At 42.6% G+C, this 72,089-nt stretch overlaps 1 long non-coding RNA gene across 2 annotated transcripts; it reads right to left on the bottom strand.

Annotated features, from left to right (window-relative positions):
- Positions 1-40,820: 40,820 nt before the first annotated feature.
- On the bottom strand, positions 40,821-49,291 carry LOC125429780. Of its 2 annotated transcripts, none has more exons than XR_007244047.1 (3): positions 49,124-49,291; positions 42,037-42,267; positions 40,821-40,966 (listed from the first exon to the last, which is right to left on the bottom strand). It is a non-coding gene; the product is annotated as an uncharacterized LOC125429780 (long non-coding RNA). The 2 variants fall into 2 exon arrangements; XR_007244048.1 differs by having other exon boundaries at positions 42,037-42,153.
- Between the last annotated feature and the right edge of the window lie 22,798 nt (positions 49,292-72,089).

Genomic DNA, 72,089 nt, shown 5'->3' with positions numbered 1-72,089 from the left:
AGGTAAAAGTAGGGATTTGAATCCATGTTTTCCAGGATCCTACTCCAACACTCTATCTATTGCAGTATACTGGAAATAGCAGGGTAAGAACGTTGATTGTAAGACAGACGTGAACACTGTGACTCCTTCCTTTCTGAGTATAGCATTGCTGAAGCTTTGCTCTGGCACAATGTCATTGTTCCATAACATCACAGAGTGTATGAATTGTGGGGATATTCTCATAGTGTCATGAATGCTTTATCATTAGTTAGCAGCCTGTAGTTTGTGCTGGGGGGAAGGGGATCTTAAGCAAATGCTGACTGAGGAAAAAACTGCAGCTGCAGCACAGGCTGTGGCTGACACCAGCAAACAACCTCAGCATCCTACATGAAAGGCAGAAAGCATACTGTTAGACCACGTATGGGAAAATGGGACTTGCAAGTCTTTGCTTCTTCCTCCTCTTCCAGTAGCCCATTCTCTGTCTGGGTAACGTTTGCTACTACCAGCTAGTTGGTTATTATAACACTTTCCTCCAGAGTTAGTGCAGTGTAGCACTTAAGCAGACTCTAATCTGGAGAAGGAGGTGTGATTCCTCACTCATCCAAATGAGCAGCAGACTAATCTGGTGAACCAGTTTTTTTTTGCCCACTCCTACTCATGAAGCCTGCTGGGTGACCTTGGGTTAGTCACAGTTCGCTTCAGACTTTCTCAGCCCCACCTATCTCACAAGGTGTCTGTAGTGGGGAGAGGAAGGGAAGAAATGTAGAAGCTGCCTTGAGATTGCTTATAGTTGAGAAAAGCAGTGTATAAATCCAAACTGTTCTTCTGAGGACGAGCACGCAGGAACCCTCTGCTGCACTGCTGATGAAAGGCTGCACTCCACCATTGAATCTCCCTGCTTCTTTCTCTCATTACCAGGAGACCAACATACCCTAAATGATAATTTTTTTTTGAATAGGCTAATGATTTTTGGTGTGGCAAGTACCGTATATACTCGCATATAAGTCGAATTTTTCAGCACATTTTTTGTGCTGAAAAAGCCCCCTTTGACTTATATGCAAGTGAAGTGTATTGTAAAAATATTTTAGAGTTTTTACTTTGTCGGCCACCAGGGGGCGCAGTTTTTAGGCTAGCGGCACCAAAATTTCAGGGTACTATTTTATTGGTATCTATTTTTATTTTTGAAATTTTTGAAATTTACCAGTGGCTGCTGCATTTCCCACCCTCAACTTATACACGAGTCAATAAGTTTTCCCAGTTTTTTGTGGTAAAATTAGGTGCCTCGACTTATATGCGGGTCGACTTATGCATGAGTATATACGGTATTTAGAAATTGTCCATCATCTTGTTCCAATGTTTGGGGCTCACTTTGTAATGTCTCAGACACTAGTGCTTGAGATGGAGTCCAGTTATAGAAAGGAGGATAGTTTAAGCCCTCATGGCAAATGACTACGTAAGAGTTAAGAGAGTTTCTTCCTCATGTCCTTGGGTTTTATAACATCTTCCTCAGACCCTTCCTTTGTAGACCCTCTTTCTTTTCCTGTCTTCCCCACCCCCAAAGGTTCATTCTTTTCTTTGGGCTTCCCAAACTCTGTAGCTTTACGAATCACTATGATGAGGAATGCCATTTCCTATTGTCTTTTCCCTGGCAAAAGCCATTTTCATTTCTGTGGCACCAGAAAGCTTAATGCTTGGGAAGTGAGTCATACCCATCCCTCTTTCTGCTTCCTGTCTGCTAACCAACAAAAGATGGTTTATGAATTTTAAGCCAGTACAGAGGACAGACTCAGTTACTGATCTTGGTAGATACAATTCCAGACTATGGAAGGACAACATTTAATTTCCCATTTTACTTTGGTAGTTGAGATTTGTATTACATGAAAGGCCATTAGATGAAAAGTTGTAATTATTTCTCTTCTAAAGACTCTTGCTGCACTGTATTTAGTACACTTCTTATTGACACTGCTATTGCTTTCTTTTCATTTGCATTTTGATCAGATAGTGTTGAGTGGGGCCCTTGGAGTTACATATTTGAAATGTTCTGAACAAAAAGAAAGCACAAATTAGAAGCAGGACTGTAACAATGCCTTCCTTTCATAAGAAAGCTGTGCATTTCAGCCCCCCCCCCCCCCCCGCTTTCTTGATGAAAGCAGCCTGGATTGCATATAATATTTGTTACATAGAAAGTGATATGATACAACAAAGATTGTTGTTCAGAAAGTAAAAAAAAAACCTGTGTTTTTCTCTTAAACTACCCCATCAGTTAAATATTGTGTAGAAAAACCTCGGATTCTCTTTTTCTCCTTTAAATGCCTATTCCTTGGCAAACATTCTATAAGCCATGTTGAAGGTCAGGATGATCCAATAATTTGTAAGAAGGCAAGAAGCCTAACTGGCTTGAATCCAATTAAACTGGCTCATTTCCTACCATGTCATCATAGGATCACACTAATGAGGTGTTCGCAGTTCAAAATTAGTAGCCTTTGGAGTACTTTTGTGTTTTGTGTCCTGAAACTAGCCAGGTAGTCGCCAGTGTTGGATGCTGCCAATTGGTTGCTGTAATAACATGGGCTCCAAAATAATCCTGGTTAGGTAATGGTTAAAGGATGACATGATAGCTATGTTTACATATTTGAAGGAATAACATGTTGAAGATGGAGTAAGCTTGTTTTCTGGTGCTCCAGAGATTAGGACAAGGAGTAATGGATTCAAAGTATAGGAGAAGAGATTTCACCTAAACATTAAGAAGAACTTCCTGATGGTAAGGGCTGTTTGACAGTGGAATGTGCTGCCTTGGAGGATGGCGGAGTCTTCTTCTTTGGAGTTTATTAACCAGGGGCTGGATGGCCATCTGTCAGGAGTGTTTTGATTGTATATTCCTGCATGGTAGGGGGTTGGACTGGATGGTCCTTGTGATCTCTTCCCAAAATAAAAGAGAAGGAAAGAAAATAAGAAAAATGCATCAATTAAAATCAGCCACATTTTGAGTGTGTTTGTGTCTTTGTGCTTGTGCTGGTGATGGTATTCATTTCTCAGTGAAATTGATAAGATTGGTGGATATTCAGAATTTGTGACTAGAATTTCCAGGCAGCAATACGAGAATGCACAGTGTGTTTAGATCCATTTTACAATACTGGATCAATGCACACATGTGTGAAGCTGTAATTTAGAGGAGGAGACAGGCCAAGAAGAGATGGGTTCTTTTTCTTGACTATTTTATAATTGAAAATTGCCACCCTATAGATCTGTAATCAATGTTTTTCCCAGCAGAAAGAGACTTGGGTTTACTGCAGGAAAAAGGCAAAATAATCCTTTCTTCCTAGGTCTATTTTGCCCTTTTAGCTGCAGTTTAAGTTTTAAAAAGAAAAAACAACAAGAATCTACATGTACCATGTAATTCTAACCTCAGTAGAAATAGTTAAGAAGTTTTATAGGTATCACTTCAGACAAGCAATCAACCTCTCTTTCCTATTGTTTTACACTGAGTGTTCTCTGCCTCTGTCATTCTCAAGAGGCCCCAAGTGCCACTCATTTACAGACAGCAGCAATGTGCCTCAGCCTTCTAATATCTAAAGCACTCTCCGGGCTGCTGCAGTGTTAAGGAATAGGGCCCAGGGGGAAGCATTGGACTAGGTCAATATGGCTGTAATCCTAAGGGAACTTCCCTAGCAGCAAGGCCCATGAAGACTTATTTCCAAGTAGTTCTGCTTAGGTTTACTCCCTATCAGTGGTGGGATCCAAACATTTTAATAACAGGTTCCGATGGTGGTGGGATTCAAACAGTGGCGCCACCGCACACACGCACCTCCAGTCCCTATTGGGCAGGGAGGTTGCTTTAGTAACCCCTTCTCGGCACTCAGAAAAAATGAGTAACCACTTATAAGAACATAAGAACAAGCCAGCTGGATAAGACCAGAGTCCATCTAGTCCAGTTCTCTGCTACTCGCAGTGGCCCACCAGGTGCCATTGGGAGTTCACATGCAGGATGTGAAAGCAATGGCCTTCTGTGGCTGTTGCTCCCGAGCACCTGGACTGTTAAGGCATTTGCAATCTCAGATCAAAGAGGATCAAGATTGGTAGCCATAGATTGACTTCTCCTCCATAAATCTGTCCAAGCCCCTTTTAAAGCTAGAGAAGTGGTGAGAACTGGTTGGATCCCACCTCTGCTCCCTATGTAACATATTGATAAATGAAGAAACAGAGTTGGGGTAGCTTTACTACAGAAGCTATGGGCAAAACCAAGCCCACATGTGGTAAAACAACTCCTTGTGTGAGTTTATTACTTTAAGACGACAGCTAGAAACTGGCAGTCATTCAGACTTGGGACGGAAGTATAGCTCAGCAAGGAATGCATATTTGTTGGCTTTCCAAAAAAAAAAAGAGCATTAAGATTATAGTAGAACAAATTTGTATTGGAATTTTTTTTCATGGTGTGGGATGAGAAGGAAGGAAGGAGGGATGCCCATAATGCACAGAGAGCCAGTGTGATATAGCAGTTAGTATGCTAAACAGACATGAAGCTACCTTATGCTAAATTAGACCGTGGGCCTATCAAGGTCAGCAGTTTCTCCAGAGTCCTGGGCAGAGGTATTTCACATCACCTACCGCCCACTTGTTTTGTCTGGAGATGCTAGGAATGGAACCTGAGACCTTATCCATGCAGAGCAGATGTTCGACCACTTTGTTGAAATCCTGGACTACAATCAGGGATGGTTTGGGTTCAGATCCCTGCACACCTGTTACACTCATTAAGAAGAAGAAGAGTTGGATTTATATCCACCATTTTTTTTCCTGTAAGAAGACTCAAAGGGGTTTACAAAAGGGTTCCTTTCCCTTCCCCCCTCACAACAAACACCCTGTGAGGTAGGTGGGGCTGAGAGAGCTCAGAAGAACTGTGACTAGCCCAAGGTCACCCAGCTGGCATGTGTTGGAGTGGACAGGCTAATCTGAATTCCCCAGATAAGCCTCCACAGCTCAGGCAGCAGAGTGGGGAATCAAACCCGGTTCCTCCAGACTAGAGTACACCTGCTCTTAACCACTACGCCACTGCTGCTCCTAAGATGATCACTCTCAGCATGATGATGCAATTGTTGTGAGGACAAAATGAGGAGGCATGTACTGGCCTGAGCTACTTAAAGGGAGGATAAAACATAGTAGATGCTTGAGCAGCCACATGTACAAAGCAAAGCACATGTAAGGGTGAAAGATAATCTTTTCTTGATAATGGTTTGTAGCATAGGTGCAAAATAGGCAGCAGTTGAGTTGAAGAGCACAAGTTGGGATGGGATGGAACAAGCCTAGAACTTTCATTTTCTCAGCTTTTATGTGACAGCTGCTTATGCCTCTGTGAATTTTCACACCGGAGTCTTGAATGCTTTTCTCCCCACTGATGCTTGTGGAAGAGGTGACGGCAGGATGAAATAACCAAAGTTATTATTATAGGCCCTGGCAGAGCGTGACTGTGAGAGAGCAGTGAAAATTCACACTGACATTGGCACTAAAGTTGAGATTATTGAAGGGAATAGGCTGTGCTGTGTACCTGCGAAAAGAAATGTGTTCATTCAAAAGGAATACATTTGGCAGATGACTCTAAGACTTATGACACAAGACATCTTCTACCATCAGCGAGCTTCTGTTGCAAATCTGATGGCGGTTGGTATTCTGGATGATAACTACATCCGAGTCTGATAAAGGAAAATAAGAATTCAGCACAAACTATATCTTTGCTGAAGCGGACTGCAGAAGAGTTTGCCAGCCTGAAGCAACCATGTAGAGTTCAAGCTGTTATCTTCCCCCTGGAGGAAGCTCTACACATGAAATGGACAGAAGAAATTGCTTATTTTGCTTTTGGATTCCTTTAACTACTGATGTATTATCAGGCACAACTGCACATGAATTTAGAAGAGGAGAAGGATAAAATGTGGTTCTGTTAACATATGCAAACTGAAGCAGGGAAGTTATATAGCCTTGATTGGCTGGGGAGGGTGGGCCAGGGCATTCCCGGGGGCAGAGTTGACATCAGTTGACTCCCTGATGGTTGAACAGCACACTGAAACTTGGATGTATGAAACCTTTTTGGTGGCATATGTCTTTAAAGCCCTTTGGGGCTTTCTCGAGCTCCCTGAACTGCCAAAAAGCCCCTTTGGGAGCAGAAGGGTGACGCAGCTGTACCACCGCAGCCAGCCACCTCGCCTTGCAGATGGGGATTTCCATAGTTGTCTTCATGTATGTATATTTTAGGGTGGTTTTACAGCCACATCAAAAGTGTGTGTGTGTTTGGGGGAGGGGAGGGGACTGAAAAGGTTCCTGGAAGTGGTGTGGTGCCACGCTGGCAAATTTGCTCTCCCCATGTCACTTATCCTGGCAGAGGGGGAAGATGCGCTGGCGACCACACATCCTGCAACCCTCCCACCACAAAGACCAGAAGTTCAGACTGCGGTGAGGCTGTGCTGGTGTCCTGCTTAGATTCCAGTGTTGGGGTGGGGTGGGGGGCGGGCAGACCGGGGCATTCCTGGGGGCAGAGATAGCATTAGTTGGTTCCCTTCCAGTGTATAGGACTGATTGTTCCCTCCCAGTGTATAGGACTGATTGTTGGTTCCCTCCCAGTGTATAGGACAGTGTACACATCCTGCATGTGAGCTCCCAAAGGCACCTGGTGGGCCACTGCGAGTAGCAGAATGCTGGACTAGATGGACTCTGGTCTGATCCAGCAGGCTAGTTCTTATGTTCTTATGTTCTTATGATTGCATGGCACACCAGCCATTGGATGTATGCTGCCCCTTTGGCAACATATGTCCTTTAAGTCCTATCGGGCTTTCTGGCAGCAGGGGAGTTTCAGGGTTTTCCTGAACTCCCTGCGCTGCTGGAAAGCCCCTTTGCTAGTGGCGGGGCACCTTGCCTTGTGAATAGGACTGTAAATTGTTTTAATGATACATTTTTGATGGATTTTAATAGTTTTTTAAGATGTGTTTTTATTATATATGTTTTTAACCTATGACCCTGATTAGGCAGAAACGTGGAGCATACATTTTGTAAATAAATCAATAAATAATAATTCTTTAGACTTAATTATTTGGAATATATATATTTTACAGCCTTTGTTTCAACCATGGTAGGTTTTCTTGATGCTCAGTGTGATGGACAGAAGAAGGTTCTGCCCACTGTTGTATTAACCCAATGCTTCTTCCTCTGACTAATCCCTCTAATTACTGCCTCATTTGCATTGTCATTATTCTATGGCTATAATTTCATCAGCTAATTTCCCCCTTTTCAGACATTCCCAAACTTGGCCCATCAACCATTAGATTAATGCCCCAATCATTAGATTAATGCCCCAGATATTAAGGTTGGTGTCCATCTCTTGTCTTTCCCCAGAAAGGCAGGACACCTCTTTGCCTTGAGAGATGAGGCTCTCTTGGCATGGCTTGAGAGCCTGATAACCCCTATAAAATAGGCCCTTGTCCAACATTCAGTGTTCAGTGTGTCTGGACTGCTGGTTTGGCCACATTGTTTTGCTTAGTACTTCTGAGCCTGCCTTGGGGTTCAGTTGCTGCTGTGTGCCATCTTTTTTTTGCCATGCTAACCTTGGAGTCCACTGCAGGTTGCTGGACTCTACTTCATGAACCCAAAGCCACTTCAGGATCTAGTACATATCACCCTTAAGAATTCCCCCAGTTCCTCTGCTATTCCCAACTTATCCCCTCAACACTGCTAATATCCTAGGACTGTGTGGGTGTGTGTTGCTGCTTTGATTATTGTGTGCTTGTGTATCCCCATTATCCCTAAATAAAATTGTCAAACTTTATTATTCGCTCTCCTGTGTAATTTCTTGCAAAAACTGATCTGGGTAAACATAGGCAATTAAGACCTATGGTTGTCTGACCTTGTGCTAAGCCAAGAGTCTGCTCTTGCTAATTCCTCACTCTAAAAGGGAGAGACTCCCATCATTTCAGGCAATAGTTTACCTCAGAAAAATGAAAGAGTGTTTCTTATCCTGCGCATCACTGTGATCTAGATGCCAGTTGCATTTGCAACACTGTTAATCACTGGCCTAATTAGAGGTCCTAACGTACCTCCTCACAGCTCTTCGTGATTCTCCAACATATTTCTGCTTAGACACTGACTAGAACTACCTGAAGGATTTTTTGTTTTTTGTTGCGGGGCTCCAAGGTTACTGTCCAACTTGAACAATAAGCAACAAGTATAGCTTGGACTACCCAAGTGTGTAAAACCTTGATGTACCATGGGAAAGTTCAATTTGATATTATTTGTTGTTATACCAACCATAGCTTAATTTTAAGCTCCCAAACCTAGCTCTGACAAGCCTTATAATACTTCTGAAAAGGGCCCAGGCTTTGGCAAGTCTTTTTGTGAAGATGTTTGATGTTAGGAAAGGAGTGTGTGTGTACTCCTCTGTAGCAGCTTTTTCTCACAGCCATAATATATGACACCAAATGAAACTATCATGGTTGCTTAATACTTCCAATAAGTCAGGTTCAGTCTGCATAAGTATCAAGAAAGTGTCCTATTCCATGCTCTGTCCATGGTACTGATGCTAGGCCTGCAATATGGGATTTTGTCCAATGGTGTTTGCTGGTTGTAGATACCTTAAGTCCTCTCCACTGAATTGAAGCTTAGGATTTTTGTCTCATTTTGACTACAGCTAACCTATCAAAGATTGTGACTCTCCACTCATGGAGCATGGTGTAGTGGTTAAAAGTGTGGTGTAGTGGTTAGGAATGGTGAACTCTAATCTGGAGAACTGGGTTTGATTCCCCATTCCTCTACATGAGCAGCAGACTTTTATCTGGTGGACTGGATTTGTTCCCCCGCTCCACCACATGAAGTCTGCTGGAGCTATTAGGTTAGTCACAGTTCTCTCAGAACTCTTTCAGCCCCACCTACCTCACAAGGTGTTTTTTGCGGGGAGTAGAAGGAAAAGGAGTTTGTAAGTCACCTTGAATCTCCTTGCAAGGCAGAAACTCTTCTGCTTCAGTACACAAATTAACAAATGGGGCATAACTGGTAGGTTTCTTATTAGATTTGAATTTTATATAATCATATACTTTCACTTTGTGCTCCCTGGATCCTGCATTTTCCCCCATCAAACCTCCTGGGCAAACTTTTTACGTAAAATGGTTTTAAAATGTAATTTTATTGAGTATTTTAATTTGTTAGCTGCTTTGGCGACCTTTCTGTGGACAGAATGGCAGTACATTAATTTTCTAAAATAAAGTAAATTGAATGCTGGCTGGGGATCCATTGATCACATCTGAAGGATTATGCTGTAGTCAATGAAAGCTTCTACTGAAACATGCTAGTTTTTAAAGTACTGCAAGATTCTTGTTTAATTTTGCTGCAGCTGAGCAACTGACCAACACAGCTGTCGGGATTTAATATTCCTGTTTCTTTACAAGTGATTTTCGTGGCTTTGCCTCCCTCTAGCACACACCATGTATAACTATTTGGAAGGTGGAGAGGAAATAGCTCTTCTTCCACCTGCTGGGTGTGGTTCACTCCAACACCAGTGCAGTCTATGGTCTAACCCCGCCCCCCAACTCACAATCTGCTCCTACTGGCTGCTGTTGCCATTTCCTCCTCCTCATTGTTGCCCTGGTAACTGCCTGACCATTGCTAGTTTTGCCACATCCCCAAATGCCACCTAAACTGTAGGGATTTTTGTGTGTGATGTTGGCACTTTTACAGTCTTTGCATGTTATTCGAGGGAGGGGGGAGTCTTTATTGACTCAAAATATTTAGATTCCTTGCTTCTTCTGCTCAAGCAGAGACTCAGGGCAGCTTCTTCCATTTGTGAGAATGTTGAGAACCCTGATCCCAGAATTTAGAAGAACTCTAAATAGTGGTTGTGGCTAGTCCTTTCCATGAATTTTGCACTCTGCTTGTAAGTGAACTCTTTGCTATAAGATTTCTGAAGCAACCCTAAACCAGTCTACTCTGAAGAAAGTCCCATGTTATTCACTGAGGATTACTCACAGGAAGGTGTCTTTGGGAATGCTGCCTTTATAATGTAATAAAAAAAGAAGGCCTTGAAATAGCCACCAGGCCTCTATGTTTTGTTTAGAAGAAGCCATAAAATTATCCTAGGCATAGAATAATTTGACATAGTTCCTACATTTTGTTGTTGTTGTTGTTGTTGTTGTTGTTGTTGTAACATACCAATTCCGTAGGTCCAGCAAAGATTCTGCCCCGAGCAGGCATAGGTTTGGTGCTTAGTCAGGGGTGAATCCTCTGCCAGTCTTATAACTGCTGCGTATGGGAAGGGAGGAGCAGCTGGCAAAAACAGCGAGCAGCATTTGGAGGCAGACTTCTGAAAGATTGTTCTTCTAATTGCCACAGCTGAGAGCATGAGAAGAAAGGCAGAGATAGAGGGATGTACTTTTATTTATTTTAAATGGCCCTCTGCTCGCTAGCTGTCAGAATTATTAGTCCTAGTTATTAGTACTACTGTGGGGGAGTTGCGGCTTCTTAAATTTAATTTTTGATGGCCATACAGTTAACATAATTTAATAATCGTAATGCTTGTAAAAGTAATATAATAATCACCATTCTTTCAGAGTGGTTGCTCATTTTTTTAGATTCATGGTTTATAGGCTTCTTAAATTGCCCTGAGAGAAGAAAATAAAATTAAAATGAAACTTAACCTTTAAAAATGTGGCTGGGATCCAGAGAGGTTTGTGTGCAAATACATGGTGTAGTGGTTAAGAGGGTGAATTCTAATCTAGAGAACTGCATATGATTCTCCACTCCTCCACATGAGTGGCAGACTCTAAACTGGACAAGCAGGTTCCATTGTAAGCCGCTTTGAGACTCCTTATGGTTGAGAAATGTGGGGCATCTCTACACATAATTGGCTAAGGGTTTAAATGTCCAACAACAAACCCTTAGCCAATTGGCATGCAGGACGCACAGGGATCAAAGCCCTATGCATCATGCAATTTCACTGGCTATTGCCACCCACAGAGCGGCTGCTGCATGGCCTGACAAAGCCCCCTGTTGCCTCCCAACCACTCAACTCACTCCAGGCCTCAGAGGTCCGGCAAATGCTTCCCCCTTCCCCGCCCCCAAGCAGCACCAGTCCTTCCCATTTCCTCTCCCCCCTGGATTGATGCTGGGCCCACAGAGGGCCCAGTGAGGCCTTCCTCCCTCTTCCAGCCCCGGGATCCATGCCAGGCCAACGGAGGGTCCAGAGAGGCCTTCATGCTTCCCCCTCCCACCCCAACCATTCAAATTCCACCCTCCCCAAGTCTCATCTGTCCACCATCCCCCACCCCAATCCTCAACATCCCACCCTCCCCACACACCAATACTCACCTTGCCACCCTCCCCCACCCCTAACCACCCCTTGGTACCCTCCCTCACCTCTAACTACACCTTGTCCTCCTCCCCATACCCAACCACCCCTTCCACCCTCCCCACCCCTAACCACACCTTGCCACCCTCCCCCAGCCACACCTTCCAACCCTCTGCCCATCTCAAGGCTTACCTTTCAACCCTCCTGTCACCCCAACCCTCACCTTGCCATCCTCCCCCCACTGCAAGCCACTCCTCTTCACCCTTTCCCACCCCCAAGCCACTTACTGAGAACCAGGAAAGGGGCAAGCATTGTGCCCGGATCAGGGGGCAAGGCCTGCTGCCCCTCCAGTAAATCCTGTTGCAGGGGGAGGTACTTCCTTTTCCACCCTTTGCTAGGGTCCATTGCATTTCCCATACGATGGGCTTTGCTGCTAGTAAATCCACAATTCTCTTTTTCTTCTGAGCACGTGCAAAGAAAAAGGATAGATCCATTAGCAGCCCCTCATGACTATGGAATCATCACCCCCAACATCTCTCAGCAGTGGAGTGGGTCTTTAGAGGAGAATGGCAGTAGGGTTGTCAGAAAGTCTGGAGAAAAAAATTACTGTTCTTTTAATAGAGTTTTAATGTTCAGAAAAGGGCAGCCTCAACTTTTCAGGGAATGAAGGTAAATAACATCCCATCAAGCCTCTATTAATAGAACAGTATGTTTTTCCCCCCCAAGGCAATTGGCAACCCTAAATGTCAACTGTCTGGTAGGAATGTGGGGCTATAATGTTGGCTTGTAGCCCAGTGCCAGCCTACATTTCCTTCAGAATGGGCTTTTCTTTCTCTTTGAACCTTGCCTCCTCTCTCTTCATCCCATCAACTAGTCAGGGAAAATTCATTTGTACATAATTCTGTCACAAGCCCTTTGTTAATGTTAATGCCTGTACCTATATTCTCTTGTCAAGATGTGTTGCAGAGTATTAAGAATGTGTGGTCAGGACTCAAAGCCATTTTGGGAGTAGTGGGAAATGGGGGAGATGGCAATTTCCTAAGTACTTTAATTACTAATACAGTACAGTCCAGAGTTACACCTGAGGCTTGATGGGGCTTGATTTTACCTGGACATTATGGCCCCTCAGGTTGTTAGTTCTCTGCACTGAATTTCTTTATTTTTTTCTAGTTAGCAGGGATCCCGTAAATGTGACATATTGAGCAGCTGCATCTACAGAGTTTCCTGTGTAAGCTGCTTGATACACTACAGGTTCATGGGCTTGGTAAATAAGATGCATGGCTGAATTATGAGTTCCAGCTTGTGGTAGCTTTTGCACAGTCAGCAGATAGAACTTCTGGTATTACCTATAAAGGGATGTATTCTGCCAAGGGTCATCAATCACAATTCACCACCTGTTTGCACCTGGTGAAGTTCAGGATGCATTATTTAATGGACCTACAGGTGCATGTGGTGCATATAAAGAAACCCATTGCTATGGATCTGAACAGTTTGCGTGCCTTTCCTACGGTAGTAATTAACACTGAGTAGGTCAGCCATAAACAAAGGAAGGCACCTCACATCTGTAAATGTAAATATGTTTTGTGTATTTAAAGACTGTGAGTGAACAGTGGATGAGACTGGGAGGTAGTGATGGTTGATTGGGAGAGGGGGGAAACAGCAGGAAAGCAGAAACTGCTCTGTTTCTGCACAATTGAAGATGTGCAAACTCTGAACATTTTCCTGTGCTGTCTGGAACTTGTGGGCAGATTGTGAACCAACCCAGTGGGTAATCAACTTTCATAGTGAGAAGTCTGGAGTTATATTTTCTTGAGTACTATGCCTTCTCAGTACTTCAAATCCAATCCTTGATTTTGGGGAGGGTTTGTACAGGACTCCAATGGTTATTCACTGGTGATGAAGGCATTTCACATACACTAAGAGGGACATATTCTTCCCCAAGGAGATGTTGCAGAAAGCTGTCTTACAATTATTCAATAAAAAGCAGATTCCAGTTTGAATGAGAGAGAGAGTACTTGTTTTTCTGCTGGTCCATGGCCCTCATATTCCTGAGGCAAACTGGGGTTATGGAACAGAACTGATGAGACTGAACATGGATCCATAAGGAAATAGCAACTTGCCACCCCAGAGCTCAGGGCAGCTGCCATTTCCTCATGCTCTCTGAGGCAATCCAATGAGACAGTTCTATAGGGAAAAAGACTTGCGTTAAAACTCTCAGTTTAGATCCTTGGCACCTCTAATTAAACTGTATGTGTTGGCCAAATCCTTTGCCAGAGAGCTGTGAAATAGACAATATATTTGTCCTGAGTTTTTTCGTGGTATCCCAAACTGACTTGCAGACAGATGTCACACAGGGAAATTATTATTCTCAAATATGCCAGGGGCGGGCCAAATTCATCTCAGGAGTTCAGCATGGGGATAGGAGGGTATTCATCTTTCTCTCCTGTGCCATTTTCATGAGCCAAAATGGCCACAGGGACTCCCCATTCGCTGTGCTTCAGAACTCTATGTGCCCCAGTTAGTGTACAGTACAAGTCTAAAACCTTGCAAATATTCACAGATATGATGAATGTGAGTCTTGAACATTCACAGTTGCCTACTCAATGCTTTATGTAGCTTCGTATCTTCGGGACCGTATTACCCCATATGTCCCTACTCGGCCTCTGTGCTCAGCAGAGGCCAATTTGCTGGTGGTTCCCGGCCCCTCAATGATACGGCTGGCCTCCACATGGACCAGGGCCTTTATGGCCCTGGCCCCGGCCTGGTGGAACACTCTTCCTCCAGCTGTCCGGGCCCTGCGGGACCTTGGTGAGTTCCGCAGGGCCTGTAAGACTGAGTTGTTCCACCGAGCCTTTGGAGTAACCAGCCATTGAACGGTGCCCCCATCTGTTCTCACATCTGTTCTCACCTCTATTTACATCTTCTATTGAGGGAGCCAGCAGTCTTCCGTTTAGGGAGGGTTTTAAATATGGGTTGTGCTAGGCGCCTTCGTTTTTTATTTTAAATTTGTATTAACCGCTGTTTTTAAAAGGGGGATTTATTAACTTATTTGTGCTGAAATTTAATTGTTTAGTTTTGACTGAGTTTAGTTATACCATGATTTAATTTTGTTGTACACCGCCCAGAGCCCTGCGGGGATTGGGCGGTATATAAAACAAAACAACAAACAAACAAACAAACAAATAAATTCATATTCTAACAAATGTGGCCCTTTAGGTGTTTTCTGAATACTGGAAGCCACATGAATGTTTTCATTACACTGAAGAGTTTTTTGTTGGTTTTCTGCTCAAATGTTTTGTTTATAGTAGTTCTCAAAATATTAGAGATGAATGTTTTCATCACACCATGTGTCTATAAACAGAAAGATATTTCCATATTTCAAACATCTGTTTTGTTATCATATATGAAATTATTTTTCCCTCTTAGAAGGGCATTTTTCAACATTGGTAAAGAATGGGAGAAGAATGTATAGTAGGGCTTTGACTCTTACTTGACAAAATGGGGTCATTTGTATTTTAAGTGGAAGAATGGAAATACAGTATTATAACTCACCGACCACTGATCGTTTCATGTGGAAAACAATCAGAATTATAGCCTATTCCATAGAAATGGCCTGAGGGGACATGTCAAACATTACATTTGTATAAGTTAAATTTACACAAATCACTAGCAGCCAATTTGAACAGCTAAGGACCTATTCTGCATGCTGTTAATGCACTTATTTCTCAGTTGCGTACAGCCCTCATACCTTGCCCCTCCATTTTTATATTGATCTGCAGATGCTGCTATCCTTGCGCACACGTGTGTGGCATGCGAAACACACACTATGCTTTAAGGAAGATTTTAATGTGATTCCATCTATCTTCCATGTGTTATTGTAAAATAAATATCTCTACTTTTTTAATATTTAATTTTCCTTAAACTGGTATTAGGGTTAGTTAAAGGTAAAGTTTCCCCTTCAGTCGTGTTCGACCCTGGGGTGCCACTGCAAGCAGTGATTTCATAGGCAAGCCATTTTTGTGGGGTAGTTTGCCATTGCTTTCCCCGGCTATTCTTTATTCTAGCTGTGTGCTAGGTATGCATTTACCGACCAAGGAATGGATGGATGGCTGAGTTGACCCTGAGCCAGCTGCCAGGATATTTAACCCACAGGGGACTCAAACTCCTGACCATGTGAGTGGCAGTGCAAGCACTTAACCACTATGCCATGCGACTCCTATAGGGTTAGTTAGGCCTCAGTTAAACTGAATGTAGGGAATGAACTAAGGAGTGGTCAAGACACTAGGGAGGGGATTTAAAGAATCCCCAAATGGTAAAAAGGGTGTTAATTCAGTACTGCTATTTACTCATACCTCTGGGAAGTTTTGAGCTGGAAGCAAAATTGCATGGCTATAATACTTCATGTGGATTAATACAGTGGAGCCTTGGTTTTCATTGCCTTCGGTTTTCATCGGTTTCAGTTTTCATCGATTTTTTCAGTGAAAAGTTTGTCTCGGTTTTCATCGATTTGCCTCAGTTTTCATCGATTTGCAGTAAGGTACAGGGGTTTGTGGAAAAAATGGACATGGACAAAGCTGTTGCAGGCCATGTCTGCAACTTGTTTAATGACAATGTCTTGCCCCATTTCAGACAAATCTTAAAGAGGCGTCAGAAACAGACCTCTTTGGACAGCTTTCTGGTGCGACATTGGTCCACTGGCTCTGAAGCTGGTCCTAGTGTTATTGTTTGTTACAGTTTTCAGCATTAAACACTATGTTTATTCACCAAAAATGTGTTTTTGGTATGTTTTTTGGAGCGCCTAGAACGGATTAATTGGATTTACATTGATTCCTATGGAAAAGTTTGCCTCGGGTTTCATCAGTTTTGATTTTCATCGATTCTTTTTGGAGGATTACCAACGAAAACCGAGGTTCCACTGTACCATGACTGTGACAGACTCAGAGGACAGCTTTATATAGTGTACCCATACCAATTTATCTAATTGTCAACACAATCCTATTTGTAGATACTTCAATCCAGAGACTGGGGCCATGGATAGAACACAGAGTTATTGTTCACATGAAGGTTCCTCATACCGAGTCAGACCATTGATCCATTAAGATCAGTACTGTCTATACAGACTGACAGCAGCTCCCCAGGGTCTCAGGCAGAGGTCTTTCCAACACCTACCATCTCCTCCTTTTAGGTGGAGATGCTGGGGATAGAACTTAGGACCTCCTGCAAGCCAAGCAGATGAATTATAGAATCTGCTAATCTGCAAAACAGACCTGTTCCACCAGACATTTGGCCAGCCAGGCTGAAAACAGGCTCCATCACCCGGCTTCCAGTGGGCTCAAGGGGGGGGGGGGGTTATCGCCACCTGTGTACAATTTTTAAAGCCATAAGTGATTTTAAAGTTATACTAATTCTAAAGTTATAAGTAGGTTTTAAATGTTGTCATATTTATTTTATCGTACGTCACCCTGAGCCCTTCGGGGTGACGGCAACGAATAAATCGAATAAATAAATAAATAAATAAATCATAGAATCACACAGTTGGAAGAGACCATAGCCTCTCTCCTGGTATCCTGGATCTTTCTTAAAAACCTGAGAAAATCCCAAGTTTGAAGAAAAATCTGATTTTTTTTTAAAAGCTGGGAGTTAGAACTCTCTAAATGGTAGAAGCAGCACCTGAAGCTTTAAGAAAGTGGCCATAGTTAGGTAACCACAATAGTATTGCCAGTCTTTTAGCATAAGTTTCTATCAGTAAAAGGCAGGGGAAAGGAGTCAGGCTCATTTCTAGGGCTGTTTTGGCCTCTGAGGGAAGGATCATCAGGGTCAGGCCTGGAAGCAACATTGTCCAACTTGCATGACTCATCCAGGCCTGGCTGCTTGCTACTTATTCAACAGCAATAGCCCCACCCCCTACTACTGCAAACATTTTGTCTTACATTGTTGTTAACATTTTGGCTGTTTACTGTTTGGGCCCTTGTTGTAATTCTTGTAGTCATCTGTTTATACTTGTTTAACCTTCAGTCTAACAAATAATTGTTAATATGGCTATTTATCATGGTGTACTGTGTTTCTGGTTTACTACTATTCAACAGCAATCATCCCAGTTGCCTGTGTGGTATAGTGGTTAGCGTTTTAGCTTAGGATCTTGAAGACACAGGTTTGAATCCGCACTTTGCACCAGTCACACACTTGCAGTCTAACTTGCCTCACAGTATTGTCGCGAGAATAAAATGGAGAGGATGATCATCATCATCCATCCATCCATCCATCCATCCATCCATCCATCCATCCATTTATTTATTTATCCATCCATCCATTTATTTATTTATTTATTTATTTATTTATTTATTTATTTATTTATTTATTTATTTATTTATTTATTTGACTTTTACACCGCCCACCACCGGAGGGCTCTGGGCAGCGTACAACATTTCAAGTTGTTTTGGTTCCCTATTGTGGAAATAAGTGGGGTATAACTGGAGTAAACAAATAATAAAAATAACTGAAGATGAGGGTCAGATAAAAGATAGGCTGGTATCTGGAAAAGAGAGAAAGAAACAGGAGAAGGTGAGTGAGGAAAAGGTGATGGGGTGCCTGAAAGGGAAAAAATGTGGGAAGGGATACAGGGAAAAATTAGATGTCCCCCACAAGTCCTTGGCTGCTCTCCATTGTGGCTAGTTCAGCCAGCCCCACTCAGGTTGGCCAGAATTTTCTGGGGGAAAGGCTGTCAAGAGGCGGGAAATAGGGAAAAGCTGAAGATAGGAGCAAATAAAGTAGGTTGGCTGGTGGGTGGGATGAAAGCAGGAAAAGTCAATGGCGGCTTTCAGGAAAAAGAACGTAGAAAACTGGGAGAAGAGAAAATGAGATACCCCCTCAAGTCTTTGTGGATCCTCTGCTTGTCCCATAAATGTTGACTGTAGTGTGATCCTAATATCTGAATAATAACACTTTGCTTTTCACTAACACAGCTGGGTTAATCTTGAAGATGAATTTTCGGGTTGAGAACAGACAGCCTGCTCGAGTTCCAAACAACTTTCTAGTGACTGAAATCCTCACTTGTGTCCCGCACCGCAAAGCCCTCAAAGAATTTCCACATGTGGAGCTTTGGTAGGCTGCTAAATGGAGCACTGCAATAATTTAATTTACACATCGTGAGGAATGTATGTAGCTAGCTTGCTCACTGTAACCTTGGCAGGCTGTAAATCATTTTTAACCGAGAGAAGAATGGGGAGGGAGGGGACTTTTTAGAAGCCCCTGAATTTGTTACAAGTGACTGCTTCATTACTGAAAGGCCTGAGCTAAAAATGTAGTAGGTAGGAGTACAATGAAAGCAAATCCGATTGGATTCCCATTCAGGATCCTTCTGCTGAGCTGTTACATTGCTGTGCTGATATTTCCTGGTATGGGCCCTACATCCTCTCTTGGTTGAAATCACTTTCTAGGGGGGAGATTATCTGCCAGACCATCTCTTTGGATTGAAGATTTCTTCTGGCATGGGCTCTCTTAGCTTCAGTTGGCTACAATCAACTCCTGAATAAAATGGCGGCCTCAGAACGCCTCATCTTGGAGACCTGCATTGAAGAAACTATGGCTAAGCTGGGTTCTCTAAGAAACACTGTTTCCAGGACGTTGTCTGAAGGACAAGAACTACTTTCTGCCAATGCAAATTTTGCTACAGGGCAGTACTTTCAAGACTCAAGGCCATTAACTGAGAGCTGTGCTCTTAATGAACTGTGGGTACTGCCCTAACTTGACAGGCCATCACTCATCTTCAGGCTCTGGACAAGGGATGCCAATCTCCAGGTAGGACCTGGAGAATTACAGGGGGAATTACAGCTCATCTCCAGGCTACAGAGATCAGTTGGAGAAAATGGCTGCTTTGGAAACTGGACTCCATGGTATTGTACCCTACTGAGGCCCCTGTTCTCCCCAGGCTCCATCCCCAAAACTCCAGAAGTCCCCTAACCTGAATCTGGCAATCCTTCCCTTATTTCTAACACTTGGGCTACACATACAACATGAAATCTTTGAATAGCTTTAAACTGAGTCCTGGCTGACATGGCCAGTGGAATAAAATGGTGATAAAGTTGACGTGGCAGAGTGAACCTTGGACCGCAGGGGAGGGATTATATTGTGGCCCCCTGTGAATTGAAAACAAACTCAGGCCCCTTCCGCACATGCAAAATAATGCATTTTCAAACCACTTTCACAACTGTTTGCAAGTGGATTTTGCTATTCCGCACAGCTTCAAAGAGCACTGAAAGCAGTTTGAAAGTGCATTATTCTGCATGTGCGGAATGAGCCATAGTATGTGAGGGCTAGGCTATACCTTTTCTCCCTGATGTGAAAATTTTTAATTTGTGGGGAGTTTTTACATGGGGGAGCATTACAAAATGTGGTTCCGCCCACTTATAGTCTGGTGGTACAGATCATCCAGTATCCTCGGAATTTCTTGACAACATTCTGCCAGATGTGTGGACAAGGCTGTAACTGTATTAGCTTTGCCAACAGGCATGGAGAAAAAAATGTCCTTTTCATTGAATAGAAGAAATAGGCTTGAATCTTTTCTTGGCATGGAGGTAGATAACATCACATTAAGACTCTATTAAAGGGGTGGGGGGATTTATCTCCAGGCAGTTGGCAACTCTGTTTCCCATTCTTCAGAGTGCATCTTGCTTATCAGCCACCCACTTACCTGAAGAACTTGGGCATGTCTTCTGACCTGCTGTTAGACTGGTGTGTGGAATACAAATTTCAGAACCAATAAGCCTTTTTGGAATTCAGTGACCCAAAGAAGTTAAGAGTTGATAGAAACTCTATTATCTCTCCCCCTAGAAAAACAGTTGCTACGCTATGCTGGATATGATTAGTTTTTCACAAAGTCAGGATTTCTCAGATGGCAAATTCTCCAGTGTTCTGAAAGGCAACATCAAGTTGTGCTGTTTTTAGTCCAAGTCAGCCGATTGACAGTGTGGAGGTGCCCACAGATAGAATGTCATTGGCAATGCATCACCGTTATTTCCCCTGTGCCTCCCTGCTGTTTTTAGCTGCGTAATGCAGTTTTCTTCCTCTGGATGATTAGCATCCTGCTGTTTCCTGTGTTAATTGTTCAGTTCAGTTTATGTTTTAAAAATCCAGATAAGGAGTCATATTCCATTTTTTGAAACGGCTTAAGCCCTTAAATTGTCATTCTGCTAATGGCAAGCTAAGCATTGTTGCTTACTTTGGAGGATGTTTTAAAGAACAGAAACACAGAAGGTCTGCCTACTATACTGCAATGCACAAATTAAAGGGTAACACAATTCTGCCTCCTAATAGATGGAGAATAAAAACTATCTTTGTTACAAATCTGTTTGCTATTTGCTTAAGATGAAATTATTGCTGCGTGGAATTTGCCATCATTCCTCTGTTGACCTTAGCCTGAGGCATGCCAGAACCCTTCTCTAACAACTCAGACATTTTGAGATTCAGAATGTGCACCTTGCCTGAGTATCCAATCCAGGAGATTTTTTTCATATGCTAATTACAACTTGCTTCATTTGAAGACCTTCTACTGAGCAGGAGACATGGATTCCACAGTCCTGGCAGGCATTTAGTGACATTAGTGGGATGCACCTTTTGGATGATTCCATGACAATGTCAATCTTATTCATATAAATTACCCAATTAAACCATACTATGTGTGGGTGTTTAGTGCCACCAATTTACTTCTGACTTGTGGTGACAAACAAATCATCAGGAGCAGATGTGATATTAATAGAGCTAATCCAAGTCTCAGAAACAGAGTCCATCAAAACTTTGCTAAGAATATGCCAACAAATACAGAAACTAAAACAATAGTCCACAGACTGGAAATGGTCAAAAGGAGACTTCAAAGATTGCAGCAACTATTGGACGGTTGCATTAATTTCTCATGAAAGTAAAGTGATGCTCAAAATTACAACAAAATTACAACCAATGCCATATATGGAATGAGAAATGCTTGAAGTTCAAATAGAATTCAGGAAAGGAAGAAACACTAGAGATCAGATTGCAAATTTATGTTGGATACTGAAGCATATGAGAGGATTTCAGAAGAAAATCCACTTGTGTTTCAAAGATTACAGCAAAGATTTTGCCTATGCTGATTTTGAAAATTTATATCTGGTTTTAAAGGAAATGGGTAAACGTTGAAATATTTATATATTTCTTTTCTGCACTAGGAAGGCATGAAAATCTTGAACCATCTCATCCATGGTTCCCAGTGAGGAAGACCAGTTCCTCACTGCATTAAACGTATCCTGATTTTGAAGAGTCTTCTGGAACTTTAAAGATGAACAGATGTATTGTGGCAAAAGCTTTTGTGGGCTAGAGCCCACTTTGTCAGATTCATGGAGCAAAACTTCAGTAAGTTTATGCTTCAATAAATCTCTTAGTCTTTAAGATGCCACAAGATTCCTTTTTCATTTTTTACTGCAGCTGACTAACAGAGCTGTCTCCCTGGATTTTATTGTTGTTTTATAAATTCTACTGTAGATTATAGTCTGTACATTTATCTAGATGAAGATAGGTATGAGAAAGGTGGGTTTTAAATACCATAAATACATGTTACAGGATCCCTGTTTATTGTTAATCTTTTTATTTTTATTCTTTTGGGATCGCTTTCTGACTTTTTATTTTATTCTTTTGGGATCGCTCTTTGCATGCCAATTGTTTGTTTTTATATGATTGGTAGCATGACTGGTCTTTAATGCTGCATACATAACATTGTGGAAGCAGCAGGTCCTTGAAACTGTGTAAATGTTCCATTCACATTCAAAGTGCAGCAATTGTCAGCAACCTCTAGGACAGTTTGACAATCTTACATGCATTTGGAAAATGCCTGAAACTATGTGAAGTATAATATAGGGCATTTATACTCTGTAGCTCTACTAAAGATAGGGAGGTGGATCCAGTCTCAACTTCCAAATGATAGCAGGGAACTTTTCCTGGCCCATCTTTGTCTGCCCATCACTGATCTTCACAAAATGCTGCTCTGGGGGGAGAGGAAATCCTGAGAAATGGCACAAAGGAGCTCTACAAATGGAAGGGGAACTGGTGGAAGTTGCCAGTTTAGTCTGGATCAGTCCAAGGTTTAACAATGCAGGTTTGTACAGCTGTGTTGCCTCACCAGTAATATTTTAAGCTTTGATTTTTGTACTGATTACACTTGTAACAAACAGGGAAAGAAGTGCACCGGGAAAGTGGTTCTGAATTTCCTTTGTGATTTTCTTCTTTCCTGTTCATGATCAATCACTTGACTTGGTGTAGCACCGCAGGAAGGATCTGCCACTGCTGTATACAGTAGTTATTGTGTTCCAGCATTCTTTCCGATCTGGATATGAAAGCCAAACAGCACATTCCTGTTATAGAAACTGCAAAATAGCTCATTTTACTGCAGCAAATTAAATGCAAGCTTTGCATTTGTGAACGATGATGTCAGTCTTTCTTATTATGTGTGATGGCACTTCTCCTCTACCTTGACATGATGCTCGATAGCTTTTGTGCAAGGGCCTCAGTACTCAAGTCAGAGCCAAATGTCAAGCAATCAATCCATCAAGTAGCTGGTGATTCTAGATGTATTTAACCGCTTCTTTCAGGTTGTTCACTGGCAAAAAGACAGAGTACTGTATCAATAAATAATACTCATGCTGGTCAGCTTCGGTATCTTTTCTTTGACTTTAAAGAATGATTGGGAACTTGCTAGGACATTCAGCTATAATATGGCCATATTGATTGTCACAATCTGTGTAGTATTTGTAGCAGATATCAAGACAAGAAGAAGTTGGTTCTTGTACCCTGCTTTTTTTTTTACCTTTAAGGAATCTCAAAGCAGCTTATTCTCTTCCTCTCCCCACAACCTTCACTTCCTCTCCCCACAGCAGACACCTTGTGAGGTAGGAGGGGCTGAGAAAGCTATGAAGAACTGTGACTAGCTTAAGATCATCCAGCAGGCTTCATGTGGAGGAGTAGGGAATGAAACCCAGTTCACCAGATTAGAGTCTGCAGCTCTTAACCACAATACAATGCTGGTTCTTGTATTCCAGTTTATAAATCCCATATGTATAATACATTCCTACAAGGAACTTAAATATCTTTTTACTTGCTCCTTTTCCAAAATTGTTTTGTGTTTTGGTCATTTCATTGTCTAACAACTTTCAAAAAAGAGCTATAAACTTTTTTAAAAAGTTGAATATTTTTCAGTAATATGATAATGTCCAATGGGCTACATGAACTATTTCTAAGAGGAGCATGGCAGATTGAGATCAAATGCAGTAGGAAAGAAACTATGGCAAAGCCCTTACTGCACTTCACTAGACTGTCAATGCCAAGATTGTTACTAATGACAAAGTCACTAATGTCTACAAAATCAATGCTGTGTTACAATCTATTTTCTAACCTCTTGGTATCGTGGACTAGAACAGCCTGCTTGGCTTGTACACTGACTATAGGTCACTGCTTAACAGAGGAGAAGGGGGAAATCCCACCAGTAGCTAATGAGTTAAAGCATTTTCATGCCTCGATGAATACAGTAGTAGTTAATTGCACAGAAGTCACCAAGGTCACACTTCTGCTAGCACGTCAATGCTAATTTCTAGTAGACTCAGCCGAACCTCCTTGTCTTGGGCTGTGGGGAATTGAAGACAGCCGCTGATACATGCTGGTAGGAACAAAGGCACCGATACACAGAGGATGCCTATATATATTTTCTTAAAATGGAGTTTGAGGGACATGAAAGAGAGAATGGGAAGTGTGTTAGCTTAAAATATTGAAAGAAACTGGAAAGCATGGCTGCCCAGCTCAGATGAGTTTAGAGTTACCAAACAGTAAAATGGATCCCCCCCCCCCCATAGCTGTCAAACAAAGCTAAATTAAAGTTGATGGGGGCATTGAGGCAGTAAGAATATGCGGGCCCCTTGGAGGACAGGGATACACAGTGGAATGTTTACTCCTGTTAAAGGAAACTTATTTTTCGTCCTTTCACTTCCCTTCTGCTGTCACTAGACTGAACAATAGCTGTGCTTAGATGTGCTGTAAAGGACACTGAAAAGAAAGTGGCTCTTGGAGGTGCCCTTAATATCACAGAAAACTGGGGTGTGGACACACAATTGTACTTGGCTTTAGGTTCACCACAGTGCAGACTTCACTTCTGTGATAGCTTCATTGTATGGTCTTGGTTAAATTGTTGCCTTTTCTACCCCTGTGAAATGGGAGCAATACCAACACCTCAAGTATTGTTGTGAGGGAAGCTCTTGTAGGAGCCTCTGTGAATTTTCAGAGAGGGAACGTTTTGATTTATTCTCTTTCAGTCACCTCTAAGGCTGAACTGGAAACCACTTTTGTATTCCCTTGAGACAACAGCAGTGTGTTCTGCTGACAGAGGCTTCAGATAAGGGAGAGGGGGCTGTGGGAATCCAGGACTTCTTAAGATACATGAAAGAAAATCCAACACTCTGTGACTCACAGGCAAATGGAATGAATTAGGTGTCTTCTACCCTGTGGGCAATTTGGTCCTGTTTATGTAGAAACGTATAACCTATTTTTTTTTTATGCAAACGTTCTAGTTTGGTTGCCTTTCTCATAATTAATTTGAGTATTTATATTCCTAGTCCTCTTGCATTGCAGATTAGATGACCCATGCTATTTGACTGCATGTTATTACAGTGCATAATCCATCTTGGGTCTTCCGTGAAAAAGGTGGGCAGTAAATAATAAAGTGTTAAAACAGTGGTGCACAGCATAAATATGCCTTTAGGATGTTGTATAAAAAGATTTTTGGGAAAGAACTTTGCACAACTCGCTCTCCCAAAATGAATTCAGCCCATTTTATTCTACTCAGCCCGGGTTTTCCAAAAATCACTAAGCTAGCAATCCTTTCCCCCCAACCTGGGTTGAAGACATTTCCTGCCTACTGAGTGAACACAAGCAGGCAGGAAACACTTTATTTCTCCTGGCCAAACCTCTTATGTTCATTCTTATGTTCACTCGTGCTTGCTATTTTTCTACTGCAGCAGATGCTCCATGCGGATTCCCTGTGGAGGTTTCCTTTGCTTGTAGCTCATCTGCACACCATTTTGCTGTAAAAAGTCAATGAATAAAGTTTGTTTTGCCTAGCAATCCTGCATAACTGTTGTTTTTCCTTTTTTTGTTTTGAGGGGGATGTCTGCGAGGCCATGGTGACATGATTAGAGAAGCTGCAATATGCATATACTTCTTGTGTTGCTGTAGCTTCTCAGACATCCCCCTCAAAACAGTGTATCAGCACAGTAGAGAAGTTGTTCTCTCTCTCTGTGTATCAGTGTATCAAATGTACATTTGGTCCTTACATTTTAAAATAGATCTTAAATGGGCTCCAGACTAAGAAGATAGTGTGTACGACTGTGCAAATATCGACATATATTGTGCAGATATTGTATCTTAACTTTGATACTATACTTCTAAAGAAGTCAAAGTGAGTTTCAGAACTTGGCTGGGTATAGTGCGGGGTTCACATCTAAAGGAGAAGTCTTAGTGCTAATTTACAGAGGTATTTCAAACCAATTTATCTTAAAGAGCAAATGAGAGGTACAGAAATATAGCATGAATTTAGACTGTGCTTGCTTGTGTGAGGTCAACTTAATCATTAGTCCCTTCAAATAAAAATAGATCCACTTCAAGCGTGCTTCATTTCTTCACTTGGGTTCTCTCCCCAACTATATCATGCCTTTCAGCTTTTGTTCATCTTCCCACATAGTCAGCTTGAGGTAACCTCATCTCCCACTGGCCTACCATTGCTTATGTTCTGAATCAAGTCATCTCCCTCAGCTTTTTAGAATCCCTCTTCAACAGTTGTTGTTATTGTTTTGCTTCCCACGACTCCTCTGATAGTTTTCACAATTAAACTGAGGTTGTCATAATGCTGTGCTAACAAACGACTACTGAGTGGGTTGAAGAGGTTTTGGATGCCACATAAATGCAACTCTTACAGTGGCATGCTTTTGACATTTTGCATTTCTACGCTGGCAAGAAGTTATACCGCCATTGTGCTGATTTGTTGGCAGCATGCCCTGGCACTGGCATATTCTCACAGTTAACCAGTATCAGGGTTAGTTGCTATCCCAAGATGCTTAGAGACAGGGGTTGTAGTTGACTATTAGTCAAAAGCTCTCAATATTCTACCCAGTGCTAGTCATGATCAGTGTTATATAATTCTGCACCACATCATAGTTTTGAGAATAAGATTATGGGTGGCCATAATTGTACAGCCAAAAGGATCTCCACTAAATGTAATCCCCTTTAATTGATTTCACTTTATCTATGAAATGTATGTTTTGGACTGAACTCTAGAAGTAAGTCAATTCAAATTTAGCTCCAAAATCTTATAACCTGAACTGAAAACATACACATAATTTTCACTCAAGGCACACAAGAACAAGAAGGGGAGAGCTGCCCCCCAAGTGAATCTGTTGGAGGTGCCCTGTACTTGGCTAGGACAGAATGGGAGGGACACCAGCCAGGTTCAACAGTTCTTACAATGGGTTTATTACTTGAGAGAAACAAGACCCTAACTCATCCCTTGGGTCTATCTAGGTCAGAGTACTTTCTTGTCTTGAGCAGGTTTGAAGCTGTAGACTGTGTCTTCTCTTGGTTGCTTTCAAGAAAGTCCACTGTGTCTTGCTTCCTTTCAGTTCTTTCAGTCTTTGTCCAGTTCTAACTGCTGCTAAACTTAACTTGTGCTCCTTGGACCACCATATAATAATATGGACGTCACGAATATTCCGGTTTCCAACTACCCTTAACACCTCTGTCAGACTGACTGGCTAGAACTAAAACAGGGGATTGCTGGGTAAAGAAAGGAAACTGCCTAATGGGAAATGTCTTAAAGGGAGAGGGGCTAACTAAAATACCCTCCCATAGAAGACTTAACAAAGAACTAAAATCATGCTAACTATGGGGAAACTAAAGCTTAATGGGGAAATAACAAAAGCCTCTGTGGGGGCATAACACTTTCTTCTCCTAAGGTTCATGGATGATTAATGGAATGGGGGGCACCTGGGGACATGGGGTACTCCATGTCCCTAGGCAAATACACCTCTGCCTTACTATTCCCAAAATTTTCATTCAGCCCCCCATTCCTTCAGAAACTCCAAATTCCCTATAAGATCATTACTACACTGTTGCTGTGAATGGTCATCAGTAACAGTTTATTTTAAAGATCTCCTCCTGGATAGTATCATATACCAAATAACAATGTGTGACTCTCCCATGTGGACAAAAAAATCCAGAAGGGGGAGTGGAGCATGCAGGGATAGTATATACCTTCCTATAATCCTGAGGTAATCTCCAGGTTTTCACAGAAGTATGAAAAACTGAAAAACAGCAAGTGCACTGTGGGCCTCCTCATGCTAAAACTACTAAATCAGTACAATTTAAGAGTATTTACTGTAGTTAGTTTTTCTCTCTATGTGTATGTCTTATATGCATACCTACAAACAATAGCTTCTAGGTGAGGCACCTTGGCTAGGTGGCAGAGCATGTGCTTTGTATGAAGAAGATCCTTAATATAGCTTCCCTGTGTCTTCATTTAGTAGTTAATGTGGAAAACCTCTCACTACCTGACAGAGTAGATAACACTGGCCTTGATAGTCTGACAGTATAAAGCAGTGTTATGTATTCAAATAGAGTATACATTAAATATACAGACTGCTGTTGAGTCTGTAGCAAGGTTTCTGCCCTCCTAGGAGTGAGGTCCACTTCCCTGGCAGTCTTGGGGCTGCTGGGACCTGCTTCTGGCTGGTGTAGGCATCATCAGGTTGTCGCTGGCTGATGATATCATCGGCCTTGTCTGGAAGAATCCAGGCCAACTCCTGCCCTTGGCAGCCACTGGCTTTGCCAGCTCAACTCATCTTCCAGCAGCTGACCTGACTGCATTCCTCATGGCATCAGCGGAGTACCTGCTAACCTAATCATTGCAGAAAGTCCTACTGTGGATAAATTTGGGTTGGCTCCTCTCTTTCTCCCATGGCCTGACCTTACCCATCTTCCAAGTCCTCCATCTGTGGGTCACAGTCAGTGCCATCCTGTGAAGACGTACTCCAGTTAAACTCTGTTGATTTCAATGAGTTTAGACAGGAGTACTCTGCACAGGATTATACTGTTATCTGGGTCCTTTCCCTCCTTACACCTGGCATGATTAAAAACAATAGGCACCAGGATGCCTGGGTTAGCTTTGGAAATTTCCCCCGGTGCACTTGTCCTTGCAAACACCTGAATCATGCCTTGCTCAACAGCTGGTTTTAGACTTGTTTTAACCGTTGCCTAAGAATTCCCTGCATCATTAAAAAGAAAAATACCTCCATCCTTACTTCTGAAGTGTGCCTGCTCCCACCAGCTAGGAAATGAATGAATAATCACGTCCCCCTGAGGTGGATAGTGTGCATCACTGACATTGCTTAATTGCTTTGTGTGGAATCTTGTCATGAGAATAAATCATGCTAGCATAATTGGTTGCTTAGCAGCACAGCTCCAAACACTCTCCACCAGTATCCTGCACCATCTGCTTTTTTTTTTTGGAGCGGTTGTACACAAGCCCCCTAACTTCAGCATCTTTTTGCTGAAACAACACATTCTTCTAAGGGCCAGTGGCGGCCTTGCAATTACTAATAGCTTTCAGGCAGCACCTTTTGTTCAAATGGAGAAGATTTACATTGGGAGAATGGGACTGTATTTTCCCCTCACAGAACAAGTATTAAGCAAAGGTGTCAGAGCGCGCTGCGACATTCATCAATTCCATGCTGCTGGCTGAGACCAATTCTTTCTGAAATGGCCCAAACTCACCTGGTGTATGAAGGCCAATACAATAAACAAACAGCTCTTGGGTCCAGTTTCAGTGATGTATATCGATTCCACCTATTCTAGGAAAAGCTCTCCAAAATAACACTCCATACTTATGGTTATTATCTTGCTTAGAGTTGGGGGGTTTTGTGAAGTGAACAGACCAAACACAATCAGTATTTCACTGAAACTCTGAGACACAGTGACTGAAGGATTAATTAATGTGAAGGAAGAGAAAGGGGGTTTGGGAGGAAACTCTCCGAAGGAACTTCTGAGAAAATGATAAAGAGAAACTCCCAGTTGAGGAACCATCCAAATCCAGGTTTCCTCTTGGAGAAATATCCCGGTATTCGTCCCACAAGCTTTTCATATACATTATCATTGCACTTCTCACACTATCTCAGATTGGCTTGCTTAAGGCTACTACATTCATGACATGTGAGATTACACTGGGGACTCCTGGGGTCACAGCTTATTCTGTTAGCCACAGTGCCATACTAGCTGACTAATCAGTATGACCTATATCCTCCAAACACATCTGTAGTTGGCATGGTAACTATAACTGTGTGCAGTTGCAGTTGTCTATATTTAGATGTAGAGGCAATACTCTGTTACCTGCAGGAATCCTGCCTGCCATTTGCCTCTATTCCCATTCCTCACCCAGTTTGCCTCTACTTGCATTCCAGAAAGTACAAGCAAAATATTTACACTTGTTACTGGCAGGTGGAGCAATGTAATGGCAGCAAAGAGCACCTGCTGCTGCTTGTATAGAATCAAGAAAGCCGCCCTATGCAAATGAACTAATACAGTGAATGATAGAAAGTAGAAATGTTGCGCACAATGGTCCTCTATGGTGGGAGCAGCTGCTAAATCTTTTGGTTGGAAGACATTTTGTGTCAGCTTATCTGTCGAGTCATTTTCTTTCCTCTTTAACTGCCCTCACCACATGCAATTGTGGAAGGCATACAATGAGGTTCCTGAGTGAGTCATTTTGGAAGCTTTCCAGAGATTATTAAGGGTTCTTATTTTTGCCAGTTGGATTTAATATCTTAAGTAAAGTATATTACATTAGTGCTGATTGATTAAACTCTGGTTACTACTGGTAAGCTACTACATATGAGGGGGTAAAACTGGGGACATCTGCTCACATAAGCAAATTTACTTTGATGAAACCACTGAGTTGTTGCTATAGCTTATTCACTATGCAATAAAGACAAACTGAGTGACGTAAGCAAAATTTTTTTACTATTGGAGATAGCAGACCAATTGAGCCAGTGTCATGGTCCAACCCAATGACAGTGAGGACTTGGTGGAGGAGGAAGGTCACCCTGCAGCTGGCCCACAGCAGATGACCAGCAGGGAGATCAGGCATTCCCGGAGGTGCAGCAAACAGTTAGCAGAGCTCTGAGGGACCTCCAACACCTGACTCTGAGGCAGGCAGGGCAGATCAGCCTCCCCCCACCAGCCCCGTGCCCAGCTCTCCTGGAATCCTATGGAAATAGGCTGAGAGCAGAACTGTAGGCACAAAGATGCAGTTTGTGCTTAGCTACTCAGTGCAAGTTACAGACTGAAAGTGGAGCTAAGAGGCAAGCTATATGTTGAGTTCCTTGTAGGTGGCTATAAAGCCTTCTAGAAGGAAGTGCTGGGCATGAACCCAGTTCACTTGCTGAACCTGTGGACACCCTCCTGATTGATTCCTAGAACTTTGACCCTGGGACTGTATTTCTGGCTCCTGTAACTTCTCTGGCTTCCCTGACCTGGACTGTTTGGCTAACCTTGTGGAATTCCCTCTGGACTGGTCTTGTTAGAGCTGAGAGAGAGATGCTGTAACCTGAGACCAGCAGTGGGCAGGCAGCCAGGACAGACAATCATTATGGATCAGGAACTGCAGATATCTTGGCTGTCAGTGAGATGTGGATGTTTTATTGGACTAGGGCTGTGGTGGCAAACCTTTGGCACTCCAGATGTTATGGACTACAATTCCCATCAGCCCCTGCCAGCATGGCCAATTGGCCATGCTGGCAAGGGCTGATGGAAATTGTAGTCCATAACATCTGGAGTGCCAAAGGTTCGCCACCACTGGACTAGGGTGTAGGAGCAGAGGTACAGCTTCCATAGGGCAGCCTGGGGACAAATGCCCCGGGTGGCTGCCATTCAGTCATGTGGGGAGAGTGGAAAATTACCCCTCACATGGCCACACCCCCACCCTGAGGCAGCAGTGCCTTGTTGCAGCTGCTCTGGGGCTCTAAAAGTCCTGTCACCCCCCTTCCCAGCATGCCCTCTTGGGCTCACCTGCCCTGCTTCTGCAAGGAAGCTGCTCTAGGGGCCCTCCCCTACTTTCCCCCTCCCCCACAAAGAAGTTCTGGCCCTGCCACCCCCACCCTAGCTTACAGCTTCCCACCCTCCCCACACTCAAGACTCATTTACTAACGTTCCCCCACCACTGCCTCCCTCCCCCACCCCAATATTACCTCCCAACCCTCCCCACCCTCATACTCATCTACCAACCCCATAGCCACTTTACACCCTCCCCCACCCCAATCTTTACACCCTCCCCCACCCCTAGTCACATTTTCCAATCCTTCCCATCCCAAACCTTATTTTCTAACACTTCCCTGCCCCAAGCCTCACCTTGCCAACCCTCCCAGCCCCAGCCCTCACCATGCCACTCTCTCCCACCCCAATACTAACCTGCCAACCCTTCCCACCTTCATACTCACTTACCAACCCTCCCCTAGCCACACCTTCCAACCCTCCCACCACCCCAAACCTTACCTTTCAACCCTCCCCCAACCTCACCCTCACCTTGCCATCCTGCCCCACTCCAATATGAATTTGCTAAGCCTATTCACCCTCCTGCTCTCCTACAACCACCGCTACCCACACCTTCTACCCCACCACCCTAAGCCTTACCTATCAACCCTTCCCCATGCCCCACCTTGCCACCCTGCCCCACCAGAACCCTCACCTTTCTCACCTCCTCTGCCTGAAGCTTCCCATTCCACCCTCTCCCAATCTGCCACACCTTCCTTCCTACCTCAAGCCACACTCTTCAACCTGTCCCACCCCTGAGCCACAGATGCACACCCTGGACTCTTCCAGGGTGACTTTGGGCCAGTCACACACAGCTTAAGCTATCAGGGCTGTTGTTGTACTGATAGAATGGAAGGCAGGAGAATGATGTACACCACCCTGATCTCTTTAAAGGAAATGCAGGATAAAAGCTCAAGTAAATGCTGTGTTAGAATGGTTACTTTCTGAAGCTTTTTGCTGATGAAGTTTTCTTGGCCCATGGGTACTAGAACAGGGTAAGCTTAGAAAATTAGTCAGCACATTTTGACAGCGCCTCAGTCTAGACATGGATGAAAAATGCTTAAAAGAAAAAAGGCCTTATTTAACCTCTTTCTTTTCCTCACCTCATTAAAGTACCTCCTCCCACTTGCCATTGTTCTGCTCCTCTCATTCCAGCTGGCGTGGATATTAAAAACCTCGCACAGAATCTGCGTACCTGAATGTTCCACATTCAGAACAAAAATGTCAAAGGCAGTACTTCACAGCAAAACATCTTTTAGAATAAAAGTCGAGCTGGGGAATGTTGGAAAACTTTCCTTACAAGATGACCAGAGTATTCAGCCTGGGATGTTTGTTTTTACTTTGTCAGGAAAACTATTGATGCTGCAGGGTAAAGAAATTAGAAGGATGCATTCAGTTGTGGCAATGAGAATTGAACAGCTTGGAATGTATTGAATGTTCACCTGTTTTGACTTCTGGAAACAAAAGTAGTGCTTTCAAGGAGGCAAAAATATTTTCCTTGCAATGTGTGAAATGTGCATCTTTTCAATGTTTTCCCCTCATCTTTTTTTCCTGAAGTCTTTCACTGGCCACTGGCTTTTATCCCATGATCCATGTCCAGCTAGGGAAGATAGTCCCACTTCAGTCAGCAGAAGACATGGATAATTTTTCCCTCTCATTGCCGGCCCTCACAATGTCCGGGAACAGGAAAGAGCTCAAGGAAAGAGCTGCTGCAAAAACTTTACTTAGTTCATGGACCCTAGAGGACACAACCCAAGGTTTTCTCGACCCAGTGCTCCTTCAGCACCACTGTCATCTCTGTTCTAGGCTTTTGTCTAGCAGCAGTGGCGTAGGAGGTTAAGAGCTCGTGTATATAATCTGGAGGAACCGGGTTTGATTCCCAGCTCTGCTGCCTGAGCTGTGGAGGCTTCTCTGAGGAATTCAGATTAGCCTGTACACTCCCACACACGCCAGCTGGGTGACCTTGGGCTAGTCACAGTTTCTCGGAACTCTCTCAGCCCCACCTACCTCGCAGGGTGTTTGTTGTGAGGGGGGAAGGGCAAGGAGATTGTAAGCCCCTTTGAGTTTTCTGCAGGAGAGAAAGGGGGGATATAAATCCAAACTCCTCCTCCTCCACCACCACCACCACCACCACCACCTCCTCCTCCTCCTGCTCCTGCTCCTCCTGCTCCTCCTCCTCCTCCTGCTCCTCCTCTTCCTCTTCCTCTTCTTCTTCTTCTTCTTCTTCTTCTTCTTCTTCTTCTTCTTCTTCTTCTTCTTCTTCTTCTTCTTCTTCTTCTTCTTCTTCTTCTTCTTCTTCTTCTTCTTCTTCTTCTTCTTCTTCTTCTTCTTCTTCCTGAAATTATTCTAACCCCTTAGGAATCAGGTGCTGAGAGATGATACCACAGTCCTGTGTGCCCAACTAGATTTAACTTCATGCTGATTTTTTTTTTTTTACAAGGGAGCTAGTGCAATACTTCCAAAGTTACCTGAGTGTGTTTCGAAAGTGCAGGAGCATAGCTGTGTACAGTGGCGCCCAAATTGGGGCTCACCATGGGCACTATGCCCCTCTTACAACTGCACCCTCCCACAGCTGCACCCCACTCCTGAACTTCATGTGGAGTTTGGGGCAGGATCGCAGTTTAATTCCGGCCAGAAGGGCTTACCCCGCTCCCAAACTCCCCAAGTTCAGGAGTGGGGCCAATGAACTTGCTTCACCCCTGAACTGCACATGGAGTTCAGGAGCGGTCTTGTTTGATGCTGGCCTCAGCTCACCCAGCTTCAAACCTGCAATTTAAAGCTCAGCTCAAGCCTTGCTGAGGCCAGGATCAAACTGAACAGCTGATTGGATCCAGCTTTACATTGTTGGCTCCACCCCCAAGCTCCACCTCCAGTCAAGTGGAACTTGGGGGTCGAAACCAACAGTATAAAGCTGGAGCCAGTCAGCCCCAGTTGCTCAATTTGATCCTGGCCTCAACAAGGCTTGGGTTGAGCTTTAAATGGCAGGCTCAAAGACTCAGGCAAGCTGAGGCCAGCATCAAATGGGCCTGCCCCACCCCAAAACTCCATGTGGAGTTCAGAGGCAGGGTGAGCCCCTCACCCTGAACTCCACATGGAGTTTGGGGGTGGGGCGAGCTTCAGTGGTCAGCATTCAACTGTGCACCCGCCCTGAACTTCACCGGGGCTGAATGCAGTTGCAGGAAGGGTCCTGTAATGCATCTCCCCCCATGTGACTGTGGGAAGTGGTGCCTAGGGCTCCAGCTCCCTCATGCCCCTTTGCATGAGTGCCCCAAACTAGAATTACTAGGTTTCTTGCTGTGGCTGTAGTGAGAGATCTCCCATCTCCCATCTACTGTCCCCACTGAAGGAAAATGGTGCAACATCGCTTTCAATGAAAACTTGGAAGTGGCTTCATGATGTCAGCATAATACTCTAGGATACTTCCAAACTCTCTGGTAAAAACTAGAGTGTCATATTAATGTGGTAATGTCATTTCTGGATTTACACTGGAAATAACATTGCATCAACATCATGATCTCCCCTGCTCCTTTCCTCTCCCAACGGTTTTTGGAGCCTACCCAATGTTGGACCTCCATGCTGTAATTACGACTGCAGGAAACTGCATTGGGTAGGGGCAAAGTAACTCCCTCCTGTCTCTTGCATAAGTGGCTGAGAATATTTATTCAATTAAGCTAAGTTTATGCTCAGGCTCTCTTTCATGCTACATATAACCTGCCTTGGCTGAACTTAAGTACTGGAAATTCCTCAGACTCAGTCCACATGTTGCAAGCCAGTAATCGTGTGTATTTATAGGCTATATTTATAGGCTATATTTTCTGTTGGAGTCCAAACTCTTTGGAGCTGTCGCTTAAGCATCTAGAATGAACATAAGATTGTTTATACTGTTTATACTGTTTTCATACTTGAGTGTGTCACAGTGCATTCCTAAACAGAGTTCCACCCTTCCAAGACCTATATACCACATCAGAGAGCAGGTATCATGACCTAGCCTCTGGGACCTTCTGACATTGACCTTGAGCCTGAGGGAACCTAAAAGTTCTGCAACATCTAATCCCACATACTTTAAGGAAATCTCCTTGAACTGGTCAGCCACTAAGGTGGCAATGATAGCTCATATCCTTCAAAAAATAGAACCTGAAATCCTATTACACAACTCACCTAGTACTGTCTACACCCTTCAAGATCCCTGAATGGAAAAACACACTGGAGAGCCAGTGTGGTATAGTGATTCAGAGTGGTGGGTTGGGTCTGATTCACCATTCCTTCACATGCAGCCTGCTGGGTGACCTTGGGCTTCTTCTCAGAACCCTCTCAGTCCCACCTACCTCACGAGGGGCTTGTTGTGGAGAAGGGAAGGCAATTATAAGCAGCTTTGAGACCTTTCTGTAGAGAAAAGTGGGGTATAAAAATCAACTCTTTTTCTGCTTTACTCCTGGCTGCCAGTATTTGCTGCTGTGTAACATGGATCCTTTGTCACCCTGTGGCCCATATCTTTGCTGGCTTACCCAGTCAAACCTTGATCTGCCCCTTCTTCCCTAGATGGTCTGTCTATGTATTCGGCCTTTCAAAGTCTACCCAAGACCTTTCCTATTTAATGACAGCATGTGCTAGGGCTAGGCAGTATGGCCAAAAATAAATGATCACCAGCTTGAGGAAATGAATATATTTCATACACAGCATTAGTGAAATAGCACGTCGGCTCTCAATCCATATGCAAGTTGCATGGAAACATTTCTGTTTGCCCTAGTGATGATCCCTATTAATTTTCAGAGACTGTAGTTTGGGCAAGTCATGCCTGATGGATGCTGCTGCTGATTTTGAATACATCTTTGCTCTAGGTGAAGTCTTCAAACACAACCAATGACTTTCATGAGATTGATATAATATAGACCAAATCAGGTCACATTATAACATCAATGGGAATTTTCTGCATATCAGAGAAATAGCCTACAAGGTCGGTGCTTGCTAAGCAGAGCTTCTCTCTAATGATCAAACGGTTACAGAATTAAAACTAACTTCTTGAAACTCAGAATTTGCTGAAAGCATGGAATGCTGTCATATCTCTGTCTTGTATTATACCTCATTCCTTAGGAGCAGCCCTGGCTGGGCACAGCTCTTCTGGGAAGGAGATGTTTAAATGTCAGTCCAGGGACAGACAAGGCATAGAGAGAGTAATCGGTCTTTTTCATCAGTTTAGCACTAACGCAACTTTTGCATCAGCAAAATATGATATTAATTCGATTCGTGGGGGGGGGGGGGTCTGTGTTGATCACTTCCTTAGTTGCAGGGACTGCAAGCCCACCCTGCTCCTAGAATTTGAAAGTATATTTAACTGACTTGGTTTACATAACACTACAGATAGATTGTGACTGGTCATTTTAAAATGTCCAAAAGCAATCTTAGGCGTTTCCCCATGGCCAATATATCTGGGGGGAAAACCAGGATCATATATTTTTGGGGAGGCTTTTTAATTAATTGGGTTATGGGACACCTGTTATTATCGTATTGACCGCTGTTTTAATGGCTTTAATGGATTTTAATGTATGTAATAATTGTTTATTTTATGATAAACTGGATATATGTTGATGTTGTTGTACACCGCCCAGAGCCCCTAAAGGATGGGGCGGTCTACAAATCTAATCAATCAATCAATCAATCAATCAATCAATCAATCAATCAATCAATCAATCAATCAATACTGGAATGTTTCTATCTTGGTTTCTCCATCTGCATGGCTGCCCATCAGCACATTCAGGCTGGGAAGAAGAACTCCAGGTGATTACGCACGACCCCTGGTTTAGTTTCATTTTCCTTGCCGACTTTTCCACGCATGCGTGAACTGTCCTGTTTTTCCAATGTTCCGATTGGTTGCAGGGAGCGAGGTGGGAAAAATAAACTGCCCCCCCCCCCACAGTGTTTACATGGGAGTGGGGTTCTGCATTTTTTTTTAAAAAAAGAACCATCAATTTTATTGTTTTTTGAAAGGTGCAGGATAAGGGAAATCTTGCAGGATGGGCCCGAGTTAGACCTGGAAGCCATGCGGAAGTCATGGCCAAATCAGGATGTTTCACCTCCTTATCCCAGGATATATTGGCCGTGGGGAAAATGCCTTAGGGTAATATTTTTGTTAGTAGTTAGTGTGTCGGACTAGGATCTGGCAGACTCAGGTTTGGAATCCCCACTCTGCCATATAAATTAGAATTCCCAACCTCTACGGCAATGTACACTACTGGTCACTTCCCTCTCCAAGCCCCACCCTGCCTGTGATCTATGTTCAACTCTCCAAGAATTTTCCAACTTGTTGGATGACAAATTCTCAGCCTCACCTACTTCATAAGGATAAAATAGATAAGGGAGGAATGTTGTAAGCCACTTTGGGTCTCCATTGGTGAGGAGATGAGCTGTCACTAAAGTAAATGAACAACACAAAGTAAGAATGGTATTGCTCTACTGTGATTTTTTTACAGGGTTGTTTTCCTCCTGAGTGAGTTGAAAGTGAACAGTCGGAAAACGAGAACATTTGGGTGCTTGATCAGTATTGGGCAGTAAATTGGCACTTCAATCTTCACAGTCTCAATAGGAGAAAGTACTTGAGAACAATGGCCATCTTTTTGGTGTGAAATTATTTGCATTTTGAAATTATCGGAGCATTTCTATTGAAGAATTACTAGTGTCAAAGAAACATTTTCTGTTAAAGCTACAGTATTTTTCAGGTAATAATATTGTTGGGCCCCTTCTTTTTTACCTTGAAGTAATCCCAAAGGATTATTTCAAGTATTTGAGGGTTTTTTTTAAAGTCACATTTGTAGCAATGCTGAGGAGATTCATTCAAAGTGAATTCCCCCACCACCCTAATTTTGATGTTTAGGCAGCCATTTTGCTCACCTTCTCTGCTGCTGCCTCAAGGGTTCTTGCCCGTGAGCCATGTACCAATTGGGTAGAGGGATAGGTAGCTTTAAAGGCCTTTTGGGCCACTGGTCATAAGCATTCTTTTTTCATCCTATCTGCAATGGTAGCCAGTAGGGGGCACCCCTCAGACCCTTAAAAATCTCTACCCAAGAGAATGCATTTTCACTTCCAGTAAGTTGTGCAATACCTTCCTTTTCTGGCACCACCAACTTTCAGTGGTTCTGGTTCATATGAGTAGAAGCAGTGTCCACATGGAAAATCTGGGTGTTGCCCACTTCTCATGCTATGTGACCATCCAAACAGAAATATGCCTGGTGGGCTCTCCCTCCAAGGAAATGAAATGCCAATGTAACACGTGCAGAGGGGTATGGATTAGAGGCTCAGAGCCACAAGCTTGTTGAGAGACATTTTGTACAGAGCTAACTAGCTGTGCAAATTGAGCATTGCCTTTCTTCCTGAGTAATCAGCTTGGAGCTACACATTCCATGTCTCAGTATCTCTGTCAAGAATGATAGCTTTCTTAAGGAACATTTGCCCTTCTGTATCATGCATCTATGTAGGCAAACGGCTTGTGTGCTTCATATGACTGCTTCCTTGAAACCTGAGGTGGGGAGCTTGTAGGGGATTCAGCTCTTGGTTGAGAAATTCTTGGAGATGTGGGGGTGGAACCTGAGGAAGATGGGTTTGGGGAGAGGCCTAACCAGGGTGCAGTATCATAGTCTTCCTTCCAGAGTAGCCACATTCTGCAGGGGAGCTGATCTCTGTAGTCTGGAGATTGGTGGTAAGTCTGGAGATTTGCAGGTTCAGCTACATTTACAGGAAGACCCACAGTCTTCCTTTCACACAAGATGTGCTTTGTATGCCAGTTTTTAAAATGGTCACATTATCCCCAATTAGAATTAATATAATTAATATAGAAGCAAATCAAAGCTTTATTCGAGAAAACTGTCACACCTTGCATTTTTATATTAGCAAATGCTTTTGCGTAACATTTTTCGGGGATAATGTTTCCATTACTAAAACATCTTCCTCCATTAAAGTCCAAGGAGGATCTACATTACTAACCGCAGGAGGGGAAGAATAGCACCTTCTGTCCCATGTTTAATCTGTAGAACAGATGGGTTTCAAATCCGTTCTGCTTTTTTCCCTTATATTCACAAAACATCTGACAGTATTCATTATGTGACAGTGTCCGGTTAGTAAATATCTATTCTGACATGGGTTGTGTATTGCCTAGCAGTAATTAAATTTGGACTGGGAAAAATGTGGTTTCTAGAGACAGCGACTTAAGCATTTCAGAAAGCAAATTAAGTATAATCCTGAGTGGAAAATGTATGTAATTACTGTGATACTTAGAACAGAAGGAGAGCAGAGAAAAATAAGCCACAACATAGCATTTTCTTGCCAAACAAATTTTTTGTATTCCTATTTCATGTTAACATATTCCAGGAACGCAAAATCTCCCCCAAAGCTAAAAAAGTGCATGTTTTCTAATTAGAAAATTATTTAAAAACCATGATTAAATGTTGTTGAAATATTCTTGATTTTATTTGCCTTGAGAGGCATGCAACTTCATTTTCCAGCACACAGCAGGGAGATTTCCTAGCCACTTTTCTGTATACTTCAAGAAGGGGGTGGCATTAACAAAATCCTACTAAGACACTCTGAGAAGAAAGCCATTCTTGCTGTTAGGTTTTTTCCTTCTTGAGTTTGGGAATTTCATGTGAAGAGTGGTTTTTAAAATTATGTCAGGTACTTTTTGTCATTTTTAAATAATTGAGGGGGAAAGGAAAAATAGGACTGAGCTGTAGGATGAAGTCTCTTCTAGAGAGAGGGGGAAATCCTCTGCTTTCCATGACTTCATTGAAGACTGGCACCATATTTTAAACCAATTACCTTTTAGTGTCTTTGTGATTAGTGTGATATACTCCAAACATTCCGTTATCTTACTTATGAGGTTGTGCTAGTCATAAGAATTGTGCTATTGCCATGGAACAAAAGAGGTGCATTGAGTTTGAGTTCAGTTCACTTCAAAAATACCCAATTCTTGTCAGTTCTACATAGTCATCAAATGATCCACAAAAACGTTGGCAAGTTGTTGCAGTAGAAAATAGATTCAGTGGGTGGAGGTGCATAAACTGGAATGATGTGAGGCCCATATTGGATCGGCTACTAGATGCTATGGAAAACTTGTCAGATCCAACAACAGTCTTGCCACTCTTGCTGATCTTCCACATACAATACTGTGCGATACAAACCCAATCTCTCCTCTAGTTCCTCATTTGTGTCCCTGGAGTGAGCTTCAGAGCAGCAACATGCTCCTCCCCAAAGCTCACCCAAAATGACAGCTCAGGCAGATCCTGCTGCAGGGAAGGCTCAACAATAGCAGGAGGAGGAGCAACCTGAGCAGCAGACCCCTGTCCTGGACCAGCACCTGCAGTCACCTGTGGAGGTGGCACTGCTCCAGCAGCTGCCTCAATGAAGACAGCCTTTCAGGGCCTCCAGATCGAGTCTTAGGCAGCAGCAGTCTTCCAGAGCAGCAGAATCACACTCCAGAAATCTCACTGTAATGGAGTCTAGCTACATCTGCAGCTGACTATTACGCTGTTTGCCCGTAATCAGTAAAATCTGAAACAAACAAACAAACAAACAAACAAACAAACAAACAAACAAAAATGAGTCTATGAAGGAACTGCTGTGATTGGGCAAAGAATACTGCTTTCCCTAACGTGCAATCCTATCTGCCTGTGACATCTGCCTCCTTCCCCTTCCCTTCTGTTCCCTGGGAAACATGAAAATGGGAGGACAAGGTTGCTGGACTCAAAATTTGAAGCAAAAGTACCCTGCAAAACAACTGCAGTGACTGGGCAGTACCCTGTAAAACAACTGCAGTGACTGTACCCCTAACATGTAGTCTCATTTCTCTGGGAGTATTATCTTATCTGCCCTTTCTTTTGTTCCCTGGGAAACCTTCAAAGGAGGGGAAAAGACAACTTTGGAGAGCTTAAACTGCTGGTTTCAGGAATCCTGAATAAAACCATTTTTTTGTTTATTTGAGTTCAAAATAACCAACTACCGGTATATAAGGAGATTCTCTTCTCTTTCCAGACCACTAGAATGTTCCCTGAAAGGGGAGGGGGTTGCAATTTATAGGATGCAAAATCTTTCATAAACCATTTCTACTTTTTGGCTCAGATTTTTTCCTTCTCCCAGAAATAATCCTTTATATTTATAAACCCAGCATGATTGACTCATGCTTCCTTTGCTCATCATGCCATGCCAAACCTTGCTGATCTTCTTTATTAATTCCCTTTGAGTACTTTCCAGGTTGTTGATATCCTTCATAAAATGTGATGCCCCTGAGTCTGAGCCAAGTACTCCTTTTATTGACAGCTAAACAGGGTGGTGCCTTCCTTTGTATAGTCTCCCAACTTGTATTCAGAATCTGCAAAGATATCCTGAGGATGATGCTTAAAGATTTACATGGAATCTTTTGCTCTCCCTTTTCAATTTTTGTGTTAATTCTTTATTATCATTTAGCTACAATTTTGTTAGACAAACAATTCTGGCATATCTAGGTTTCCATACTACCTTAATCTTCTTCCTCTTATCCATGTGTACAACTTGTTGGTTCTAATACCTCTCTCTGATTTTCCTTGTCTTTTGTATGACTCATCCTTTATTATATAATGTCTTACCTCTTCCTTCCACTTTGTCTTCATGCCCCATGACTTTGCTGTTTTCACATCTCTGTATAGCACCTGACTACAGTCCCTTTGAGACTTGTGAGTTTTGAACTATGAACACACTGTATCCTGAGAAAATGCCATGTTGCAAAACAAAAAGAGTTGGAGTTTATGAACTGCTGATTGAGGGGAACTGGTGATACCTCATACCAGTAAGATCTATTGCTTATTCCACCTGCAGACCTAAAACAAGAATCTCTGTATCAGCAACATTTCAAAGTTATCTATGCAACTATATAGATCTGATGCATCTTTTTTTTAGTTATAGAAGGACAAAGTAAAAAAAGGTGAGAATGATATATACTTGAAGATCACTGCTTTACTTGCTTTGGTTATTTTATCCAACTGAAAATTACAACAGTATTATAAATTTAGGGGTATAAAGGCTTGTTCGGGATAGTCCAGGATAGCCTGATCGCATCAAATCTCAGAAGCTAAGCAGGGTCAGCCTTGCTTACTATTGGGAAGGGAGACCAGACCACCAAGGAATGCCAGGGTCATGACAGAGAGGCAGGTGATAGCAAACCAGAGGCGTAGCTAGGGAAAAGGGAACCCAGTGCAACATCTGAGTTTTGCACCATCCCCCCCGGTATTGGGGGCCACCCTGCCCCACCATGACCAAAGGCCACCCTCCCCCACAACAACCAAAGAACAATTTTTGCACCAGGTCATCTGAAAGTCACCATAACATTATAGAATATGCCCCCCCACACAAATCTGAACACAGCAATGGGCCATGCCACACATCAGAAATAATTTTTTGACAATATTTTCAAAATGCTTTCAACACAGTCGCTTTCTCTTCCACAAGGGATCAATGCTAATCCTTTTCTGCCCTTCCAGGCATGCACCTGGTGTAACACCCCCCCTTCCCCCTGGTAGCTCTGCCTCTGTAGCAAACCTTTGAATGCCTCTTGTCTTGAAAACTCTACAAAGTTGTGGTAAATCAGCTGTGATTTGATGAGAAACATATGTATCAAACTGAACAATGAAATTGAGTGAGTGATTTCCTCTTTGAATGTAAAGAGTTCTGAGATCTAAGATGAAATATTTCTGAGTGCTCTGGCCAATCTCTGCCATGGAGGAGGAAGAGCATTTCATGGAAGTCTGTCTAGACTACTTGAAATTCTACCATAGGATCCAAGCCCAAATATCCTAGATATACTTCCCAAGAAATAAGCCTTATTCAACTCTAGGGTTTACTTCTCAAAACATGCATAGAATTTTGTTGCAAGACCCTGGCATTATATCTTATATTGCATCAATGCCAAATAAATATGTTCAATAATTCAAAGTATTTTAGTTTTGCACTGTGTAACATGAGTTGTCTTTGAACTTCTCAAATTAAAATATTTTCTTCAGCCTTTTTTGGGAGCCTTCAGCTGCACAAGAGCGCTCAGTATTAAAAATGAGGGCATTACCACTCAGCCTACAGAAAAAAGTCATTAAAACCTAAGTGCCAAGGTGCATTGCTTTAAAATTTGCCTCATTACATGTGCAATTAAGGAATAAACAATAAAAAGCTGCCATTTTTCAGCTGCAGCTCCTCCTAATTACTGCTTTAAGTTTAATTAGTGTAAAAAAAATCTGCAGAATAAGCCAAAAGTTTACAAGCAACATAATCAGTTAATGTATTGATGGTATAATTATTGCTTATTGTCATGCATTTTCTATTAGCCTTGATATAGATGTACTCCAGGAAGTAGAACTCCCACACACATATGTAAGGAATATACTTATGGAAATATTAAGGTGTACTCCATTCCCTTGGTAAATCTATAGCCTACTTCTTCACAGCTGTAGTTATTGGCATAGTGCCCACATTTCTGAATAACCTTCTGCTAACCAGCCCCTGTAGCCAAGACCTTGTCTTCTATTGTGTATCTTTCCTACAGATCAGTTGTTAATACAGATGATCCTAGTTTAACCCAACATTTGAGAATCTTGTTTGCATTCCAGGGAGTGTGGGTAAATAATCTCTGTGTAGGTATCATGCTTGAAAATCTTGCTGTGGTCCATTTTGCCATACCTTTGTATGTCTTTGTTGGGTTAGATACTAATATTTCTAATAATAGTTCATATTTAAACAGAATAATGCAACAGAAGCAAACAAAGCGAGCACACTGAGATAAAAAAGATTCTTAACTAAATACTATATAAAAAGGGCATACGCCAGTAGAAAAATAATAAACAACTTTTCTAACTAAACTGCATTTTAACTGCAAGAAGGTAAAAGAGAAAGTAAATTGAGAAACAAAGCTCACTTTCACCCAAAGCTCCCCCTTGTTGTATACGTGACACAAGGCACATCTTCATTCATAACCAATGGTCAAACAAGCATTTTACTACTTACGCAAAAGATACCTACTGCAATACCTCCCACTCCCTGAAGAGATGTAGTTTCACACAGAGGCCCAGTGGGGGTGGGGGGTTGGGGGTGGTGGATGTTTGGTAGCTATTTTTGGCCTAGCTACATCCCACTCACTCACACACCAGCTCTTGGGTCAAAAATCCTGTCAGAAAAATTAATAAGCTGCCACCCGTTCAGAGGTAAAAATATGGAACTTAGAGAGGCTTTTAAAACTAGATTTTATTTTACAATCTTTCTTCTCTGGTTGTTGTTACAGAGAGGTACTTAAGAATTTCTGGTTTCTTTAGGCAGATATTTACTTAGAGGTTACAGATCAAATGTAGTTTCACTTAAATATGGCTGTTTCTGTTTCCAGATAACTTCACACATGCACAGGTATCTCTGTTTAGGGTAAACCTTTTCAACACAGTCCTGAACATTCTCCTGAAACTCCCACCCTTAACTCCAAAGCAAACTCACACTGACTTGGGAAAGATTGAGCTCTGGGGTTTCACGAAACCCACACTTATCTCTGCCAGTTAAGCTAAACACACCTTCCTGGGCTCTGTGGCTCAATGTGTTGTTGTGGTCTCCTCATGAGACAATAGTCAAGCCCTCTGTGTGGTTTTAGGAGTGTCCCTGTGAAATAACCTTCCCTCTTGTTTTCTACCACCACCAGGCCTCCTAGCCTGTGATGAAAACAAGGCTCTTTCCTCTCAGTCATTGAGATCTCCTAGAGAACACTGGCCCCCTAGCCGTTCCCCCTCTGTCTCTCTCTGCCTTTAGACATGATCTCCCCTGACTGAATCTGAGGACGGACACAATCTCTGTGTGACACAAGTTCCTTTCAAAATCTTTCAATCTCTGCAAATCACCCAATTCTATCTTTCTGACAGGCTTTCCCTGCTTTTACATGAGCCAGCACACCCTATCTATGACTCCTGGCTATGGCATTTCAGCCAGCCGATGAGGTGATGCTCTGTTTAACTCTTGGTGCTCCAGCTCTGGCTGAGCTGCACTTATTCATAACAACCATATAAAAGCCTAATCTGTCACACCTATATTATAGAAAGGACTGTAAATTTTACACCCTATTTGTTGAAAGGTAATTCAACTGATCTGGTTACTTTCCTATACATCAAGGCTGACCCACCTTGTCCTGAGAGAATTGCTCTTCTGGGTCATACCTGAGATGCTGGAACAAGACCCTCCATTGAGAGTGTAACCAAGATTACCCTGGTTTGGATCAGTGAACTCACACCAACACCACCAGAAAACTAAACAAGCTTTACTATAAAAAAAGATTTTTTTTTTTAAAAAAAACATTTCGCTGATATTTATTTTTTAAAAAACGCATTGCTATGCTGATGTTAACTTGGCTTTGGCAGGTTCAGTTCAAATGCAATCAGCATAATCCAGAACAGATGTAATGGCAAACATAACACAGTCATGTTAACATAACACAGCAAAACAAACATCACAGGTGAACATGATGGACAAGGCCTTACAAAATAGTCTATATTTATAAGTAACACAGGTCACTGTTCAGGAGAACAGGAGAGAGCTTTCTGGAAAATAGGTAAACTTTCCCGCCCCCACCCAGACCCTTTCCGCACAGACACTTTAAAAAGCTTTGAGACAGGAAATAAAACATTTTCTCTGCGGAATTCTGCATTGTTTTTATTCCAAAATGTTGTACATGCATCCTCATAACATCTTAAATGAATCCCTTTTAAAAATGATTCTCTGGCTGAAATGTTTTAACAACAACTCCATTTGTCTTTGTGGTTCCTTAAAGAGGTTTCCCACATTTCTCTGCCTTCTCCGCACTTACTCATTGGCACCATTTTGTGAGCGCACTCCTTGCCCCTCGCCAGTTTTTGGAGCATTTGGGGGCATTTGAGTCGAGTTTGTTCAGTTTTGGGCAGCTAATTTTTGAAGGAAGGAGTGTCGAAAGTGCAGAGAATTGCAACACCCTGCCTTGAAGCACTAAAGCAGTGATTCCACATGACAAACTCAAAATAAAAGGGAAAAATTGCAACAAAATGGTAGCCAGGAATCATTTGGAGGGGTCGAGTGTGGACATAAATCATTGTAAGGCTGGGGGTGGGGTGGGATTGACAGCATTTTGGAAATGTTTTCAGGGATTTGTGTGGAAAGCATCTTAGTCTGGTTGAAACTAATCAACTGATTAGCCATACCGCTGGAAGTGACCTTGGTCTAGTAACAGTTTGTGTTGGAGAGGATTGTTCTCACTGAGCTGCAAACAATGGAATTTTACCCAGAGGCAGCTCATTCCCTTGACACTTTGCTAGCCAGATAAAAGTAAGTGATGGATTATAAAAGAAATACAGCACTTACATAACATTTCTATATTTGAAGGGTAATGTCATCAAGGTTTTCAATTTCATATTTTTAAACAATATGTTCCCTTTACATTCTTGTGGGGAAAATTTGTGAGGCTTCCTCCCTCCAGCCAATGCCATCTGCCAGGACAAATCGATATCTGAGTGACCATCTTTAATCTTAAATGAAACATGGTCACTCAAATATCAATTTGTCCTGAGAGATGGCATTGCTCGAGCTTTATTTCATTTTAGCTTCATAAAATTTTAGTACTTTGCTTCTACGCTGAACACACTTAAATGTTTCTTAGAGAGCCATTTGGAACAAAGATTTAGATGTGTGCAGTCTTCATGCTAAAATATTCTGTATCCTAGATTATGTTACCGACCGTGGTATGTTACATTTCTTTGGAAAAAATAAGAATGCTGGACATTAAAAGGCATTAATTGGGACTTTCCAGACATTTGTCTCTACCCTTCTATTGGGCAAATAAGGCACAGAAATAGCAAGGGCTGATGGACTGAGGGTTGAATGCTTGGACAAAATGGCTCTTAGGCTCATTCCGCACATGCAGAATAATGCACTTTCAAACCGCCTTCAATGCTCCTTGAAGCTGTGAAGAATGGCAAAATCCACTTGCAAACAGTTGTGAAAGTGGTTTGAAAACGCATTATTTTGTGTGTGTGGAAGGGGCCTTACTCTCAAATCCTTACTATTCATCAATTTGGGAACTTAACATTTTCCTTCCTGGCCTTCTGGAACCAACACTTCCTGAAAGCATTCGACTTTAACAGTCGGACCTCAATTTACTGCTGTTATTTCTGTTTTGGCAGGTATGATTTTTTTTTACAGTTTTAGATGTTTTAATTTTTAAAGATGTCATGAATGATCTTACAAATTTGTCTTAAGATATGCTGCACTTAAGGGTGTCAAACTCCAGTCTGGAGATCTTCCAGAATTACAACTGATCTCCATCCTACTGAGACCAATTTTCCTAGGCTGATTCCGCATGGGCCAAAAACAGCAGTGTGAAAACAGTATAAACCCTTTTACACTGTTTTAAATCCTTTTACACCATTTTCACAACGTTTTCACACTGCTGTTTTTGGCCCATGCGGAATCAGCCCTAGAGAAAATGACTGCTTTAGTAGATGAACACTATCAGCCCCATCCAAAGCTGGAGGTGATAGGATGGGGCATTGCAGCTGCTTTGCCCCACTGCCTGGAAGAGGGCTTTTTAACAGCACAGGGAGGCAAAGAACAAAGGAAAATGTCCTACCCTTGAAAAGTCCACATTAAGCTCAATGGACTTATGCCTCCCCAAAAATTGCATAAGTTTGAGAGCCTGAGTCATGGAACAACCACCACAAACATGGGGTGGAAGCCATCACCATGGCCTCCACCCCTAGGAATGCCCCCTACCACATATCTTCCATACCAACAGGGGTAGTGAGATTGCGGGAGCACTGGGCATCATGTCCAGGTGTTATAGGTTATAGCAGTGGCCTCCTGCAGGCTTTTCTGCCTCCCAATGGGATAAGTATGAGTGTGCGCCACTTCAACAGTATGATCCCCCCCCTTTGGATGAGGCTGTATGCTATATACCCCACTGAAGTCCCTCCTCAGGTTCTACCCCAAATCTCCAGCAATTTTCAAATGGCAAACTAACAAATTTTCTCTTAGGGCACTTCTGCATATCCAGAATAATGCACTTTCAATCCACTTTCACAATTGTTTGCAAGTGGATTTTGCTATTCCATGCTGTAAAATCCAGCTGCAAAGGGCATTGAAAGTGGATTGAAAGTGCATTATTCTGCATATGCAAAAGTGCCCTTAGTGAGGCTCCAATACCTGAATCTAGCCTGGCTTGGAAAAATTAGCAGAAAATATGAGTGGGCAAGGTAAGTTATGCATTGTGTGTGCCTATATGGTCTGGGTTTCGTTCCCTATAGCATGCATTCAGTTTCTGTAAAATAAAAAATACATCCCACCCCCCCCTTCACTCAACATTTGAGTATCCTGGGCAAAGACAAAGAATTAAACCAATTCACTCACATGTTGATGTTGCCATGCTTCCTGTGCCTGCTATGCAAGTAAGAATTTTAATTACCTCTAAAATAAGGGTACCTTTCCTTCCTTTTATTGTCTGCTGTTCAGCAGGGAAGATTGCTTGCTTTGAGGGGTAGGAATAATGATGTCTCTTCATATCACTTCCAGCTTCTGAAAGAGCTATTGATCTCAGTTACTCCATGCTACTTTTGAAACTCATCACTGATCTGGACCTTGATTTCATTTTGCACAAATGCCAAGCACACACACTCTGCTCTACACAAATTATTTCACCTTCCTAATTCTGACTTCCTTCGCCTTCCTTTGTCATCCTCGCATGCCTTCTCCACTCTTCACCTTTCATTTTTCTTCTTCACATTCTTTTCCCCATCTTTTTTGTCTGCTTTTTAGGTCATTGACTTCACATTAGCCCACTGGATCCTCATCTCTTGAGCTTCACTGCACATGAGAGGAAAACTATAAACAAACAAATACATAACAGCACACCAAACTACAAAAAAACATTGAATAGGGTTGAATTCTACGAATCCTCTAGCGAAAAAAAGTGACCCTTCACAAAGGAGTTGGTGAATACTGCCAGATATAGGGAGCAATCCTGAAAGATCTATTCAGAACCCTACTCCATGGAACTTATTCTGAAGAAAGTGTTTGCAGGATTGCACATCTGCAATTGCTTTGGAAGGCTTTCCCCCCTTTTTACTAGTCAAGGAGAGGTACAATTTCACAGCTGCGTAAGAGGAAAGGTAATGCAAGGTCTATTTGTTGACAAATTACTGATAGAGCTCCTCTCCTGCTTGACAAAATGAGAAATGGGGCAAGTGAAGAACTCTGATTTATACAAGGAAAAAGCAATCAACAACCGTGGTGGATACAGCCATAGAGCACATTCAGCCCAATCAGTACAGGTTGCAATATAGCAAGAACTTGAAGTCTTATCAAGAACATCTTTCTTGGGGGGAAAAAACACCAATATGTTTTTGGGTTTATTTAGAAAAGGCCATAATTTATTTTGAGCTACCCTACATGGATAGTGAAAATGCTATATTGAACTATTTATGTTTAAAGTACCCAGAAAGCTTTGTCTTCCCCATATGTTATTTCCTCTTTTTACGGTTTAGCCTAGCATTCACCTGCAAGTGTTTCTTTTCTTCTTTTTATTATATTATATTATTTAAGTCAAAGCATAAGTAAGAAGCAGCAGCAGCACAAGAAAGGGTGGGTTAGTGTGGGGATTTTGAATCGGGATGTGGGAAAAGGGGTAGGCAAACCATTTACATTCAGTTTGCTCTATAATGGCCAAACTCTGTTGTTTTACTCAAAGCTTAGTGAGCAAATACTAAATGTTTGGAATGTTGACTGTGTCGTTTCAGAACTAGGATAATAATCTCTGTCTGGTTGCCTGGAAATCTTTTGGCATGGAGTGAGATAGGAACTAGCATTAGAATAACCTCATGATATGTATTCCTGTGCAAGATTGCCCACCCTCTGCTGTTCTGGATGGGTTTGAGCCAGCTTCCCTCTGACCTAAGAATGGAAAGGAGGGGGGATTTGGGCCCCTCGTCTTCTTCCTTCCCTTTAAGTGAGCATATCTTTGCTCTCTTTCACTCTCTGGTCCTGTGTGTTCCACCTGATTTTTCCTGCCTTTTTACCCTAGGTAGGCAGTGTTCACTTTAACTATGGGAATTAGCTGCAGAGGCAGGCTGAGAGGAGGTAATGGGAAGAGATAACCTGTGTGTACTAGGATAATCCTTGGTGAAAACTCTCAAATGAACAGTTGTATGCTTATACCCCTTACACATAAATATTACAGTGCAGTCAGTTGTTGTGTGGCCAAAGAGAAAGTAGTGTGCTTCCTCAGTCAAAAAAATCACCCCGAATGACTATGAGCACGGTTATTCATTTTTAAGCTTAGTCTAGTTGTTGAACTCAGTGGAGCACCTTTCTCTAAAATCAACACACAAGGTGCAATCAGAGCTCTACATGTAGCAGGGGTGAGCATAAAGTAGGCCCGTATCAATTGGAGACACTACATACATTAAATGTGAAGAAGAGATCGTTGATCATAATCATACTCGTTATCTACAGAAATTGCTCCAGATTCATTAACAAGATATAACCATTTGTCTTATATGTGAACACATGAAGCTGCCCTAAACGGAGTCAGATCATTGGTCTTTCAAGGTTAGTATCCTCTTACTGGCAACAGCTGTCCAGGGTCTCAGGCAGAGATTTTTCATGTCACTAAGTATCTGACTTGCCAGGGACAAAATCTAGGACTTCATGCAAAGCAAATAACTTTCTACTGAGTAATGTGGAAAGCAAATAACCTACTTCTGCTTGCTGGCATTATAAATAGGCACAGAAAACTATCAAGGAGGTATGCATTCTTCTATAATGCTTTCAAACCAGTTTTTGTCCATCTTGTTTGGACTTAGAGGCACATAGCTCACCGTTCCCTCCCAATACAGCCTGATTAACAAGTTCATGGACCTACCTGGTTTAGCTGTCTTCATAATTCATCAGTAGCAGAAACCTAGTTGAAGCTCCAAATTGATACTGTACAATGATTCTAGGGCAGCACTGCATTGTATGGTCACGATGGAGGGAGGATATGTCTGCACTGATTTCTGTTTCATTTTTAAAATATGAAATCTGGTAGAAGAGAAACCGTGATTTATTGAGTCAGCAATGTTGGGCCTAAATATGCTTAAGCATAAGTCCCCATCTTTAACTTTTTTTTTTACAAAAAGAGTGGCCCTGATCAAATCCTGATTTTATTGATGATGCAAGAAAGTCCCATGTTCCGAATGTTGTCTGAGAGAGCACAGAATCCTGGCACAAGAGACAGAAGCTCACTTATTTGTGCAAGCAAGCACATTGATTAAATAAGAATGGTACAGAGCAATCTATATGGATAAACAGATGGCACAGCCTCTTCATATCAAGTCTGTTTTTTATTGCTTTGCTCACAATGGTTCTGACTGGAATATTGTCCTGTATAATCTTCTAACTATTTCACTCGACACGGCATCTGTTCTACCAGCTAAAAAAGTCAGATGGTGGCTTGATTACAGCATTATTGGAGAAGGAATGGGGGAGAAAGACCTTGTATAAAAGCTGCAAGGAATCTTCATTCTGATGTCATACCGTTGCATAATGGAACTCTGTTCATCACAAAAAATCATACTGACTAGTATCTCCCCAAAATGTGTACAAATATTTGCCTTTCCATTTCCAGAATATTACAGTCCATCTGAGCCCATTGTTTTCTCTACAGCTGTTTGCCTGTTTTGAGTTTTAAAAAATTAGGTAAATTGTGAAGGCACTCTAGACTTTTTCATTTAGAGGTCTAATTTAGAAATGTTCTGACAGCTGTGAAGATTATTTCATCAAAGATGGGCTAAGCAGAAAATAGAAGATTGAACAGCTGCAGCAAACTCTATACAGATGCCCTGATCCTCTTCCAGATATGCATAGTTTTGCCTTGCTTCATTGTACCAGACTGTGTACTGGCATGTACATTTGGAAGAATATCTAGCTGCATGTCCTGTTGGAGGCAATATAGTGCGCAGACTTACATCTGTCTTCTGATAAACACCCAATTCATTCTAATGGTTCCTCCTTCAGAGAAGGAGATCCACTCATGGTCAATGTTTCCACACACCAACTGTCTTCTCTGAAATAGGGCAACTAATTTTGCCTGTATGTTATGGAGCTAATTCCAATTTTAGAGTAGAACTCTGTGAAGTATAATCATTAGTAATTATTATCTTTAATTTTAAAAGATATTTGTTAATATCATACCTAGCTGCCAAGGAGTTTGGTAAAGACATAGTATGCCTGCAGGGTTCAGGATCTCAGTAGCAATCTCACTGTCAGTTTAACGGCAGAATTAACCATGTGTTTAATAATTATAAAATATGACATTCACAGCCATTGTGAATAGGGTTGCCATGCCTGGCAGTCTGCAGGAACTTGAAGGGGCAGGGACATGGAGGAGCATGCGTGAGTGCATGTGTGTGTGACATTACATGCTCCATGATGCCATTTCCAGGAAAAACTATAGTCGCATCATGTCACTCTAGCAATTGCCACAAATGCTATGGTAAAATTATAGAGTTTCCAGAGATTCCTAGAGGCACATGACACCATGTCTGGATTTTACTCAGAAGAGGCATCATGTTACATATTACACATGGATTTTGAAATGTTGTTCTCTCACGATGGCTCCAAGCTTCAGCAGGCAACAAAGGGGGTTGGTGGAATGGTGGAATGTCTCCCATCATAGTGGGAGGCCTAGCAACTCCTAATTGTGAAATCTGTTTGCATCTTTGCTTTGCCTGATACTTGTACACACTTCCTGGAATCTAACAGTTTGTGTGGCAATGAAACTTGTTTTGTGCTGAAGTCTGTTTTTTCCTGCTTTGTTCAGCTACTTCCATGACTTTAAAAAAAACCCTTTTAAGGTCAACATCTGAAATATAAGAAAAGCTTTCTATCAGACTCTTCACTCTTGTCATGTTATGCTCATTTAAACATAATTCTTCTGTTCTTATTGACCTGATCTTCCAAGTGCTCCATAAGTTAGGTTTGTGGCTGACTTAGCTCAGCTGAGTCAGGAGCCATTGCTGTTTATGTGGCTTTGCTGATCAGATAGAAAGTAATCTCAGGAGAGTGATAATAGGATAGAGTGTTTTCTCCCCTCAAATTCTACTTGGGCTGCAGGAAACACAATGTTGTATTCTTGTGCTAAGAGGCCAGTACTTTTGGGCATGAGATCATGGAATTTTGCCCAATAGGATGTCTTCAGGACTGGATCAGAGCAGAAGGCTTGTAGGATCAAAACCAAAAAGACACTGGAATAGCAACTGCTCTAAGTCAGAAAATAAAGAAATGCAGGACAAAAGGTATGCTACTTTCATAAACAGTATGCATTCAAAAACCACCTGCTCAATTTCTAAATATTTATGTATTTACAGCATTTCTACCATTTCTTTTTTGCTGTCATGTGTATTCAAGGTGGATTATAACAACAGAAATAAATGCAATAAATTTGGGCCATAAAATATACATATATAATATCCAGAATCATTACAGCTGCAACAAATATCATTAATGTTAGCCAACAAGAACAACTGCCCGGGAAAATAGTTAAAAAGCAGATGAAACAACAGCAAGCCATGAATAGCATAGTTAAGCTTTCACTGCAAAGACTGAAACTAGTCCTTCAAAGAACATATTTTAAACCTCTGCTTAATGACAAGGAGAGATGGAAGTGCAAGGCAACTGCTGAAAATGCCCTGTTGTCATGTTCTCTAGATGTCCCAATAAAGTAGATTAAGTTGTAAACGAGATCCATTTGATTGACAGAAAATCAGAAGAGTTGCACTCTGGACAGGATCACTGTCCAATCTGAAAATGGGCACGAAACCCCAGCAAAAAACTACCTCAGCCCCTCCTCCCAATTCCAATTAGCCAGCAACAGTTCTTAGGTTCAGTACTGCTGTGCTCCCCCCAGAAGACTCAAATAATTGTTCTGAAGTTCTCATGAGAAGGTCATTCCTTAACAAGCATGCCTAGCCAAAGCAGCACAGATAAGAAAAGGAAAGTAAGCATACTGAGTACAGACAGACTTTTCCCTGGATATCACATCATCCACTCCCACCTGGAAACTCATGCCAAGACCGAGCAATCAGATCTTGACACCTGTCATACCACCTTACCCTGTGCTCCTGCTAGCCTCCATTGGCAGATCGTAAGTCCCAGATAGGTCAGATGAGTTAGAGACAATCAGCAACGAGCCTGCTGATTCTTTTGGGATGATGAAGTCTAACCCAGGTGAAACTAAGCCAGATAGAACTGCACTCTGACTCCTCACATTCAAATCACAATTCTGGAGCACATCGGATAGCCTTGAAATGAACCACTTTTGATACCGGCTGTTGTGGGTTTTCTGAGCTGTGTGGCAATGGTCTGGTAGCTGACATCTTCAGAGGCATGTCATGGTGAGCTATGTTTTTCTCCATGAGAACATGCCTGTGAATATGCCAGCCATAGATGTGGGTGAAATGTTAGGAGCAAAAAAGGACCAGACCACAACCACACAGCCTGGAAACCCCACAACAGCCAATTGATTCAAGCGATGACTGCCTTTGACAATATGTTTTTTGATATTTTTTGATCTTCAAATTTCGGATTGTACTGTGGATGGCACCCTCCACTTCATGTTAGTTGTCTCAGTTCAGGTCTGAGACTTCTGTAGTTTATCAGACAAATATTATTTGTGCAGAATATATGGAAAAGACTGAAAGATAACAGTTGATCTTTGAATAAAAAGGCACAGATTCTGTATGTTTCTGAAGGGTGGATTGTTTGAGAGAACAGCCTAGAATGGGTTCATTGTTATCTTCGCTAAATGACTCTTGCACTTTTGGTTTATAAGTGCATATCACTATGAATAAGTGAATTGCCCTTACTTGACAACAAAGGTTCTGATTGTCCATTACAGCTATTTTACTTGGTGGCTTTTCCTAAAGATCTCATGGGTTATGTTCTTGAGGAGATTGCCTTTTCATTATTTTTATCTATAATACATAGTATCCAAAAAGATGTCATCTTAAGCAACATTCACATTATATAGACTCTGTATTAGTCTGCTTCTGAGAATGCTTCACACATATAAATTTATCTTCTATAAACTGCAGCATCAAGTAATACCTTGCATGTCTTGTCACTGACAAACCTTTCGTTTCCCCTATGTCAACTCAAGATGAATATTTTTCACAAGAGACAGTTTCACACATTTTGGGGAGAGTCAACAAGTGTGGAGTAATCAGAGGATGAATGGTGTCTGTCTGTAGATTCATGGCCCGTGTCCTTCATGGCCTGTGGTTTTTATAGCTGTTCCTACAGGTTTCCAATTATCCAGTTGTGCACACATTCCAAATGACTGGGTAGGGTTGTGCTCCAAGGCAGGCACAATAGATTCTGGCCCTGGACAGACTTGCCTCTGCTATAGCCAGGCTTCATTTGCAAAGGAAAATGATTGTAGTTGAGTACCAATATGCCTACATTTTCCAAGTCTAACTTTCCAAAAATCACACTCCTGCAAAAATATGAGTATACTGATATCACATGTTTTTACCCTTTCCCTTCTCTAAATTATTTAAACTTCACTGTTTTTAAACTGCCAGAATCATTTCCTGATGACTGACCCCCACTGAAGTACCATCTACATCTATTGAATAATATCAACATCTTTTCTGTCTATGGCTCAGATTTGTCCAGTTTTATTAGATCTTGGAAGCTAAGCAAGGTTGACCCTGGTTATACTCTGTCCCATCGAAAGATCTCAGGAGATCTGTGAATTGATCTGCCATTTCCTGGACTGCCTTTGTTTTAGAATGTGCTGCTTGGGTCTCTGCCTTGAGGACAGAAGTAGAGAAGTTGTGGTCTCGGGCCCGGATCTACATTCCTAAAGGCCTTCGCAAACAGGTGCTGTCAGTTTGCCATGGCCTGTAATTAACCTCCCACCTAATTCCTAGTCAGCAATGTTTTTTTGAACACAGGTCTACTAACTGTCTTCTTCAAAGGCCTAGGGAGAGCCCCCTCAGTCATGGAGGTGCTGATGGCTTTCACTAATGGCTCCACTACCTTTTCCTGGCAAGATTTTAATAACCATGATGGGCCTGGGTCCAGAGCACATGTGGTGGGCCTCACTGTTCCAAGGACCCTCTCAGCATTCATAGGCAGGATCAATCTGAAACTATCCATAAGAAAAGGAGAAGCACGGGCACTTCTGATACCTCAGGTACTGGATCTGCACTCGGTCTCTGCGGATTAGAGAGATTTTGTCAGCAGAGAACCTTGCAAAAGCATCACAGCCGAGGCCCAAATTTTTATTTCCCACAAGGTCAGATTCAGGTGTTATCAGATCATGAACCACTTCGAACAACTGAGCTGGATGAAATTCTGCTGTTGCCCTGGTGGAAGAGAAGAAAGCCTTAATGCCATTACCACCACCTCATAGGCCTCATGGGGTTTATGACATACTATGTGTCACCCTGCATCTTCTGCCAGTCTTAAACCAAGCGACTTGGAGGCCTCACTGAGAATGGAAGAGGATGCAAAGGAGCAACTCTGTTTTTGGCCTCAGTCATCCCATCATTCCATCCCATCATTCCATAAGGGTTCCTCAGGGTCACCTGAGAAGCTCTCAAAATCAACCAGAGCCACCTGGAAACCTTCAGGACCCATTAATCTCTTTGGGCGGTCCTCTGCACGAAGGAGACAGCAAGTCCAATTGTGCCTTCAGACAATAATGAACAAGTAGTCATTTAATGCAGTCATTTATTCCTGACACAGTACTACTGTGTTATTACCATCAGTACCAGTGGGTGGTACTGCTGCACATTTGAGTGTTTTGGGCTCATTCAGTATTGGTTGTAGTTCTGAGTTATGTGGAAGCTGACTGTTTTAATTGTTGTAACAGTTTTTAAGATCTGTGCTGGAGACCACTTTGAAACCTTTTATTAGCGTCTGTTCCTTAACAAGTGTTTTACAATTAGAGTTAAACTCAAATAAGGAAGAAAGGAACCCAACCCAAGGTTAGGAATCAAAAAGGTTGAGTTAGCTTAGATAAACCAAATAATAGTTTCTTTACTGTGTGCACAAATTCATAAAAAGGTGAAAAACCAAAGCCTCATAGAGGAGAGCCAGAAAATTGTAGTGGTTAAGAGTGGCGGACTCTAATCTGGAGAACCAAGTTTGATTTCCCACTCCTCCACACGAGCAGTGGACTCTTATCTGGTGAACTGGATTTATTTCCCCTCGCCTACACATGAAGCCTGCTGGGTGACCTTGGGCGAATCACAGTTTGTTCAGAACTGTCTCAGCCCAGGTGCATAGCTGCAATGGGGAAATCCGGTGCGGCTTGTCCCGGGCACCGCCATTGCAGTCATGTGGGGATGCTGGGGCGGGGCGTTTCGGGGCGGAGAGGGCGTGCATGGACTGTTCATGCCTCCGGCACAGTTCCCCCTCCCTTCATCACTGCCTCAGCCCCACCTACCTCACAAGAGGTCTGTTGTGGGGAGAGGAAGAGAAAGGAGTTTGTAAGCCACCTTGAGTCTCCAGTTCAATTTGCTAGCCCTCATAAAATTGCTGTTACCAGATATATTTCAGCCCCTTGTACATATGTACAAGGATAAATATAAAGTTGTTTTTCAAGTACTGTAAAACTTTATATTATTATAATGATAAAGGCTCCAAAGGAACATTTTTATATCAGGGCTGAACCTCTCAGGTGCCACAACTGTACAGCTCATGACTGTAGTTCTAGTCACAACATGTCTCCTTGTGTAAAACAACAGCATTTTTATTGCCAGATTAAAGTTTTAATTTTTTTTTTAAATCTATCCTTTCACCACTAATTTCCTTCCAGGAAACGAAAAGTAATCAGCAATTGCTAGTGGCGGTTGATCTATCAGGCAATTATCAGTGAAGTATAAAATACAATTCGGCTTCTCATTATGGTTTTTTTTTTCATTTCTTCCACCAAAGATTTTGACCTTTCAGTTTAGCACTGGAAGACATTTCTTACATAAGTGTAAAACCAATACCAATCCAATTGTTGCTCTTTTGTGCTGCTTTCCTGATTTCCTTGAAGACTCCTTTGGAGTTTATCAAAACACCCTATTTGGGGGGGGGGGGGGTTTCTGCTAAAATCCACACCTCTCAAGTAAATTTCTGTGACCTTTTTCTTTCCTCATCACATCTCATTTTCTATCACTTGCTCTCTGCATACAGCACAAGGCCCTTCTCTTCCCCTGCTTTGTTCTTTCCCTCTTTATACTGTTCTCTGATCTGTTGCCTGAAATGGTCCTATTTCTCTCACTGTGTTAACACTTTTGTTTCCTTTAAAACTCCTTTCAAAACTTGTTTCTGTAAAATTTTCATGGCACGAACATGGATTTCACATATTTGCTTATTCTTATGCTTAATTCTCCCTCTCTGTTAAATTTCAACATGAAAGGTTTCATGTGGATGGCTTCTATGTGTGAAAAAGCCATCACAAATCAAACATGCTACCTAGGCTGAGGTCTAATGTCAATTCTGGCCAAAGGAAGCAGTTCACACATTTGGTTGTGAATGATCAAGTTGGGAAAGATCATATGTATACAGGGACTGTCCCTGTGTATCTTTCACAGCATTTCTTGTACAGGATCTAGAAAGCTCCTGGTTCTAAATACATTTTAAAATTGGATAATTAAGTTAATGTCACAGCATAGCTGTTGTAATATACTTCCAGTTTCTGCTCAAAGTGAACCTTCAAATCCAGCCCACTATTATTATTTCAGTGCTCTTTTTGGGAAGGGACTATGTCAGCCTGTGTGATGTAGAGGTCACGCTAAGGAGATTCAGGTTCAAAGCAACATTCAGCCACAAAACTCACTGGGTGACCTTAGACCTATCTTTCTTTCTCTACCTAATGTACCCCATCAAGTTGAAAGGATAAAATGAAAGAAGGAAGAATTCTGTTTTCTCCCTTTTCCCTCCACTGTTTCCAATGGAGGATAAATGGGGGGACACTCTTTGGGGGCCCATAAAATTGGACCCCCAACCCAATCTTTACCGAACTTGGAAGTTCTTCTAAGGAGAGTCACCAGCAGTCATGAAAATCTGGTGCCTCTATCTACAAAGCAGTCCCCAGAGCCCCAGAAAGATTTCCCATAGGCTATAATGGAACTGATTTTTTTTTTTTTGGATTCTTGTACACCACCTCAATCCCCATTCCCCAATATTGGTATGAGAATTCAGGAAGTTTTAGGAATCTTGAAATTTTTGATTCCAATATATCCAGATCTGGATTATCTTGAAAATTTTTTTGTATACCTTTAACCAAGACTGACTGACCAGATTCATCTGAAAAGCTTTCAAGGGGGATGTGAAGACTCCAACCATGTTTTCTGAATGGTATTTTCTGTGAGGAGCTTGAAATAACTTTTATAGACCTGGTGAATATATTCAGAGCCCAAGTAGGGATGGAGAAACAATTACACTTTCCTGGGGGCTGAAGCGACATAACCACCAACTCCAAACACATAGTCTTAAGATTGCATGGGGTTGATGAGAGAAAAGGGTATCTTACATTTTTGTACCTAAACAAGAGTAACTGCTGGGAGCTAGACCATTTTTTTCCCTTAGCTGCAGTGAGCTATGGAAAGTTCAGAAGTTCAGAAAAGGGTTTTTGCTTTTTTATTGTAGAAAGAAAACGCAAAGCACTTTAAAAATCTGTTCTGCCGAATAAATTAGCTTAACCCAGTATCTACTTTCCTGAATGTGTGGCTTTTTAAAATGGAAATGAACATGAAACAGTACTCGGTTGCACAAAATGTTTGCAGGTTTTGAATGAGGTGTAAATGTGGCAATCTGTTCTTCAAACATAAACCAAAAATAATCGGAGACCTGAAGGGCAGCCAGTCAGGCTAATGAAGAAAACTTCAGAATTTTTGTCATTGCAATGTGACAAGTGACCATTAAAGCTTTTTTTCTCCCCTTGCTAAATAACATTTTATTTCACTGGATTAAAGATGCTCAGCAGTTTCCACTTTAAAATTGTCTTTCCTTAAGGCGATTGCAATATTGGGGTGGAAAGGACACTTGCTCCATTATTTTAATGCTAGAAAATGTCTCTTCAAGGACTGGAACACCAGTATCTACATGCTTCAGATCACAGGTCTGCCAAGTGGGGTTACTAACTTCCAGGAGAAGTCTGGAGATTTCCCAGAATTACAGCAACTCTCTAGACTACATAGATCGTATCCCTTAGAGAAAATGGCAGCATGGGAGAGCAAACTATATGGCCCCTTCTGCACTGGCCAATATAGCCAGGTTGGGAGCAGTATAAACACCGTTAGAGGTGGGAACTTCATAAGAACATAAGAACTAGCCTGCTGGATCAGACCAGAGTCCATGTAGTCCAGCACTCTGCTACTCGCAGTGGCCCACCAGGTGCCTTTGGGACCTCATGTGCAGGATGTGAACTTCGCATGGTTCCTGCTCTGCAAAGAACTCTAAACCATCCCTAACTTGCGCTAGCAGCCTCAGAATGAGTTACATGAGAATTGCTCAATGAGCTATTCTTTTGTTTTACAGCTGAGTACAGCTGCAACACTGTCAGCTGCTGTAAACAGATGAATAGCTCATGGAGCAATTCTCACACAATCCCCTCCCAGCTCCCATTCCCAGAGCCACCAGGGGAAAAAGGGACCATCCTATGGCCCAAAGGGTCGACCCTGCCTGCCTGCCTGCCTGCCTGCCTGCGAAGCTGTGCTTTGCAGGCAAGCAGGGACAAGCAGGGAGGCAGTGAGGAAGGGAACCACGAATGTGCCTCCATGCAAAGGCATGTCCGTGGTCTCCGGTAGCTGCGAGGCCACTCACCCGAGTATGTGTGAATGGTCCGGGGCTCCACCAGAGTCTACTAGTGTGAGCCTGTCTCCCTGGCCTGTGCAGAAGGGACCTCAGATATTACATGGGATGGAGAGCCAGCGTGTTGTAGTGGTTAAGAGCAGATGCACTCTAATCTGGGGAACCGGGTTTGATTCCCTGCTCTGCCACTTGAGCTGTGGAGGCTTATCTGGTGAACTAGATTAGCTTGTGCACTCCAACACAGCTGGGTGACCTTGGGTGAGTCACAGTTCTTTGGAGCTCTCTCAGCCCCACCTACCTCACAGGGTGTTTGTTGTGAGGGTGGAAGGAAATTGTAAGCCCCTTTGAGTCTTCTTACAGGAAAGAAAGGGGGATATAAATCCAAACTCTTCTTCTTCTTCTACATCTCTGCTCTCCACCCCATCCCCAAATTCCACCCTCCCAGGCACTGCCTACAAATTTCCAGGAATTTCCCAAGCTGGATTTGGCAAACCTGTCAGTCTTCAGAAACTGCACCTGTGGAACAGTCTTTAAATAAATAGCAGTCCTTAGTCTATTGTACACCCAATCTATTTTGTAAAGTGTGTAGATTTTTGTTAAACACACAAGCCATGATGAAAAGTCTATGTGTATATACATAGTTTTATTTTAAAATACTAACCACAGCTTATTGGTATCTATATAAAATTAGCTTAACATAATACTTCTTTTTTCATAATACTCCTTAACATAATACTACTTATTTTTTTCTGTATACTATCTTTCTCAGGCTATAGAAACATGGGGGCAGGGGACACAGTGTTGAGTGTGCCATGACATCGGTACAAACAGTGATAGCTCTGCAGCTATCATTTATTTATGTCATTTATTTTGTGCTCCACCCATCCCTATGAAAATCTATGAGGTAGCTTATGAATAAGGAACAGTGAAACAATAAAAATATAAACAGCTGTAAAAACAATGGCGGGAAATACAATTAAATGCAGTTAACAGTGCCATCTTAAGCAGGTCTATTCAGAATCTTGTTGAAGCTTGCTCTGTGGGCTTTACTTCCAGAAAAGTGTTTTTAGCATTGAAATCTTAAGCAAGAGAGATTCCAACTTCATAGAGAGCAGTGAAAATTGAACCCTGCATTCAGTTCAAAGGTTAAATGTGTATGATGAGCAATACAAAAAATATTCGGAAAAATTCAGATTCGGACTTATTCAGGCATAAAATTATCTGTATGTCTGAATAAGATGAATACCATATTTGGTATATCCAAATATATTCAGATATCCGAATATATTCTGGTTGGTCTGGGGGTTTTTTTGGTGTTTTTTGTGTTTTGGCCTGCAAGGGATGCATTTTTAAAGCTAGTGGCACCAAGATTTCCAGGTATCCCCCAGAGACTATCCTGATGATACCACCAGATTTTGGCAACGTTTGGTACAGGGGGTCCAATGTTACCTACCCCCAAACAGGGTGCCTCTATCCTCCATTTTTTCCAATGGGAGCTAACAGGCGATGGGGGCTACCCCTTTAAGGATCCATAACTTTGGACCCCCTGAACCAAACTTCACCAAACTTGGGTGGTATCATCAGGAGAGTCCCCGGGTGGTACCCTGAAACTTTGGTACCACTAGCTTTAAAAGTGCTCCCCTGACAGGCACCCCAAGACATTTCCCCAGATTCTCTGCTCTGAAATGCCTTGGCTCCATTGCAGCCAATGGGGAATTTCTGGGTGTGTAAGCAGGCTGCACATTTTTCAAGGTAGAGGCACCAAACTTTCAGGGTATCTTCAGGAGACAATCTCAATGACACCACCCAGGTTTGGTAATTTTGGGGTGACCAAGTGGAAAAATCAAGACGATCCATTAGGATCTGTGCTTTTTAACAACTTTTTTGAGCTATTGCAGCACCATGGAGTGTCGGATGCGTGATTGTTGTGTTCAGACATGTGGCCAGGAGCATGAACTGTGATGTGATGGTGATTTTGCAGTGATCAAGTGGAAAAATGGAGAGGATCCATGAGGATCTGTGCTTTTTTAGCACATTGTTGTGCCACATCAGGACCATGGAGCATGGGATGCGTGATTGTTTGTTCTGATATATGGCCAGGGGCATGAGCTGTAATGTGATGGTGTTTGGAGGGTTATAAAGTAGAAAAATCAAGAGGATTCATGAGGATCAGTGCCTTTTTACTACATTTTTGTGCCACTGCGGGGCCATGGAGCGTAGGATGTGTTATTGTTGTGGGAAGGTGGGGTGGATAGCAGGGGCACTGGGAGAGGAAGTGGGTGGCTAGCAGAGGCAAGGGGGGTGGACTCTCTTCAGTTTGGCAGAGAGTCCGCCCCCTTCCCCTTCCCCCAGCCAGTGCCTGTCAGTGGGAGTCCCTTTAAAGATTCTGGCTTGCAGGCGCTTGTGGGAGGAAGCGGGGGTGGACTCTCTTCAGTTTGACAGAGTGTCCACCCCTCTGGGAGTAAAAGACAGAGCTTGCATGCAAGTGGGGTGTGTGAGCACAAATCCTGAACGCACACAGACACACTATGAATGGCCAATGGGCCGACATTTATACTCCAAAATGGGGCCTGAAGACTGTACGAGGTAAGCTGGCAGTAAAGCCAGAGATAAAGAATTGATTGTTTTTCTGAAGTTCCAACAATAAGATGGGAGAGGCTTGATGAGTTGTCAGGACCCAAGAGACTGCCTGGACTAGTTTCTTGCTGAGATCAATTGCTGGGATGGGTGCAGATAGGATAATTAATGGTCTGCTTAAATCCCCTTAGGAGAGCCAGCGTGGAGAACTGGGATTGATTCACTACTTTTACATGTGAGCGGCAGACTCTAAACTGGTGAACCAGGTTTGTTTCCTTGCTCCTAAACACGAAGGCTGCTGGGTGACCTTGGGCTAGTCACAGTTCTTTAGAACTCTCTCAGCTCCCACTTACCTCACAATGTGTCTGTTGTGGGGAGAGGAAGGGAAAGGAGTTTGTAACCTGTTTGATATGCCTTACAGATGAGAAAAACAGGGTATAAATCCAAACTCTTCTTCAACTCTTCGTCTAGGGTGACACGGTGGAGATTAACTTGCCTCATTGTCCAGCCAAGCATACCTTAAGCAGAGACATTTCCGGGGGGGGGGGGGGACGCCCAGGGACAACACCTCGTCAAGCACCCCCCCGCACCCTACTTATGGCGGCAGCTCTGGTGGGTGGCTCAGGCAGGTGCCACAGGGGCAGGTCAGCTCCTGCCCTCTTCGTCAGCAGGGTGGTTGGGGAGGGAAGGAGCCCAGAGCACCTCCTCACATGCTGGCACAACCCCCCAGCAGGGGAGAAACCTCCCAGCCATTTTTATCCCCATAACTACCCTGTGAAGTAGATTAGGCTGAGAATGTATGACTGACCCAAGGTCACCCAGCAAGCTTCCATGGCAGAGTGGGAATTTGAACCTGTGCCTCCTAAACCCTAGTCCTTCAGTCTTACCATTAAATAAAATCCTGCCCCCTCACAGCTGTGCCCCGGCCCCAAATTCCCCACTTGGGGAGCTTGGGTGGGTGTGCAGTTGCAGGGCTTGCTCCACCCCCAATCTATGCATGGACATCAGAAGCAGGCCAGCTGGGGGGAGGGGGCAGCAGGGGTCTTTGAGATTCAGACTGACCAAAATGCTCTGGAGCCCCTAGTTTTATATAGTTGGCTTGGCTGGCCAAACTCCAACTCCTGTCTGGAGAAGCTTGCTGTGGGGTGCAGTTCAGGAGAGGTTGCAATTGCGAGGGGTATGTGTGTGCTGCCCTGCTGTTTGCCCCTGGGAAATGGCATCCGGGGCCCCGGTCCCCCACGCCCCCTAGCTATGCCACTGATACTGGCCCTCTTGAATCCTCTGAAACTAGTCAGCAAGGTTGGATCAGAGCCATCAAGACAGCATATCTACAATACCCATGTTACCTAGGATATCATGGTTTGTGGTATGAAAAGGCACTTGGATGTCCAGGAGAATCACTGAGTCCCCCCTTCCCACTGGATTAAAAGCATGGTGGGAAAGAGTTAATTTCTCTTTTACAACTTTGGTCTCCAAACCAGTTCTGATCCATTCAAGAGAGACTGAAGCTGTACAACTGCCACTCACTCAAGAACCTTGGTCCAAAACAGGATATTGAGCACTGGCCAGTTTTTGTTCAAATTTTGAAGGCTTCTTAAGGAGGGGTCTCACAAGTGTTCCCTTCAAAGTGGATGAAATCACTCTTTCCCCCTATGAAGCATTTATGAGAATCCCAACCAGACAATCCCTTTTAGCTAGATACCAGCTGAATGGAGAGATGGCCGGCTACACTTCTCTAAAACCCATTCAACATCTGCTGGCAGCACTAAATGAAATTCATTCAAGTAAATCCCATAAGCCTATGTTCTGATGACATTCTAAGACCAATCTGCTATTGCAGAAAGATCTAAGTCATCATAGATACGAGCAACTTCAGCTGCAAAATACTTAGCAAAAAGGTCACAGCAGTCTGCCCATTCCTTTCTGTCCCTGGACACAATGGAACATAAAGTAGGGATGTTTACTACTGGGGAAATGGTACTACTGGGAAAACTTTCCCTTAACCAATGCCATGGCCCCAGTCTGGGTCTCCTACAATTTGGGAGCTGTTTTTTTGGGCCAAATTACACAGGACTGGGGCATCATGGGAATTACAATCCCAGAACTGGGACAACATGTATACCTAGGTCTTGGGGCACAAAAGTTAATATGCATACCTTGCAGAATTTAATGTTTTTGCATTGACCACAGCACATATTCCCAAGGGTCTCTTTAAACATCACTTAAAGGAGCAATTTATTTTGACAAAGGCATTTGATAGGTATTTTGCAAGCATATTCATGGAGAGGATGCTGCTCTCTCTCTCTCTCTCACACACACACGACCTTGACAAGACGCGACTTGCGACGACCTGCCTTGCATACTTGCCTTACTTGACGACGACGCATCGCGACAAAATTATTTGCTTCTGTAATGCTTAGTCACTAGTGCTTTCCCCTCCTCAGTTTATTCCTCAAATAGGGTGTTTTTTTATTTACAGGTTTGTCAAATGCAGTAATCCATTATGGTTGGTAATTGCTGGAGTAAACTCAACTTGTTTGTTTTCAACAAAGCCTTCTAGATTGACATTTCAGCAAATGGAAAGTTAAGTGTAGTACAAAAGCTATTAACAAAACTTGACTGCCTAGCACGAAGGCATCAGATTAATGGTAAGAACGATCTAACCGCCTGTGAATTCAAGAGCTATTCCCTCAGAAAAAAAAATCTGCCTGTTTTAAGGTTGTTTGGCTTTGATCTACTTAGCAAGGAATAGTTATGAAAAGGAGAAGGGGAATGCTGTGGAGTGATTTTCCACCTTTTGTCATAATATTTTGGTTCAGGGTAATCTAATGAAATTGATGAGAAGTCAGGCCAGGACACTACTTCACTCAGGCCCCTTCAGTACAGGCCAATGAACCCGGGTGTAGGATGCTAAATAACCTGTTTGGCGGGAAGGAATTCATTGCCACCATGAAGATTTTCAAGTATCTCTGGCCAATAGTCTTAACAGGTAAATGACCACATATACTACTATATGCCTCTATATGACGGTGCCTCTGCCTCCCCCCTCTGATTACAGGGGTCCCTATTATCATCGGGACCCATTATTCCTTTCTGGGGAGGGTTGTATATGGGTTCGTGGGACATGGTTTTAGAATGTAACTATTTTAAATTGTATGTATGTTTTTTTATATATATAATATTTTATACTGTTCACCGCCCTGAGCCCTTCGGGGATAGGGCAGTATATTAAATCTAATAAATAACAACAACAACAACGACAATGACGACGACGACGACGACGATCATCATCATCATCATCATCATCATCATCATCATCATCATCATCATCATCATCATCATCATCATCATCATCAAGTGCAATCAACCTGAATCCTATAAATACCTGGGAATACTTCAGCTGGACAATATCAAGCATGGACATGTGAAAAATGTGGTCAGCAGAGAATATGTCCAAAGGGTAAGAAAATTTTTGAAGAGCAAATTAAATGGCGGGAATACAATCAAGGCTATCAACACCTGGGCCATACCCTTCATCAGATACACTGCTGGAATTGTGAACTGGACGCAAGCAGAGCTGGATGATCTGGACAGAAAAACAAGAAGACTGATGACAATCCACTACTCATTACACCTGCGTAGTGATGTTGACAGACTTTACCTACCCAGAAAATCAGGAGGTAGAGGGCTTCTGCAAGTGAAACAAACGGTGGAAGAAGAGAAACATGCACTGGCAGATTATGTGAAAAACAGTGAAGAACCAACATTGATGGAAGTCAACAGTAGAAAACTGCTCAAAGTGCAGAAGACAAAGAGTGAATACCGTATAAATACAGTGCAAAGCAGAAGAGAAAACTGGCCAAAGAAGAAGGCTCTCCATGGACAGTTCCTAGAAAAAATTGAGGACAAAATTGACAAAGAAAAAACCTGGTTGTGGCTCACAAATGGAACTTTGAAAAAGGAAACTGAAAGCTTGATTCTTGCAGCCCAAGAACAAGCAATTTGAACAAACGCCATCAAAGCCAGAATTGATAAGTCGACTACAGATCCCAAGTGCAGACTCTGCAAGGAAGCAGACAAAACAATAGATCACATACTTAGCTGCTGCAAGAAGATCGCGCAGACGGACTACAAGCAGAGGCATAATACTGTTGCTCAGATGATTCACTGGAACTTGTGCCACAACTACCATCTGCCTGTGACAAAGAACTGGTGGAATCACAAACCTGAAAAGGTCACTGAAAATGAACACGTAAAACTACTCTGGGACTTCCGAATTCAGACTGACAAAGTTTTGGACCACAATACTCCTGACCTCACGATTGTGGAAAAAAAGAAAGTGTGGATAGTCAATGTTGCAATTCCTGGTGACAGCAGAATTGATGAGAAGCAACTGGAAAAACTTACACGATACGAGGATTTAAGGATTGAATTACAAAGACTCTGGCACAAACCAGCAAAGGTGGTCCCAGTGGTGATCGGCACACTGGGTGCAGTGCCTAAAGACCTTGGACGGCACTTAAAAACAATCGGCGCTGAAAAAATCACCATATGTCAGCTGCAAAAGGCCACCCTACTCTGTACGCATTATTCGTCGATACATCACACAGTCCTAGATGCTTGGGAAGTGTCCGACGTGTGATGTAATACAAAATCCAGCATATTGATCTTGTTTGCTGTGTATAACTGTTTTTGTATCAATAAAATAATAATTATAATAATAATATCTGTTAGTGGAAGGGCACAAACAACATGGGGACTACTACTCACAGGTCCTGCTTGTGTGCTGGAAACTTTTTACTGCCCAATGCTCGAAACAGAACATTAAACTAGATGGGCTCTTCTTCAGACCCAGCAGCCCTCTTGGATCCTTAAGTGTTTCTGGGTTTTTTTTCATAGTGATTGGAAACATTTATATTTTCATTCATTTTTTTAAAACTCTGCAAAGTCAAAGAACATAATTTCTGATTACATTTCAGCAGTTACTGGGTCGGGGAGTATTTGTCACAGGGTTGACTGGGGAGATTGCAAACAAAGAGCTGCATGCAACACATTTTTAGTACTGGTGTTTTGTGAACATATGGGAAAGATATAGGCTACGATCAGTCTTCCTTACATATTAAGGTGGGTTGTCCATGTGGGCAGTTCTGCTTTTCATTTCATTGGGATGCTGGTTTGGGGACCTGAATGTAATCAGTGTGTATTTCTACCAGGTGCGTCAATGAAGATGCAATTCTGGAGCTGACAGACACACTTGGGGATTGAAGCTGGAGCTATTAGACACAGTATAAACAGTGTCTCTTCACATTCACATCTGAGTCACGGGAGTCTTGGTACTTCACATTTATTTTATTAAAGAGTCTATTTCTCTGAGGCTCCCAGGTGATATTTCCACACCTTTCTCTAGAAGAACCACTTCTAATCAAGAGCAGCTTTGTCAAACTATGGCTCAAATATTTTCTGTTCATGCTGTGACAGAAGTGAGTTCATTAGTGTAAACATGAAGGAACTTTATAGTGGAACGGCTGTCCATTCAATTTTCCACAGTATGAATCTTTTAGCAGTAATAAAGTTATTCTGGATGACTCTGGTCAGGCCTGATTCAAAAACAGGAATGCATTTAAGAATCTTTAGATATCTAATTAGCTTTCCTATATTAGATCATTAATCTCCTGACAAAAATTATACTTCAACAATATTTGGTTTGTTTTGGGTATAGTACAAAAGTAAAAATATTACTTTTAATGTGTCTATGTTAAGTGCCATCCAATGGCCTCCAACCCATGGTAACCCAATGAATTAATGTCTTCCAAAACACCCTATTGTTAAAAGCCTCGCTCAGGTCTTACAAACTAAGGGTGATGACTTCCTTTATAGAATCAATTGGTCTCATGTTAGATCTTTCTCTTTTCCTGCTGCCTTCAGATTTTCCTAGCGTTATTATCTTTTCTAGTGACTCCTGTTTCTTTTCAACATAAACTCATTTAAAAGAATATAAATTCCGTACATTGGTTTTACATATGTAATTAAAGTAGAACAACTATTTGAACCCAATAATTATTTCTTACCAAAAGTAAGAAGGTTAGAGATAAGTGGGAAATGTCAAAAATGATGCTTCAGATCAGTTCAGTTTCTCATGTTTATTGGATTTGATCAATTCAAAGCAGTTCAGTATCCCATATTTATAGGTTTTCAAACTCATCTGCTAAATAGAGCTAGCTGTCCCATCTGAAAAGCTGTTCCTCTCTAAGGCTGTTCCTTATTTAGCATGTCACAGTGCTTAGTTGAGAGACTAGGTCAGCTCTGATTCTGGCCTGCAAAGGTATTTTCCTTGATCTCTTGGGTCCAGATCAACAACTGTACCCCTATATTTATAGCTATACTCATGACAAAGATCTATACAGGTTTCTGCTCATAATATCTTAATAAAATACCCATGCAGTGGTGGAATTCAGCCGGTTCGCCCCAGTTTGGGCGAACTGGTTGCTAAAAGTGGCCGGCTGCTCTGAAGTGCGAAAAATCCCATCCTTCCCTCTTCCAGGGGAGGGGGAGCGAGGGGGTTTCAGAGCCCCAGAGAATCAGTGCTGCACCCCTGCACCTCTATTGGAGGCAATGCCTGCGAGCAGGCGCAGGGTCCAATGGAGGTGGGGGGTGGCCCAGTGCTGCCATGGCCTTCTGGGCGCTCCTCACCACGGCTGGCCAGTGAAAGAATCCTAGCCTGTTTGGTGGCATGTGGGCCAAGCTGCAGCCGCCATCTTCCCTCGCCTCCCCCAACATCGAAAAGAGGGGCGCAGCAGCCAGGTAAGTGTGTGGCAAGGGGCAGGGGGGGCACGAGGGGGGGAATCGGTAGTTAAATAATTAAAATCCTACTACTGGGCCCATGTAACTGTTATATTGGTAAGCCAGTTCATTTTATAATCCAAGAGACTACACCTCTACTCTTTAGAAATAAATTCTTAAAGTGATTATAACTGGCATACATTTCTGCTTAATATCACGTCAGATCTCCTCGCCATCTCATATGACATTTCATATTTGACAAAACCAGCAACTTTTGATTTGTGTGAAATTCATCTGACACCACACTTTATATAGTATAAACATATTTTACAGCTGAAAAGTAATAGAGCTGCAAGATTAATATTAACAGGCCAATCCAGACCGTGGAGGCAGCTGGCGACGGTGCTGCTGCTGCATTGTCCCATCATCTCCAGAGGGCTTTCCACAGCTGTGGGGAGGGAGGAAACAGCAAAACCCCTCCCTTCCTCCTGAAAGTCCTCCATTGGGTCCAGGGCTGCGGTGCCCCTGGCCACGAACCCCAAGTGGCAGCTGAGCAATGTTGGCTCCACCCGTGAGAATGCCCTGCCATTGCAGCCCCACTATGGCTGGATCTGCTGACTTTTGTGGTGGTGGGGCTGAGGAGTGCCTGCTGTTCGCCTATCAGGCCCTCTGCCAGTGCATTTGCCCCTTGCACAGGTGGAGTGGGAAACGGCACCAGTGCAAGGCTGTGCCAGCTCATAATCAGGTCTGCCCCCCTGAACTGCACTGCCAATGTCTTTCAATGCATGTGTATATTGACACATATGAATATGTTTTTGCACAGGTTGTTATTCTCCAGGAGAAGTTCATACTACATGGCCATTTCTATCAGTGGTTTCCAAATTTCATTTGAGGGAGGCTAGGATTACTGAAAGCCACCACAGAACCCCATATCAGTCTGCTCTTTGCTCCCTCCCATCATCCAAAATGAGCCCATAAAACAAGTCACATGAGCTCTACAGATCACTGGAATTTTGACACCCTAGCCCCATGGTGGCGAACCTTTGGCACTCCAGATGTTATGGACTACAATTCCCATCAGCCCCTGCTGGCAGGGGTTGATGGGAATTGTAGTCCATAACATCTGGAGTGCCAAAGGTTTGCCACCACTGCCCTAGCCCTATCCTCTTGGCAACTCTCAGGGAGGAAATCCTATGTACACTGTATTGAAAAATAAATACCACTGAGTTCAGTAGGACTTTTCAATAGGTATAGGTTTGGACTGTATGTCAACTAAAACCTACACACCCCTTCTGAAGAAGCGTACAACACTTTTATAGTTCAAAATTCTATAGGATTATTATGAAGTATAAAGGCTACATAATCTGTCCACCCCATAATTTATTCACCTTAGAAACTCACTGAAAACTACTGTCGTTAGATTTCCATTTCGCATTAGTCTCTGTGCGTTACTTAA

This window comes from Sphaerodactylus townsendi, linkage group LG03 (genome assembly GCF_021028975.2).
Source record: "Sphaerodactylus townsendi isolate TG3544 linkage group LG03, MPM_Stown_v2.3, whole genome shotgun sequence".
Taxonomy (NCBI): Eukaryota; Metazoa; Chordata; class Lepidosauria; order Squamata; family Sphaerodactylidae; genus Sphaerodactylus; species Sphaerodactylus townsendi.
The sequence above is the reverse complement of the archived record's forward strand: the minus strand, read 5'-3'. Positions and strand labels throughout refer to the sequence as shown.